This window comes from Rattus norvegicus, chromosome 11, assembly GCF_036323735.1.
Source record: "Rattus norvegicus strain BN/NHsdMcwi chromosome 11, GRCr8, whole genome shotgun sequence".
Lineage (NCBI taxonomy): Eukaryota > Metazoa > Chordata > Mammalia > Rodentia > Muridae > Rattus > Rattus norvegicus.
Genome location: NC_086029.1, coordinates 55,401,740 through 55,473,154, shown reverse-complemented (window position 1 = coordinate 55,473,154; position 71,415 = coordinate 55,401,740). Strand labels below are relative to the sequence as shown.

General features: G+C 42.5%; 3 protein-coding genes across 3 annotated transcripts; 1 reads left to right on the top strand and 2 right to left on the bottom strand.

Annotated features, from left to right (window-relative positions):
- Positions 1-13,641: 13,641 nt before the first annotated feature.
- Positions 13,642-16,743, bottom strand: LOC108352322 (ferritin heavy chain-like). Its single transcript, XM_039088755.2, has 4 exons — positions 16,642-16,743; positions 15,588-15,731; positions 14,434-14,556; positions 13,642-13,821 (listed from the first exon to the last, which is right to left on the bottom strand). Exons 1-4 carry the CDS (start codon positions 16,741-16,743, stop codon positions 13,642-13,644), a joined length of 549 nt encoding a protein of 182 aa, XP_038944683.1.
- A 14,845-nt stretch (positions 16,744-31,588) lies between these two features.
- Positions 31,589-35,175, bottom strand: Ftdc2 (ferritin domain containing 2). The gene is made up of 4 exons (XM_001057542.7): positions 35,080-35,175; positions 34,508-34,651; positions 32,965-33,084; positions 31,589-31,848 (listed from the first exon to the last, which is right to left on the bottom strand). The coding sequence occupies exons 1-4, from the start codon at positions 35,173-35,175 to the stop codon at positions 31,696-31,698; spliced, it is 513 nt and encodes a 170-aa protein (XP_001057542.2). The 3' UTR covers positions 31,589-31,695.
- A 22,218-nt stretch (positions 35,176-57,393) lies between these two features.
- Cpox (coproporphyrinogen oxidase) lies at positions 57,394-67,377 on the top strand. The gene is made up of 7 exons (NM_001037095.1): positions 57,394-57,997; positions 59,558-59,701; positions 59,950-60,060; positions 61,425-61,566; positions 62,458-62,676; positions 65,225-65,329; positions 65,949-67,377. The coding sequence occupies exons 1-7, from the start codon at positions 57,475-57,477 to the stop codon at positions 66,034-66,036; spliced, it is 1,332 nt and encodes a 443-aa protein (NP_001032172.1). The 5' UTR covers positions 57,394-57,474; the 3' UTR covers positions 66,037-67,377.
- Positions 67,378-71,415: the final 4,038 nt, after the last annotated feature.

Here is a 71,415-nt window from a genome sequence, read left to right as displayed (position 1 = left end):
CAGCTATGGATAATTACCTCTGGGAAGCACTGTCTGAGAACGTGACTTTAATTTCACCTTTGAGCAATACAAAATGGCCACAGTTATGTTCCAAAGAACAGGCCTTGACATCATTAAACACCAGCAAACAAGTTTACAAATAAATTCCTGTCATGTACGTGGTAAAATTTCTAGTTGGGAACATGGCCAGCAACTCAAATGACAGTGGCATGATTAGACTCCCTTTCTGGAAGCTATGACTGTTATTAGCAGCATTTCAGTGGTAACTGTATAGGAATTTTAATCCAGCAATATGGCTGCTCTAGCAAGGGATCACATGCAAAGATATGATACAGCTAGAATGCTGACAGGCCTTATATCCCTCTAGCTGGAATACAGACACACCTTTAATCCCAAACAGTAACATCTAATTGTTAATTGTGGGGCAGACAGAGTGATGAATCAGATTAAAATTCGGCATAATGAGTCAGAGACAGGATAGGACAAACTCTCAGGAAAACTGACAGGAAGGAGAGGCTACTTAAAGTAGAGTTGAGTTTAGTTCAGAAGAAGTCAGTTACTATACATGGACTGACCCTGGACTCTGACCCCATAGGTAGCAATGAACATCTTAGTAAGAGCACCAGTGGAAGGGGAAGCCCTGGGTCCTGCTAAGACTGAACCCCCAGTGAACTAGACTGTTGGGGGGAGGGCGGCAATGGGGGGAGGGTTGGGAGGGGAACACCCATAAAGAAGGGGAGGGGGGAGGGGGATGTTTGCCCGGAAACCAAAGAATTATTATTAAGTATTAAATAAATAAAAAAAAAACTGAAAAAAAAAGAAGTCAGTTTATTCAGTTCAAGCAGTTCAATTAGCAGAGTTCAGAGGCAGTCTTTCTAAGTAGAGCAATTCAGTCAGAAGCCAAGGGAAGTCACTATGAACCAGTCAGCTTAGAGAGGAGTTTGAACAGCTGAGTTGACTCAACCAGCCAGATTTCAGAAAGAACTAGAAAGGGTAAGTTTTTTCAGCAGTAACTCCTGGAGGCTGACACATTCAAAGTCTATGTTAGCAGATGGAGTCTGGAAGCTAAAGCCTTCAATATCTGGCTTTTGTAAAAGATTAGATTATATGGAGACTAAAAGCTTCCAGGCCTAGGCCAAGGATAGTTAAGAAGGAACACTATGGGCTCAGCTCAAGCCATTTATTAGCACAGCTTGGGGATGGCTCTCATCTCTTCACTTAATCTGAGGAAATAAAAAGGACATTTACATTTACAGGTAACCATGGCTCAAGCTGGCAGCAAGTCCTACCCGGATCCTACCATTGTTCTTCAACTGTATCATATAAATGCCAGTTTTCTATCTTTTATTGATATAGACGTTATTCTATCTGCAAAATATAAGTTCATGAAGGACAGAATATGAATAACTCCTCTTTGAACTTTGGGATATAAAGGGCTCTAGGCTTTATGACGTATTCTTACATATTTTGTTAGAAACAAGAAGTAACTTCATGTGTACTTCACTTTCAGTAAAATCAAAGATCAGTTTTGGTATTTTTATAATAACAGAAAATTGATAGCACATCACTATGTATTTGCATTTTATTGGATATATTTGAAAGAATAATCTGACATTTTATTTTAAAATGTCAATTTGTACACTTGAAAACTGTCCTTCACAGTTGATAAAAATTTAAATATTTACTGAAATGTGTGATTTCACACATAATCTTCTGAGGTTAGTTTGCTTATATAACAGTAAAAAGAAAGACCAATGCAAAGATATTGGCTGAATTTTGCACTTGCATTCAATATTCCTTATAAATGAATAATGTACAATTCAAATGTACAAATCACTTTGATCTGCATGATAGATCACCTGTATGGTCTGACTACCTTTTGTTTTTAGGAAGGGTCTCATTTTATAGTCCAGGTTGGCCTCAAATTTACCATTTTATTACCTCAGCCTCCCAAGTGCTGTGAGTACAGATGTTTAACAGCACATTGGGTTCTGATCACTTCCTGGTGAGCTGCTAAAATTGAGTGGCCCTGTGGTGTATATTCTGTGAAAGTGTTGAATTGTTCTGTTTAATAGGCAATGTTGAGGTAGCTGCTACACTCCTTCATACTGGGCTCTAAGTCCTCTTGCTTTTTGTTGGAGGAAGATAAATATTTAAAAATTTGACTACAAAATAAAACCATAGGATTGTAAAATATTGTTTTGTTAGCAAAACAGTATTTTACCGTTGATGAACCACACGCTCTTACTTACTGTACCTTGACAGTGCCTCTTACGTTTGTCCTTTCCTGAGCACCCCACCACCAATGTGACAGAACATATCTTCATTGTCTTCTCACTAACTCGTCTTTGTGTTTTAGGTTGTATGTACGTCGTGAACCCTAGCTCTCATACATGCTAGGTAAGTGCTCTACCACAGCGCTGAATAATTGCAGTTGTTTCTTAGTGTCTGAACTTGACTACCAAAATGGTCAATCATTCTCAGGTTCTGTGCTTGCTCACACTGTCGCCCTTTCTACTGGCTGGTTTTGTGTGTCAACTTAACACAATCTGGGTTATCATGGACAAAGGAGCCTCAATTGAGGAAATGCCTCCATGAGGTCCAGCTGTAAGGCATTTTCTCAATTAGTGATCAATCGGTGAGGGCCCTTTGTGGGTGGTACCATCCCTGGGCTGGTGGTCTTGAGTTCTATAAGAGAGCAAGGTGAGCAAGGCAGGGGAAGCAAGCCAGCAAGTAACATCCTCCATGGCCTCTGCATCAGCTCCTGCTTCCTGACCTGCTTGAATTCCGGTCCTGACTTTCTTTGGTGATGAACAGCAGTGTGGAAGTGTAAGCTGAAGAAACCCTTTCCTCCCCAGCTTGCTTCTTGGTCTTGATGTTTGTTCAGAAATAGAAACTCTGACTAAGACACCCTTCTAAATTGCAAATAAAGTCATGTCTCTTCTCCATCTTCCTTCCATCTATCCCTCCCTTTTCTCCCTCCCCTTCCTCCTTCCCTCTTTTCTTTCCTTCCTTTTTTTCTTCCTTCCTTCCTTCCTTCCTTCCTTCCTTCCTTCCTCCCTCCCTCCCTTTCTTTCTAGATGAGGTCTCAGTATGTTTCTCAGTTGGGGTTTCAACTTGCAATCCTCTTGCCTCGGCATTCTGAGGCAATGCATCCCCATGCCTGACTCAACTACAGGTAAACTCTTTTTGCATTGCCCTCCCATGTATGGAATAACAAGGCTCAAGCATGCTAACATACATAAAATATACTTTAGTGTAGATCCTACACCTGTTCGCTTTTCCCAACCATTGGCCACTGAGTCAGCCATTGAAGTTCAACATTCGGGGGGGGGGGGGTGCTGGAGTCACAAGGACAAATCCCAGGAATCAGACTCTGGAAACTAGCATCAAGATGCAATCTGAGTTTAGTGCACAGTGCATAAGCTTATACATAGTGTTTGAGCTGATCCCAAGCCCCTAATTCCTCAGCCAAACATATCCCACCACACCATCACCATGCTCCAATGAAAACCCCCTGCCTGATGAGGTTACTCAGAAGGAGGGGTGGGTGGGCATCACTACCTGTTAGAACCTCCATAAGAAGGGGAAGCAGTCACCACCATAGCTCATGTTTCGCTGATTTGCTGGAAGCCATCTTAGATATAATGCAGTATATGGTAGATCGGGACTCTTAGGGGAGTCATAGGAGCCCACGGTGCCTTGCTTTTCATCTCACTTTTTTCTTCACAAGGTTGACCTCTATATCCCCACAAACTTGGAAAGCTTTTAATCCTGTAATCTCCTCAGAACCACTGCACAGCAGTCACTATGCTTGATGGTCTACTCTGCTTTACATAGCCTTTGCTGCATTTGCCATGCCGAGTTCTGTGTGGCACACATGATTCTTCTCACTAGATTATGCACATCTTGAAGGCAAAACACAATGATCTTTGATTCTCACATTGAGGTTAAGTCTATGATGCAAACATGAAACTTGTCAGGCAAGTGACACACACCTTAGTTCCAACACTAGAGAGGCAGAGACAGGCAGAGCTCAGAGAGTTTGAGGCCCTACATAGTGAGTTTCAAGTCACAGGACAGCCAGATATCTGGGGCAACCTGGAGAGACCTGCCCCCCACCCAAAAAAAAAAAAAAAGAAGCTCAATAAATACTTAACTGAGTTGATTTAGTGTGAAGAGTAACATTCAGCAATTTTTTCCTGTCATGTATAACAAGCTATCTCTCTGGTATTTTAAGGGACTTGTTTTCTACCTATAACATTACACTATTGGAAACTGAGAGGAGGCACAAATACGTATATTGCTCTTGTATCTTTTAGGATTAAAACAAGCACAATGATAATCATATCTGTGAGCATCAGCAAGCCTTTCTGTTACGACCTAATGGTATTTTGATAATAGGAAAATTCAATCTAATGTGGACAGAGTGCTCTGTAATAGTTTTAGTCTCAGTTCTTTCCCCACAGAGCACCACACAGTATTCACCCCTACTATTTCCCGAGTTTTAAATGTTTCCTTTCCGTTATAGATGAATACAAAATAAATCTATAACAGAATGTACTATACATAAGTAGGAAAGGCTAGATTAAAATATACGATTATAGTTTGTATCTGTTGCACAAAAATGATCTCCTTGTAAAACATGGAGACTTGAACAAACCAGTTGATTTTGTGGTTCCAGAAAAGAAAGAGATTGCATAAGGAAAGTCATGCATTTTTAGCAAGGATTATTTTCCTGATTCCTACAGGAAATTCTTACAAATGGCGAAGCCACATACCCCTGCCTCAGATATAATTATATATATAGAAAGAGACAGAGAAGAAACAAAAGGTTCAGTTTCACTCCTTTATCTAAGGATAACACCTGCACACAGGGCATGAAGATTATTCTCTCTTCCCTCACTCTTCCCCCCTCCCTCCTTCTATGTTTATAGTTGCTATTTAATTTATGACTGTATATGGCTTAGCTTTTCAATGAATTTTCTGTAGGAGCCAGGAGAATAAGCCCTGCTAAGCCATGGCGTCTTTCTTTATGCAATACTTCTTCTCTGGAACTGCCAACTCACCCAGCTTCTTCTAGTCTCCATCTTAGTCTCTAAGCTTTGCCTTTTTGCATTTGTGTGCACAAATTCATGCCAGGGGCTTTGTCTGCTGCCGCCTCCAGAACTATCTCTGAAGGAAACATAGGATAGTTTTGTTGTTGAGAGGGATCTTCCACATATGAGGCATACATTTTATTGATTGTGCTTTATGGTATCTGTTATACTGGCCATCTCTCATGTATTTCCTTTCCTATGGGTATCCCCCTCTCTGTGTCTGTCTGTCTGTCTGTCTGTCTGTCTGTCTGTCTGTCTGTCTGTCTGTCTGTCTCTCTCTCTCTCTCTCTCTCTCTCTGTGTTGAAAGTTGTATGTATGTGTAAGTAAATACAGAAGTTTGGTTGCAGAAAGCCACAAAAGGGATATGAGTACATCTCAGAATGAGGTGCACAGTAGGGTTTTAGAAAGGACAGATATCAGAAATTAAGAGTAAATATTTGCTCCCAAGAGAATGAGATTGATCCCCAGTGAGAGCTGCTGTAACTGAAGAGTGGAAGCACAATAGGAAGCTCGAGAGAGGCACAGCTGAGGTAGAAAAGGGAGCATCTGGAGAGGAGATACACTCAAGAAAACAGCACCTTTCAAAGAAAGACACGTTTGAGTGGCCACTGGGAACTGGATCTGTTGGTGAAGCTGGTTTCTTCACTGAGGGCTGGAAAGAACTATAGATGTGTAGAACTGGTGATCAGAGCTTTTGTGAACTGGATCTGAAATTGGGATGAGGCTTGGCACCAGAAGTGGCATTTGCTCTACATTGGCACTGAGAACCTGGGAAATCAATGGCCCCTTGTATAGCCACTTTCTAATTGAGAAAACTCCCAATAGATTTCGATATTATTAACAAAATAATTGCATAATCAGGGCACACACAAAATGATATATAAAAGAATAGGATGAAAAAAATCCCTAAGCTAAAAATTCCAAACAAACAAAAGAAAAAGTTCCTTGCCTACCAACACTAGAGAAATATTTCTCCAAAGCAGAGGATGGGTGTAACATAATATCCCAACATGAATAAAAGATAAATAAGTAATGGTATAATTGAATCTAGGTAGGAACACAGTGAAAATATAAACAGAACCTCAGGAAACATGGCTAATCCCCACTAGGACGGTCAACTGAAAGGAGACAATGATCAGAAAAAACAGGACGTAAAAGGGTTGCTTGTAAAAGTTATGGGAGAGATGAAGAAAACAATTATTTCACAAGCAGAAACTAAATTATAAGGTACACAAGGGAAAGTGGGAAACCACAGGAAGCACAATGGGACACATTTTCTTCTCCTGGGACAAGTGAAGAAAATTAAAGAGAAGCAAAAATATTTGTAAAATGGGATAAGTGAAAGGTTTAAATTAAAGGGAGAAAACTCCAAAATATGAATAATATGAATTGTTTCTTCAGTCAGAGGAAAACTGAAACAATGGAGAATAAACACTGGAATGGCTGACCTGGAATTTACTATTTACTGAGGCTAGCCTCAAATGCAGAGAGATCTCCTTGCCTCTGCCTCCTAAGTGCTGGGGTTAAAAGTATGTGTCACTATGCCCAGTTTAGAATGTTCTTGGACTATGTTGACTATGTAAGACTGTGTTGAACAGTCCGTTGAAAATCTGAATAAATCATCCTATAATGAACTAGTATCAGGAGCCAGTAGCTGTCTATTAATACATAAGCTAGAGCTATTAATAATAAACTAGATCCTTGTTTACACTAGTCACAACTAGGCAACCAGGCAAGGACACTGTGTCATCCCTAGGAAAAAAGAGCCAAGTTGGCACAGGCAGAGCCAACATCAACAGAAACAGACACCGTCTATCTGAGCCTTAAGGGAGCTCGAGCCAAAGATTTTAAAGCCATCTAAATTGTCCTTCAAAATGTCAAGGTTTCAGGCTTGTATTTCTTCATGTTCAAAGACTCATATCAGGCCTCACTGAACCATGTCCCAGGGAACCAAAAGATCAGGGAATTGTTGGCAAATGGACTGCGCTGAACATTGAGCATCTGTAAGGTTGAGCATCTAGGACAGAATAAAATACGGGATTGCGGTTGCATTTGCTTAACCCTCATTATGGAATCTTGTTTATTAAAATTTTAGTTATGATAATTTTATTCAAGGGACTGATTTTATAATTAGAATTTTGCATGATACTCATAGAATTCCCTGTGTTCAGACAACTGTAGCTGAATTCTACTCTGAACACTAGTGAATTGGCTTGGGGCTTCTCATATCTCCCTCCCTTCCCATAGTAGTATTTATTTACCACATTACATCCTTCCAAACACATATGTTATAATTCTAACAGCCTGTATCCCGGAATGGTGTGTCATTTGCAAGAGGGTCTATAAGGGTCGTTACACAATCTAGTCTTGCTGGAGTCTGCAAAAACTGAGGGTGTATATGCCAACGAGAGACACTAGAAGTGCAAGCACATAGAAAAATTGGACATGAGAAGGCAGACTTGAGCAGCCAAGAAAAGACTCATCAAAATCCTGCCTATACCCTAACTCTCAGCCTCTGAAACTGTAGGAAACTACCTTTCGGTTGTTTAAGTCATCCAGTCTGTGGAAGTTTGTAATAAAAGACTCAGAAGATGGATATAAAATGAATTCTTGTTATTCATTTGAGTGCTGAATGCTTCTGTATTTAATGCTAGTACATAGGCTGAAAGCAATATGACAAAATGTGCCTGTGGATGGGTCCCCCCCCCACCTCTATGCTTATTTCATTTACCATTATAAAGTTACAGGTTACATACAAAGTAAGACATTATTTTTAGTGAAGGGGTAGGTTTAGGGATGAATGACAGAGCAAACTAAACTAGAATAGACAGATCGACCTCAATGAATCTACAGTAGCCATGAGTGGGTGGGAGTTGCCATCTAGGGTCCAGGATTGGGTTAGTTTTCCTTACCAACTAAATAACTAAAAGCAGGAGTGCAGGGGGAGGGGAGGGGTGCTTAGCACAGCATGTATTATCAGCAGGGAAAATGTCAGATTTAGAAGTCCTGGTGCACAGCAAGGCACCATTCTAATGTTTACCTGTATAGATTATTGAGATTTTTCTATTTTGTTTTTTTTTTTCTGTTTTGGTATTTCATGTATTTATTTACTTTTCTTATTAAACATTATTTCATTCGAATTTCAAATGTATGTTACTAACACAGGTGACAATTTCATCGCAACCTTAAAAATGTTAGTAGGGTGAAGGTAGTGTACACCTTTAGTCCCAGCACGTGAGAGAGAGGGGCAGGCAGATCTCTGTGAGTTTAAGACCAGCCTGGTCTAAAGAACAAGTTCCAGAATAGCCAGGACTACACAGAGAAAACATGTCTTGAAAAAACAAAAGCAAAACAACCCTCTCAAACAAACAACCAACACCGCCACCACCAATAACCAAATCTTGGCTATGTTTGTTATGCCCTCTTTATTTTTTATAAAACTGTTTATACGTGACTTTGTTTTTCTTAGAATCATTCTAAAAATTCACTTTTAGGAAAACAGTGTTAGAATATGAAAACGTGTCCTGCTTTTTCCCTTGCGTTTTATTTATTGGCAACTGGTATCAGTTTCCTGGAGCCAAGACCACCAGAGAAGCACAAACCCGAATGAGCTGTGTTTGATATTCCTGCAGCAAGGAAGCATGCTCTCAGCAGGGAAATGCAGGTAGAGAAAGGAGGGTTAACTTGTTAAGCACAGTAATGTTTGCTGGGTGGATCTGGACAGTGGGACTTGCCTCAGGATTGAAAACCTACAAAAAAAAAAAAAAGCAGTACTCTGTAATTTAGCATCCATTTAAAGAAAGTTATGTATGCTTTTAACTGACATTTTTTCCCCCTGGGTACTGGGTACTGTATACTGAACTGAATCTCCAGCTTTAATTTTAATTATCATATAACATTTGTACTTATCCATGGGGTATAGCATAGCATTTTGGTGTACTTAATATATGTAATTATCAAAACAGGGTAACCAGTATTTGTACTTTGTTGTTTTGAGACAGTTTCTCTGAGTAGTCCTGGATTACCCAGAAATCACTCTGTAGATCAGGCTGTTCTGTAAGTCACTCTGTAGACCACATTGGCCTCAAAGTTTGATAGCCACCAGCCTCTGACTAGAGTGTTGGGATTTCGGTGTGAGCTACCACCACCTAGTGGTAACTAGTATTTCTGTCTCCTCCATTATTATCATTTATATGTTAGGGCCCCTTAAACACTTCTCTAGTTACTTCAAAATGTATAATTGTGGGATATAGTTTTGCCACTATCCTAGGACCCAAAAACCACTTCCTCCCTTCTCAGTGTATTTTGGTACCTATCTTTTCACTGTTAGCACTCCCATATCCCTTAAACTCCAGTGAGCCTGTTCTAGTCTGCACATCAATGTACTTGACCCCCTTGGCCTCCAGGGATGAGTGAGAGCATGTGCTGTGTGTCCTTCTTAACTATCATAATCCCTTCTACTTATATCCATATTGCAATCAGTGATACGATTTGTGAATAATATTCCATTGTGCATGTATACCACATTCATTCAACCGATGGACCCCACAGTTGATGACATATCTTGGTTGCTATAAATAGTACCAGAGAAGTATGGGCTTGCCTGTATCTCTTTGATACACCTATTCCATTTGTTTTGGATATAGAACCTCATGGTGGAACTGCGAAGTAACATGGTTTTTATAGAAACCTTTATACTGGTTTCTATAACTGTTGTGTTATTTTGCACCCCCCCCCCATGCAACAACCTGCATGGCATTGACCTGACTGTGGTGACAGAGAATGGATAAATGACACACATATACAGAAAAGGTTTGATTGGCTAGGCAGTGAGTTCTAACGAAGATGCAATAGCGGCCTGAAAGGCCAGGACATTTATTACATACCACTGAACAAGGAGTCAGGTTTATTATATACAACTGAGTGAGGAGGTGGGCTAGTTAACCTTGGTAGGGGTCTGTGTCGGCTACAGTCATAAAAACCGTAGTTAATGCATTCTGGATACACTGTCAGTATCTGTGCTTAGACCAGGAGTAAGTCTATGGCCATGGGTCTGAGTCACTAGGGTCCTTGACATAACCATGCTTGTGTCAACAACACACGTTCACTTGGGACTTCATCTACTCCCCACAAACCACAATTTGTAAGAGTGTCCCTGTCTCTGCAGTCCTGCCAGCATTAATTACTTTTATCTTTCTCATAGATTTTAACGGGCATGAGATGCTATGTCATTGTGGTTTTGCTCTATGACATCATTGGTCAGTGGTGACTGGTGTGAGCAACTATTATCTTCTTCACACAGAAAGCAGCCTAGAGTGAGGACAAAGTTATATTTGTAGCACTTGTATTAGTCAGGAGAGAAGGTAGTGATGTGTGGGTTTCTCTCATTTTATTATGATCCTAGAGTAGTGACCTTGTCTGATGCAGGTATGCTGAGATAGTGTTCTACTGTGTAGGAACTCTTGAGTCCCAGGCTACCTCTCACAGAAGAGTTTTGGGTTGGAAGTGTAGATCAGTTCTTGGCATCCAGGTTAAATCTTACAACTTTTTAGAGGTTTAAATTTATAGTCAGACTAAAACTTACCAAAAAGTAGATGAATATACTATTGGCAAGGAACTAAAAACCTCTTTTATGGTTTATGGGAGTGTAAACCAGCAGAACTGTCTTGGAGTGTGTTCATCAGTAACAGAAACCAAACATCCCAGAGATTTTAACATCTGGGAATACAGTCCATGAAAATGAGGACATAGGGACAATTTTTTTATGAAAAATTTGCAAGAGTGTACATAGCAGCCTTCTCTGTAAGATCTCAAAATTGGAAATAACCTAATTACTTATCAAAAACAGAATAACACAGCAATGCCTTCAAAGAGATATGCTGAATAATAATAAGAAAAAATATGTAAATACTTGTAAACTTGAACATAATATTCAGAGAAATATGACAGAGGCAAGGGTCTGCATATTGTAGAGTTGTGTGGTAGAATTTCAAAATCAGAGCAAAGAAGCATGGGGGGGCGATAGGTTTAATAGCCTACACAGCAGCAAGACAAAACAAATGCAGGGTGGTGATTTTCAAACCAATGCAGGAGCCTATAACCAGAAGAAGTACGAGATTCAGTAGAAGCTAATGATGAGTATAACGATGAGCCCTTCACTCAAGTGACTTGCAGACTAGTAAATACCAGTGATCTGTAAGGCAGAGGCACAGAAGGGTTAGAGAAGAGATGAATGGAAAATACACCAGGCTCACCACAGGGTGCCATTGGTGACGGGGCGTCCCTTTCATCATGACAACTATTGTCAAGTTCTCTGTAAAATTGGCTGCTCTCTGAAGGAGATTGCAACCCCATATGAGGAACAGTATCAACTAACTGAATGACCCAGAGCTCCCAGGGACTAAACCACCAACCAAAGAGTATACATGGATGGACCCGTGACTCCAGATACATATGTAGCTGAGGATGGCCTTCTCTGACATCAGTGGGAGGGGAGGGAGGTTTGATGCCCCAGTGTAGGGAGATGCTAGAGGGCTGAGGCGAGAGTGGGTATGCGGGTGGAAGAGTACCCTCATAGAAGCCAAGGGGATTGGGGTTTGTGGAGGGGTAACTGGAAAGGGGGATATCATTTGAAATGTAAACAAATAAAATGATTAATAAAGAAATGGCTGCTCTCAGGTCACACTGAAGGCTGGCTTCTGGAGGTTTTTCTCAGCACTTATATTTGCATAGCTTTATTCTGACTGGCTGTTGTTACTCTTTACCTCTACATTTCAAAACATTTTCCCTTTCACTCTAGTTTTGTGGCCACCTCTCAGCTTTTCTGGGGAGCTTTTTATGACCAAGGAGCTACATTTCCCTATGGATTTTGTTTTCAATTCCTATTTCCTTCTGAGTGTCCAAGTAGATTTTTTCCCCCTGTGATCATTCATTTACATCTTAAACATCTTTTCTTCCTTTGGCTGAGAATCTGAGATGACATCTGGGGTCCTTAACTGGCAGGTTTTGAGTATTGAACTTCTTCACTTTTTGAAAGATGTCTACGGATGATTCTAATAGCTGTGTCTTCTTGTTCAAACAAAACTTGCCTTTCCTTTAAGATAGTCTCCCAGTTTTCCTTGTGCTGTTTTCTTACTAGAAACGTTTCTTAGGGTGCACCTTCGTCCACGCTTGTAAGTAGCAGTATAGGACCAGATTACATAACCCAGACGGTGCTGTTCTAAGTACGTTTGCTGTGTTAATTTACGCCTTATGACATATTAGCCTTATTTTATAGGTTAAACTGAGGCTCTTGAATACAAGTTCATGAGCTTGAGGCTAGTAAGCTTTGGAGGTGGGACACAGTCATAAAGTGTTCCCATTTGTTCTCAGGCGGAGCTAGGGACATCAGTGCTGAAAGGTCTATCCTATACTACCCACCCAAGTCCTGAGAAGTCTAGCCTTCTCTAGCCACATCAGCCCTGAGAGATCTATCGTAGACTACCCATTATCAGTCCCGAGAAGTGTGACCTCAGTTTACTTCTGTCTTAGGGTTTGCATTGCTGTGAAGAGACACCATGATCAAGGCAGCTCCTAAAAACGGACATTTAATTGGGGCTGGCTTACAGGTTCAGAGGTTCAGTCTATTATCATCCAGTCGGGGAGCACATCGGCTTCCAGGCAGGCATAGAGCAGGAGGAGCTGAGAGGCCCTAAATCTTCATTCATCCAAAGGAAGCCAGGAGCTTACTGTCTCCCACATGGCCAGAAGAAGGGTCTCAAAGCCAATCCTCACGGAGACACACTTCCTATAACCAGGCCACACCTAATAGTGCCACTCCCTGGGCCAGCCATATTCAAACCACCACAGCATCCTCATTGTTTACTTCTGAAAATAATGAGTGCAGTAGCTGCTGGCTGGCTCAGTACAGAACAATAGAAGAAGTCATGCATACACTGTAGTGAGTTAATTTACCTCTGTGTAATCCCAGGCACATCTTCAGCTGCCTGGAAAAAGCACCTGGCAGCACTATCCATTTGTTTTATGCCCTTCAGATAAGGGTCACCCTTTCTGCATGAAAAACTTCTTTTACAACTTTATTTAATGGGAAGAACCGCCCCCCCTTCCAAACTGAAGATACGTAGACAAATGAAGGCGAACATTCATTCATATTTAGTCTTACCACTTATTCCACTTCATTCCCTTGTACTTAAATTTGCCCTAATTTTTATCCTTTGAGAACTTCAAATAGAACATATTTTCATCATATCTACCCTTCACATTCCTTCTTCCAACTTCTCCAGAACTTACCCACTCCTGACTGTCACTGTGTTTGCGGACCATGAGACAGGCTAACAGATACCTTTTAAATGCTGAGTATACTAAGTAACTCTCAGGAAGTTGGTATACAGCGACCCCTTTATACATAATTACAGTGCGAAACAGATTTATTTTCATCAATGAGAACTAAAAAAATGAAAAGAAAAGAGTTCTTCAGGCAAGGGAAAATGGCAAGGCATTAACTTACTGATCTAGGACTTGCAATAGAAAGGCTTTTCCTTCCTATTTGCTAGCACTTGGTTCTCTCCTTGGCATCTTTCGAGGTGAGCCTTGCAGATAGGTTTCATCTTCAACAGCCCTATTCTGAGCCTGTTCTTTTTTCTTCAGCTCATCAATTTCCCGTGCCAAACGTTCTTCATTCCTTTGCTGTTTAAATATCCAGTCCTTCGAATGGTTTAATGTCTACATAAATAAAATAGAAAGGGACTCTCATTAAAGACTGTATCTGCATTGAGAGGCAGTTGACCCAGATCTTAAGTCAGGAAACAGCAGTGCTCAGGCCATAGCAGAAAAACATCTTCAGGCTCTATCAGACCTACTAAATCAATACCTGCATGTTCAAAGAGACCAGGCAATTCATGTGCATGTTGAAGGTCCCACAGAGAACAGACCAAAGATATTTAAAATCTCTCGGAACCCATAAGCACTCACTTGCAATGAGTGATGGAGAATATTATAGGTATAGATCACTTTAAGGAACAATGTTCTCCTGTCCATCTTTTCAATCCTGTTTACTTGCATCATACGGAGACTGACTAGATGCCTAGAGCCCATTTTCAAACACTTAGATGAAGTGATCTGCATAAGGCTCAACTCTTCATATCTCCTTAGAGCACCTAGGCGAGAGTATTGTCTAACTGAGGTGGAGAATGAATGTTTGTGCTACAGCATTTTCTTCATGTTTGACTTCCTGACATGTATGGGCTTAGAAAGAGAAGGCCCAACTTGAGACAGAGTGCTCACCAACTATGAGGAAGGAATCCCAGAGAAAATCAGAACCAGTTAGCTACTTACTTGGTTATCTTTAATATTTAAAGCGAGGTCAAGCAGACGGTGCAGGATTACTTTTAATTCTTTTTCCATATTTAGGGCAGCCATTGCACACTGGATGCGTCCTTGGGTGTCTATTTCAGGCCTCTGTTGGAAATGAGCAGGCTGTCAACTTACTACATCAGGTAATTTCTATGTAAAAGGAGGAAGAGGTTCGTAGGTCAGAAGGCTTTTGGACTTTGATTAACGTAGTGGAGTCAGCTGAGAGTCTTAACGGCTGATACCTGGCTCATCTGCAGCCATTTTGATTAACTGATGTGGGTCTTGGGGTCTTAAGACCTTTGACAAATTCCACTGTTACACAGCATGGCTACTGAGGGCAAATAATACAGGTTAGTAATTATTCCACTGGTTTTGAAATTCTATAATGTTGGTTCGATTTTTGTTATGTATCAGATATATACTCCCTTTATAAAAAAAAAAATCCACCTAAAACATTACAGATGTATGGACAAAACAGTCTTTGGATAGCCCTGGCTATCCTAGAGCTTGCTTTATAGAACAGGTATTTCTCAAACTCAGAGATCCTCCTGCATCTGCCCTGAGTGCTGGGACCTAAAGGTGTGCAGTGAGCGAGGATACAACAATCTTAACTGCAGCCAGGATGCAGCAGTCTTAACTGAAGATCAGACAGTTTCTTTGGAGTGTCAGCACTCAGAGAGAACCATGTAGTTCAAGACACTGATGAGCCAACCGTAATAAATATCTGAGGGTCTACCTAAATTTTCTGTGAACTGAAAAAGGAGGCTAACAGCTCTGGGAGGACACACGAGTGCCTGCTTCTAAGCTCTTAAGAGTATTAGGACCATCTGAGGACTTTGTTAAGACACAGCTTCTTGGCCCCACTCACAATCAGGTTTCTTGGGCCAGGGTGAGAGTCATTCACATATCACACTGGTGCTGCAGATGCTGAGATCTGAGCGGCTGGCTCATTGAAAAGAAAAAAAAGCAAACTAAATGGGTATTTAGTATACATGTTTCAGCCCTGAAACTATAGACTCATGTCTAGTTACTAAGAACATGAGTAAACTATCTAGTAAGTTTAAGTAGCAAGCAGCTAGATTTTAGATTTAGTAAAAAGCCCCAGTAGAAAATTGTCAAAGTAGAATTATAGTCACCTGAATATCCGGAATGCAGACCTTATTTCCTCTTCCTGTGATGTATTTCAGGACACTTTGGGCATAGAACCAGCTCGTTAAAGACTTGTCCTGAACGTATGCTCCGAACCCAGTTGCTGTGCTGTCATCGCTATACAAGTAAGTCTATGATAGAGGTGAGAATTTGGAGGAAGGGAGGAGGATAACAGAAGTTAAAATTTCAGGTAGGAATCCCATGAAAATGGTTTCCTGTCTCGGTGGTCATCTAGAATACGTCTTTGATGTTCTGAGTGTCTCGTTTGTCCTTTAAATTCCAGAAGTTTCTGTCTTCCTGAACTCAGGATGCCCAAAAAAGCAGTCACCCAGAGAAGTCCCTAATCTTTTTATAATATGGATTTTCTATCGGTCAGACCTATTAACGTTATCAGCTTCATCCATTGACTGTATAGATCCGTGACAGAAGCCTACCATAAGGGGCTGGAGAGATGGTTCAGTGGTTAAGAGCACTGGTTTCTCTTCCAGAGGACTCTGGTTCAATTCCAAGCACCCCAAACCATCTAACAGTTCCAGGTAATCTGTCATTCTCACACAAACCAGGCAAAACACCAAATGCACACGCACACAAAAATTAAAAAAAAAAAAGACAAACAAGACCATATGGACAGGCCTTTAATCCCAGCATTTGGGAGGCAGATCTCTGAGTTCAAAGCCAGCTCTGGTCTACAGAGTGAAAAAAAGAAAAACCTGGCTCAAATTTACTAAAAAGCTAAGAGCAGATTAACCGTTCTAATCCTAATGTATTAACAGTGAGTATGAAATGGCATTTAAGTATAAAACTTCTTCTGCTGCCATTGGTTATTGCTTGGGAACCTGAGTGAAGAACCGATTTCCCTTCTTATAACTTGTAGTTTGCTATTACAGTTCTAAGTCATCAAAACCTCACCGTTGAACAACTTTCTCACCTAATGCTAGAGAAGAAGATATGGGTGCTGGATACCCAGCGATATGAAGTTAGTGTGTCATCACCCAGATCAGAACAAAGTCCACCCTCATGTAGCCCAAGAGCCCTACTAACCAAGTAAAGATAGGCATCACTGAGGTTCATCTGGATACAAGCAACTTGATGAATAAGAGGTAAAATCACTTCGGAAATGGGATTCCCTTTCTTAGGTCCCATTTCGGCAATAGGAAAATTCAGCCATAAGACGTGCTACCCACTTCCCTGGAAAGACTCTTAAATACTAAGGAGTGGAAACAACCCACCCCTTGTAACAAGGTGAAACCACAGCCACCTGAGACTACAGCTGCTAATCTACCAGCAAGGATATTGTGTCTGGGGAAAGAAACCAAATTGAACAGAGAGACAATGTATTGGAAGAGGATTCGGGGCTTTGTCTTCTAATTTCCTCAATGGTGATGCAAATTATTTGTAATTTCTAAGTTTCTTTTCATTGCTGATGGCATAGCCTGCTTGATGACATCAAATCTAAGGAGCAAGCGGAAAACGCTGTTAATAGGAAATACTACAAGCCCTTCCCTCTTTCTATGTAATTGAGCTGATGGTGGAGTATGGTTGAGTTCTGAAATTTCATAATCCAGCTAGAGGAGGCATAAGGGTTTTGTTGATCAACTGCCACTTTAAGTTGGCCTTGTAAGCAGGCCTTGTAAGAAGATAGAGAAGTGAAACAGAAAACAGGCATTCCCCCTGCAGCTGTCAAAAGCACACACAGCTGTAGCTGTTTGGCTCCTTCCTTGTTCTTTCTTTCAAGGGCTCAGCAGGTACGCTCTTGTGGCTGATAAAGCTGATGATAGGGTGGTTGTAGGAATGTACTGAGTCACTGTTACAGTCTGACCTGAAGATAAAGCTTAAGATTCCGGGCATGCGTCGATGACTCAGCAGTTAAGTACACTGGCTGGGTCCGGGACAGGACTGTCTTGTCTGGCCTCAGTGGGAGATACTGTGCCTAACCGTGAATACTTGATGCTCCAGGGTGGGGAGATACCTGAGAAGCCCCACTCTCAGAGGAGAGGGTAGGGAGAGGGACTCTATGAAGGGAGGACGGGACGGGGCATGGATTGGGATGTAAAATAAATGAATGAACAAATAAACAATCAAACAAACAAATGGAAAAAAGAAAAAACCCACCACACACTGACGGTTCATCCAGAGAACTCAGATTCAATTCCCAGCACCCACATGCAGCTCACAACTGTTTGTAGCTCCAGGGAAGCCAACTGTCTTACACAGACATACGTTCAGGGGGAAGAAGATTAAGATCTCAACTTTGAGCTAACCCCTGCCTGCTTGAACTGACCCTGCAAACCAAGCTATTCTGGAGGGTGAGCAGCAAATATCTTGATTTGGGAGATAGCTTTAAAGGAATAGCATTGCCCCAAAGTCCACCCCTGGAGGGTGGTGAAGGGAGAAAAAAACCTCTTTGAGGAAGAAACCGAACTTTGAAACTTGGACAGAGTCAAAGTTTAGTAGCCCTAAAGAAGTGATCAGACAAATGTCTTTTTCTCCGTCATGTTTGTTTCTTGATCCAAGAGACTCCATTTAAGTCTGTGATTACTCTTGCCAAGGAGAGGTCGTTTCAGACAGGGCTTCTCAGCGAGTTTGCAGGGTTTTTTGTTCAAATGCATAAGAATGATTGGTGGAGCAGGAGGCGATGCATTTCTAACTGGCTGCCGGGAGCAGATGGTCCAGGGACACACCTTGAGGGGAAAGGTTTTAAGAACATTCCTGAAAAGCTTTTTGCAAATTCTGTAGGGCACTTACGGCACAGGTGGGAAGCTTTGAGTAAGAGCATCCTCTACAGAGCAGCGCACTAGTCTGGCGTCCCCAAGTTGTCAGACCCTCCATGGCAGCATGCCTGGAGAAACAGGCGCGCTAGCACATTTTAGAATAGCTGGGCTCCAGAGTTTAGAACAGGCAGAGAATATGACACCTGTGCAGCTTGTCCACGGTAGTTTTGAATGCTATGGTTTTGTTTCATTGTATGAGTGTTTGCCTATGTATATATATGTGCACCGTGTGTGTGCCTAGCCTGTGAAGGTCAGAAGGACACAAGACACCATCGAATCCCTTGAAACTCTAGCCATAGTAGTTGCGAGCCACCACGTAGGTGCTGGGAACAGAACTGAGGGCCTCTGCCAGAGCAGAAAGTGTTCTTAATCCCTGAGCTATCTCCATCCTTCCGTCCAGCTTTTGCTCAGGTGATATGAAACTCCAATTCCTCCTCAAACCTTGTGGTTCTTTTTGGAAGATCAGCATTTTGTGGACAATGGTGACGAGTTTATACTACCTAACCTACAAGTTAGTAAATCTGAAATTCATGGATTTGGTACTGCAATAGTCTGAAACTTTGGATATTTCTGGGTGGTTTGAAGATCCTTCTGTGTAAACATTCCATGATTCAACATGATTCCACGATTCCTCCTTTGTTATTTGTCTGACTGAATGACTACTCAATGAAGAGCCCAGAGTAATTCCAGGCATTGGTCTGCGGCCGCCATCGTACTGCATGTCAAGTTCTACGTTTCTTTTTCAGTTGCAGTAAAACCACCTGGGCTGTGTGAGTCCTTTAAAGGTTGAGATAGAACCACTCCCTTACCTGGACCAATACCCTGGGCTCAAGAACTAACCTCCCAATTTACAAATTCCTTCTTTATTGTCCTCTGAACATCTGTCTGTGGGTTTGTGCATAAACAGAGAGCTCACACCCTTTGGAGGTTGTTGTGTCAGCTCCTGACCACGACCCTAACAGGTTAGAAGCACTTTCCCGCAGTGAATAAAGTTGCTATGGGTTTATTTCTGACTTCAGGGATCCCTTCCTCATTATTTGCACACCCCGTGATTCTGTCGCAGTAAGATTTGAGAACTAGGAGGTATGTATATGCCCTCCAATGGGTACCCACAAGCATCACACAGTGGCTGTGGCTATTCCTGAACTTGTATAAGGAGGTCTGTGTTTGTTGTTTGTTTTGTTTTTCAAATGTACTTCTTATGCCAGACCCAAATGTTCTGATGCACGTTCACAGCTGTATCGGTATGAGTATAGACGATTTCCATGTAAAGCAATGGACGGTGACTATTACCCTAAATTTGCTTTCGTCGTAAAAAAAACAAAAAAACAAAAAAACAAAACAAAACTATACAATGAATGTCACTGAGTTTTAGGTGTTCTTGGAAATTCAGTTTGTATATTAAAAGTCCTTGCTCTACATAACCTCAGGCTTTTCCACCTGAGCTCCTGTTCTTGAATAATGATGATGCAGAGGCTTATTATTTATGAATAAATGCCATATGCTAGTTTTGTTCCCCGACTAGCTTGTAACTTATATTAGCCCATGTATGCTATCCTATGTCTACTACATGGCTAGTAACCTCTGCTCAGTTTCATACACCCAACTTCCTCAGAGTCTGGGTAGAGAATCTTCCTGTACTCTTTCTGTTCCCCTCTCTCTGTCTCTTTCTCTCTGCTGGATGTCCCACCTTCTTCTAATCCTGCCTCAGTTTATTGGCCACCAGCTTTTTATTGACAGGTGATGTTTCCACACAGTGCACAAGGGGTTATCCCTACAGTTCCAACATGTTTGGTGGTTGAGATGTAAGTCTGTAGCCTTTCTGCATACCAGAAACTAGTGGGACATACCACAGCCACTCTGCAAGAGGCCATCTTCCTTCTACACAGCTACAGTAGCTCACTGCACCATTAATTATCTTCAGCATGGCCTTTCAGATTCCATTTCTGGGTTCACAGTGTCTGATTCAATTCCTTATCTTTTGTCTGTATTCCAGTCAACATTCTGCTAACAGTCAAACCCGGAAGTGGCACAACACAGATTCTTCCACATCTTGCTGGAACCAATATCTGGTTAAAAGCTTCAAAAGAGGGTAAAATTAACAGTGCCAGAGACGAAGCCTTCTGCCCCCTTTGGAACCTAGAGTCCTGTTGTTAAAGGGGGAAGAAGCATCGGACTGTAGGGATGAAACTGCCTCTACCACAAGTCAGACTGAATATTTGCATGTTCTAATGTAAATTTTCTATGTGCCAATTGTTCATAGCTATTAAGCTAGAAGTGTAAACTATCTCTATAATTCCAGTTAATGAAGTGGTAGGGTTCTTATAGAGGAGTTACTGATTCCCCTGGGAACCCTGTTTTCTTTGTTTTGTATTGGAACAGGATTCGGGGCTTTGTCTTCTAATTTTCTCAATGGTCAGTCCTTCTGAAGGGTGAGAGGCCTTTGTGATAGTCATTTGAGGAATTGTGAATCTAGATAGCTGAAAGTTCTCTGCCAGCTGTCATGGTGTTGCTGGTTTTCTTGTGCACAAATTGTAGTTTGTTATCCTGCTTTTACTTAAATGTCACCTGTTCCTCCAAGAACAATGTTCAAAGGTCACATCATTACTTCATTATACTTACTATCTGCAGTACAATGAACTTATTGTGAAAGATACAAACTTTGTTAGCTCTTCAGTCCATGGGTCACTAGGGAATAACAGTGTGGGCAATGTCCACCGATTGATCGTGTCACTTGTAAAGTAAGCTTCCAGTGTGTGTCTACTGTTAGTGTCTGCTCAGTTCATGCTCAGTGCATAAACGCACGTAGGTGTATTATTTCTTTGTCTCCCAGTGGTAGACTAATGTGCCATTTTATAAAAAGAATGATAGGAAGAAGGAAAGAGCATGTATGCGAGTGAAGGAAGGAAATGGAAAATGATAACACTGAGGGGTGAAATGCTAGTCAAACTTAAAAGGAGCTATAGAAGAGATAGAGTAAATGCATCTCTTTATCTCTTCATCTATCTATTTGTCTGTCTATCTATCTATCTATCTATCTATCTATCTATCTATCTATCTATCTAGTCGGGGAAGCAGAACCAGGAGTGATCTTGGGTATGCATGTATATTTTACCTTTAAAATTATATAGAACAAACACATACAGATAAATTATTATGTAGAGAGACAAAGTGAGACACAGAAAGGGAGACTCAGACAAGGAAGAGGGGAGAAGGGATTTTTATTTTAGGGACTTTGGGGTCTGGCAAGTCCACTGTGTCTAGGGATGGGGGAGGGGCCAGCAGGCTGGAGAGCCAGGGAGGGCATGCTCTGGTTCAATTGTTTTTCCAAAGAGAATTTGCAGTATCCCTTTTTGCTCAGGAAACAATCTTCAGGTGATAAACAGAGGCTCATCATCCACATTATAAATCTTAATTTCACCTAAAATAAAATTTAACAAGAACATGCAAGGATAAGTTTTGGTTAAATATCTTAGAAATGTGACCCAACATAGATTCACCAAATTAATGATCACAAGCTCTTACCAAAGGGTGATTCTTGGGAAACTGTTTGTGTTACATGAAGACGGGGCAGTCAAAGTAACACAGGATTGAAAACAAACAGAAAAGAAAAAAATCCAAAGACCACATCAAAAGACCTCTTAGAATATGTTTCAGAGAGTCAAAGCCCAAGGAATCTAATCTTACAAATTGATCCACTTGTAGAAATGAGTGTGACAACTCAGGAAGCCCAGGAAAGATTCCTGCTCCATCCATGGCATACAAAGTGTCTTAGTCAGGGTTTGTATTCCTGAGCAAATCATTATGATCAAGAAGCAGGTTGGGGAGGAAAGGGTTTATTCAGCTTACACTTTCATGTTGCTGTTCATCACCAAAGGAAGTCAGGACTGGAACTCAAGCAGGTCAGGAATCAGGAGCTAATACAGAGGCCATGGAGGGGTGTTACTTAATGGCTTGCTTCCCCTGCCTTGCTCAGCTTGCTTTCTTTTCTTTTCCTTTTTTTTTTTTTTTTCTGGAGCTGGGGACTGAACCCAGGGCCTTGTGCTTGCTAGGCAAGCGCTCTACCACTGAGCTAAATCCTCAACCTCAGCTTGCTTTCTTATAGAAGCCAAGACCACCAGCCCAGGGATGGCACCACCCACAATGGGCTAGACCCTCCACCCTTGATCACTAATTGAGAAAACGCCTTACAGCTGAATCTCATGGAGGCATTTCCTCAAGGGAGACTCCAGCTTAACACACAAAACCAGGCTATACACATAGTAAGAAAAAGAAGGTAAGCATGGCTTAAGTCATTCTCAAAAGTGAAAAGAAAACATTTTAGCCAAATAATATTGTATGTACTTTTCTCTATCTTTACTCATAATTTACTATAACTTTGTTCTTTTATATTGGCAAAGCCTCTAGAAGGGTCCAGTATTTCCCATTGATTATTAAGAATGATCTGGCTTCTGCTTGAGAGTCATTTTTCATAGTCCTAGAGCATCATGCAAAATGAGGTAATGCACTTGAAGACAGGATTCTCATGGCTCAAAGGGAGTGCTGCTACTGGTGAGGGATGGAGGTGAGGCTGGTAGCTTCTTTGTAACCCCAAAATTCCCAGTAAGGGACATGTGCTCATCAATATCACTGACATTGCATTAGTGGCAACTATATGCCAGGTAAAAGCCAGAACAGTAAGTATAATAATGTTAAGAGAATTAAAGACAAGATCTAGACTTGATCTCCTCTTGAAAGGTAGAAGTTTTAAGGTTGCCCCCCCCCCAGACAAAAGTTTAGAGCAGAGGAATTACACCAGCCAGTTCAGCAACTCTCTCCCAGGAACTAGATGACCATAAAGTTAGATTAAAATCTTAAAGAACAATTTTGAGAAACATGAAGCTTCTCCCAGGAACTGGCGGACCATAAAGTTAAACAATCTTGAGAAACAGGGAGTTTCTCCTTGTGATTTTTCACTGGTATTCTCGACATTTTCCAATGACACCATCCCTACCCCCTTAAGTTGTGGTTTCTGTGGTTTTTTCCTTTAAATACCCCTTCTCCCAGCCACTCGGGGTCAAACTCTTCTGCCCTTGTGTGGGATACGAGTCTCAACTCCAGTGCACTGGTTCCTATCAATAAACCTTGTATTATTACAGCAAGGGCTGTCATACATGAGTTCTTGGGGAATCGTGTCATCCCGGGGCTTGAGTGAGGGTCTCCCCGCTCTGGGGGTCTTTCACTCTAAACATACCTAAGCTTTGGTTTCCTCACTTATCATGTGCATGTGGCTGCAGTGGCCCTCTGTGCACATAAAGTTAATAGAAACTAAGGCACAGAAAGTGCTGATAAAAAGAAAATCAATGACTCTGGCTTTAGGTGGATCAATGGTATTTGCCCTGTGGTGATCTCATAACATTCAGTTGCAGTTGAGGTCAGCGCTTATCTTACACAGGACATTCATTGCTTGGAGAAACACAAGAGGAAACAACTGAAGGCAAGGAAAAGTTTATTCTGGCTCTGGGTTTCAGAAATAAGGGACTGTGGAATTGGACATGTCATATTGGAAGGAGGAGGGAAGAGAGAAAGGACCAATGGGAAAGGAAGAAAATGAGGGAGAGAGGAAGAGAAGGAAGGGGCAGGAGACAATATATATCTTCCCAGGCTATACCTCCAGTGACTTCTTTGAATGCAGCCTCATCATCTACTTCTTATCATGTTCCTTCGAATAACTCCCTCAGGAGATTACCCTTTCATGAGGGTGGAGCACTGGAAAGCCCTATCAACTGGCAACCAAACTCTAACTTCTGAGTCTGGGATAGACATCTCATATTTAAAACAAGGGATATAAAAACTGCATGGATTCTGGCTACAGTGAGAGTGAAAATCTGAACCTATACTTGGAGCAAGAGAGAGGTCTCTGGAAAGGACTGGATGTGGCTATTTCACGACTTCTAACCCCTTTTCACTCATCCTGACTTCTATGCTTGCTGGGTGGAGCCTCCCTGGTATAATTTAGCAAGAGAAGAAAACCATTGGTCACCCATGAGGTGTCTAGAGTGTATATTCTTATTTAGTTTTTCTGTATTGTCTCACTTCTTTCAGCAAAACAAACAAAAAGTATGGATCATCAACCTTCAATAAATGACAGTACCATAACTTCCCACTCTCACATGTGTTCTGAAACTCTGGCTTCAGTGACATCTAATTACTACATAGACTTTAGCACTCAGCCCTTCCTGGTTTATTCTCTGTTGATTGGACAGTGGACAGTTTTTTCACTGAACCTCTTTCCTTTTTACTGCCATCTTCTATCCCACTCCTGTGACATTGCAACAGAAGCCCCAAGGTTTCTTGTTTTCTTTAAGATTATCTGTTGTCCTATGTTCTGACTTTGAGCTCTTTATCTGTTGTTCTGTGTGAACTCAACTTTTCAGTATCATGAGGTTCATATATACCTATCTTGTCCTCCTCTTGTGGCAAATTTGCATTCATCAGCCAGTTCACTAAGTCTATAGTAAGAGAGAAGTTTGTGTTTGCTTTTCTCTCCCTCTGGATTCATTCAACCTATCCAGTTCTGAAATCACCTTTCATGGTAAGTAGAAAGGCACAAAGGCACCTATTTCTACAATAGGTATTTGTAGAAAACCAAGAGAGTGGATTCTTGATTTCTAAATATAAACAAAGATAAAATATCTTTCATTTGTATTTTCTAAGACAGTAAACGGTCTACCAAGTAACTGAATAGAACTAAAATATGGGTGTCCTACATGAGGTTACTGTGGTTTGACTGTGAAGTGTCCCTGTTTTAGGGTTTTATTGCTATGAAGAGACACCACAACCATTGCAACTGTTATAAAGGGAAACATCCAATTGGAGCCGGCTTACAGTTTCAGAAGTTTAGTGCATTATCATCATGGCAGGAAACATGGCACTATGCAAGCAGACACGGTGCTGGAAACGGAGCTGAGAGTTCGACATCTGGATCAGTAGGCAGCAGAAAGTCAATGATCCACTAGGATTAGGAGCTTCTGAGGCCTCAAAGCTTGATCCCAGTGACACACTTTCTCCAATAAGACCACATCTGCTTCAACAAGTTCACATCTCCAATAATTCCAGTCCTTATGAGGCCATTTTCATTCAAACTACCACAGTCCCCTTACCCCAAAGTATCCCACCAGCCCCTAAGATTTTTTTGTTTGTTTGTTTGTTTGAACAGTTAGTTCCCAGTTGATTGTATTGTTTGGGAGGTCAGGGAACTTTTCCAACTTGTGATCTGGTTAGCAGGACAGGCTCTGTGTGTGTGTGTGTGTGTGTGTGTGTGTGTGTGTGTGTGTGTGTGTGTGTGTGTTTTATAAAAAAGAAAAAAATCAGGGATATATTGTGTGGAGGTTCGGCATGGTATGGGAGAAGGGGTGCCTCTGCTGGCCCATGCTGGGACATCCCTTCCCCATGAGGTAGTAGCATGGGGAGGAGAGTTGAGGCAGAGAGAGAGAGATAGAGACAGAGACAGAGAAACAGAGAGACAAACAGACAAGGAGTAAAGGCCATGAACACATGGAGAGAGAGGGTGGTGGGGAATGGGGAGAGAAGGAACAGAGAGGGAAGAGGGGAAGGGAGTAAGAAGAGCAAGAAAAGAGAACAAGAGAGTGAGGAAGGGGCAAGCAGCCCCTTTTATAAGGAGTCAGGCATACCTGGCCGTCGCCAGGTTACTGTAGGGCAGAGACTAGAAGGAATGCCAACAGTGGGGATGAAGGATTATAGCTAACCCTCGTTCTGTCTCAAGTTCTCTATTCCTAATAGATATATGAACCAGATACCCAGAGACCGTATGTTGCTGCTACCAAGGACAGAAGCCACTTCTATGCCTTTCCACCCTGAATCTGAATCAATATAAATTTTTTCTCCTCTCCGTTCCTTCTGGCATGTATTTCACCACAGTGACAAGAGAAGCAACCGACAAAGGGGACAACCTGAAGCCTCAGGGAGATGTTTCAACTCACACTAATTGGGCTCAGTTTAAGGACTCAGTTGATCATTTCATAGTTCATTGAAGGTGACAGCTTTTGCACAGCGAGGCTAGGATGGGGACGGCTGGAATCTGCTCACGACCAACTTTTGTGACTTGTCTAATGTTCAAAAGTTATGTTTTCTAACCTTATACTAGCAAAGGGTTTTTGTTTATTCCAGAAAAAATAGACTAGAGATATTTTTTTACTTAGCTCCTTTAAAAAATTATTTATTTTTTTTTCCTTCTGGGAGGTGGGGAGATATGGGGTATATGGAAGAGAGGAGGAAGAGAGGATGAGCAACAGAGTTAGAACCATCTATGGATATGACATTCCAGGAAAAGTATACTAACAGTCATGGTTGTTTCTGGGAGTTGTGGGAGAGACTTGCTTTTGAAGTATTTGGTAGATTTGGTTATCAAGTACAGTGCTATTCCTTTTTTATCAAAAGGGAAATATGTAAAAAAAGTAAGAACTCCTATTCATAAAAAGAATTGCAATGGTGGTACATGTATTTAATCCTAGCACTCAGAAGTCAGAGGCAGGCAGATCTCTATGAGTTCAAGGCCAGTCTGGTCTGCAAAGTTCCAGAACAACAGGGGCTACACAGAGAAACCCAATCTCAACCCCTGCCCCCAAAAGAATTGCTATTTGAATTAATTATATCTTACAAGAACAACCAAAAGAGAAGTTTTCTATGAAAAAAAAGAAAGAAAGAAAAGGAGAAGGAAAAAAGGGAAGAAGGAAAGAAGGAAGGAAGGAAGGGAGGGAGGGAGGGAGGAAGGAAGGAAGGAAGGAAGGAAGGAAGGAAGGAAGGAAGGAAAGAGAACAGAGTGTTAAGAGTTCTTAGTGCACTCTGCTCTTACAGAGGATCTGGATTCTGTTCTCAGCACCCATCCTGGGTAGCTCACAACTGCTCATACCTCCAGTTCCAGGGTACACATGTTCTATTTCCCTGGGCACCTGCCCTTAAGGGAATACACACACACACACACACACACACACACACACACACACACACACAAACACACACACACACACATTAGGGCAGAATTCATCTCAGTTATACCTTAGCTGGGGCACAAGGCCGAGCTGCTGCTGTAGTGGTTACTAATTTTTGGCTTGTCAACTTGTGCATTATTAATTATTAACAATTACATCTAGGGCTGAAGAGATGGCTCAGTGGTTAAGAGCACTGACTGCTCTTCCAGAGGTCCTGAGTTCAAATCCCAGCAACCACATGGTGGCTCATAACCATCTGTAATGGGATCGGATGCCCTCTTCTGGTGTGTCTGAAGACAACAGCAGTGTACTCATATACATAAAACAAATAAACCTTTAAAAAAAAACCCAAAACCCAATTACATCTAGAATTAACTAAAATCCAAGAATAGGAGAGATTTTTGCTTAATTTGAATGTAGCTCCTTCCTCTTAAGTAGGAAGTCCTAGATACTCCTAATAGGTGATTGGCCTGACCCTTCCAGGAGTGATAATCCTCATTTTGCCTTTCTTCCTAAGGCTTGGTATGTTACAGGAATAGAATCCTGCCTAGCAAATGCACTAGCCTCTGCCCTCATGTTTTCAAAATGCAGGATTGAGGAGAAAAGGCAGGAAGAGGGGCCTGGAGTATAGATGTTTGGTTTCCCTGGTTGTAGGTAATAAATGTAAGACACATGTGGCAGCACCTTGCAATAGGTTAAGCAAGTTTATTTGCTTTCTTTTTAAAAACTCATTCTTTTGCTTATTTGTTATTTATTTATTCATCCATCCACCCATCAATTCTTCTGTCATATATTACACCCCAACTGCAAGTTTCCCACCCTCCTGTCCTCCTAGTCTCTCTCCCCAACCCTGCCTCTGGACCAGATCCACTCCTTCTCTGTTTCCCTTCAGTAAAGAACAGGCCTCCCAGGGATATCAACTAAACACAACATAACACATTGCAATGAATCTGGGCACATACTTCATATCAAGGCTGGAACATGCAACCCAGCAGGAGGAAAAGGGTCCCCAAAGCAGGCAAAGGAGTCAGAGCTCCCCACTCCCACTATTAGGAGTCTCACAAGAAGACCCGGCTACACAACCATAACACAGATGCAGAGGACCTAGGTCTGACCCATCCAGGCTCCCTGATTGTCAGTTTAGTCTCTGTGAGCTCCTATGAGCCCTAGTTACAACTAACTGTGGGTTGTATTCTTATGGTGTTCTTGACACCTCTGGCTCCTACAACCCATCTCCCCCCCCCCCCCTTCCAGAGGATTCCCTAAGCTCATGTTTAGCTGTGGGTCTTTGCATCTGTTTCCACATTAGTTGGTGGAGGGAACATCTCTGATGATGATTTCTCAAGACTCCTGTCTATGAATATAGCAGGAAATCACTAGGGATCATTTCATTGACTTTTTTTTTCCCCAGTTGGTTGTAGTTCTATCCTAGGTCTCTAGACATTCCAGCCTGTGGTTCCTGGCCCTCTAGGCAGTGTCAGACATGGGCTCCCTCTTGTGGCATGGGTCTCAAGTTGGACCAGTCATTGGTTGGCCACTTCCACAAGTTCTGTACTACCTTTACTCCAGCATATCTTGCAGGCAGGACAAATTATAGGTGGAAAGTTTTGTGGCTGGGTTGGTGTCTCAACCCCTCCACTGGAAGTCTTGCCTGGTTACAGAAGATGGCCGACTCAGGTTTCATATCTACGATTATTGGAGTCTTTGCTAGGGTAGGGTCACCCTCATAGACCCCAGGGAGTTTCCATTGTACTAGGTGTCTGCCTCCCCCGAAAGTGCACCACCACCCCAATTCCAGTTGTCTCTCCCTGTACTCTCTCTCTCCAACTCAATCCATCTGACCCCTTTGTTTTGATCCTCATTGGCTCCCAGCCCCCACACAAGATCTAATCAATTTGCTCTTCCCAGGGAGATCCATGCACCCCCAACTTGAACCCTCTCCTTGATACATAGCCTCTGTGGGTCTGTGCATTGTGGCATGAAGGATTAGCAATTTTAAATTTCACATGTTTTCATTACCTGAAAACAACAAATTCTCCAGGCCGGGACTCTGTGGCTGGCTTAGTGAAATAAGCTATTGCCGTTCCTGTTTTTAAAGCCATCATGTGGGTAGTGTTAGTCACAGAACTGGGATGTGGACTTGATCCTGGACAGCTCATTCCCTAGGTTTTGTCAGGGGCTCACTACTAAGTGCTCTTTGTATTCCCTGTTGAGATCCTTGAGCAAGCAGTGCCTGGGTGTCATGCCCAGGTTCTAAACGACTGGTACTAAAGGTGAAGGGGAGCCCCAGGCCCACATACAGCACCTGCAGTCTGCAGGTCTTGAATGAAGATGTAAGGCTTGGTGGCAGATGTGTCTCTGTGTTACATTTTTACTCATATGTGTCCTCACAACCCAACTTTGCTTTTGGGGTTGCTTTCAAGGTTGTACGTGACAAGGCAGGTTTTCTTAATTCTTTGTTGGGTTCCACAGTCCACTTGCAACCCTAGTTCCTTCCCAGTTCTCTTCCTGTCAACCTTTCTCTCTGGGCATGGTGACTCTCCATTCCTGGTTCTAGCAATCTAGGACAGGTACGAGTGGGACTGAGGCCACATTACAGCTTCCAGGATGCCTAACTCACCTCCGTGGCTTCACACTAGCAGCAACTCTTCTAGGTGAACGAATATCTTTGCTCATTTAATATTTGTAAACAATTATGCACCCATGCGTGTGTGTGTTCTTGTGTGTGCACACATGTGTCGTGGTGTACAGATGATCCTTAGGGGGATCAGTTACCTCCTTCCACCATGTGGATCTTGGTGATGGAAGCTACATCACCTCCACTTTCTGAGCTCCTGAACCTTACAGAGAGAGAGAGAGAGAGAGAGAGAGAGAGAGAGAGAGAGAGAGAGAACTACAAACAGATATTTCTCTGACCAAGGCAGAGAGCAACACTAGTCTATGGCTATAAATATACTTAGAAGGCAGTTTGATACCATGCTCCTTTAGAGAACCAATAGTAGTAGTAGTTTCCACCCCCACCCATATTTCACAGCCATCCCAGCTCTAGACCATGTGAGTGCTGGGACTGAACCCAGGTCCTTTGGAAGAGCCGCTAGTATTAACCACGGACCCACCTCTCTCTAGTTCCTATCCTATTGTCGTATTGGTTTGTTCCTTACCTATCCAAGATTTTGTGTTTAAAAGGTATTAATATTATAAAAATAGAATACATAATCAGGATAGATGCTGTTTTATGTATTTTATGTGTATTTACTTATTTAATAGTATTGATGAAAGGGCTAACCTCATTTTATATGTTATTAAACTGTCAATAAAGTAAAAGAACTAAACCCACAAATGCAGAACTAACAAGGTTTTTGGAGTCAGAATACATGCTCTAAAGCCCCTTTTTCTGTACTAGTCTCATTAGCAATGGCAAGACCGACCTAAGTTTACATTGTTTGCTCCTGAAAACAATGCTCCAGTAGCTGCTAGGTGGCTCGCTGTAAGGGAGTAGGGGAAGCCCGCATGCTGGACTATAGTAACTTAATTGCCTCTGTTTCATTCCACCCATCTCTCTGCTTATGAAAAGGCAGCACCAGAGGGCATCGACCATCTGCTGTATACCCTTCAGGTGAGGGTCATCCTTCCTACATGAACAACTCTTGTTTTCAAACTGAATTTATTTGAAAACAAAAGAAAACAAAACCAAACCCAAAAGCAGAAAAGAAAGAAAACCAAAAGAGACAACAAAATCTTCCAATTTAAAATACACACACAAATGAGGGCAGGATATGGGGATTTTAACTTCGACCAATGGCTGGACAGATGGCTCAGATGTTAAGAGCACTGGCTGCTCTTCTAGAGGACCTGGACTTGATTCTCAGCACCCACATGGTGGCCAGCCAAGTGTCTGTAACTCAGTTCCAGGGGTCCAACAGCCTCTTCCGGACCCTACAGGCACTGCATTGCGCTGTGTGCTTCACAGATATATTTGCAGGCAAAACACCCATACACATGAGATAAAAATAAAGTTTTATCACCTAATTTCTATACAATCACTTGTACTTGAATTCTCCTAATCTTGATTGTCACAGGATGTTTGGGAACCATAAGTGAAAACAAAACAATGTACTTGGTGCCCTCAGGATATTTTTACCAGCCCACATTTGTCCCTTCTCATGCATTAAACCCTTAAGCATATTTATGATGCAAAACAGATTTATTTTTATCCAAACCGTGAGCATTATTAGGAAAATGGAAAAGAAAGCAGTCTTCAGCAATCGGAGGTGACGAAGCCTCTTAAACCACTGACTTCATGATCTCCAATGTGCTTTCTCTAGCCTCTGAGGTTAAGGCTTTCTATTAAGTAAGGTAGAAGGTTTTTTAGTCTGGACTTGCATTTCTCTCTCCTTTTCTACTCTTTGATGAAAAGTAAGTTGAGTTTTCATATAATCTTCATTCTTTCTCTGTTTACGGAGGACCGATGTTAAAAGTCTTAAGAGCTACAGACATAAACAACAGGAAAGGACATTCATTAAGGACCAAGTCTGAAACGTGAGGCAATATACCTACCCACATTGTAGTCCAAAGCATGCAGACACACAGAATCTCAAGTTCTGCCCAAAGTAAACTTAAATCACCAAGTACTGAGTACGAAGAAGGACCAGACAATTCTTATGCAGACTGAAGGGCCAAACATGCTGATCAATGACATTGAAAACCTCTGGGTGAATAGACACTCAGCACGCCTGGCTTTTTCCTCAGGGGTGTTCTCTTTAAGAAACACATGCTTTTCTACCCCCTTAACTTGAATCACATGGAGACTTTGACTAGATACCCAGAGCAAATTTTCAAAGACTTAGATATAGTGTTCCAGCCTGAAGCCAAGCTATTTACATCTCTTTTAGAGTTGCTCAGTGAGTGTATTGTCTAACTGGGGTGGAGAACTTTTGTGCTTTCTTCTTTTTGGGTTCCTGAGATGCTATGGGCGTGGCAAGGGAGTTCTGCATTGCAAAGGAGAGTTCATCAATAGCCAGGATGATTTCATCAAGACTATAGTACAGGAACATCTCAAATGGTACCTCCCAGCTGGCAGTAGCAGTCCCTGGAACTTAGTTCAAAGGCAAATTAGAGACCCTGTGCAAAGCGTATTCAAACAAAACACACCGTGAGTGGATGCCAGCAGCTTTTCGTAGTGAGCTCTTCAAATGTTTAGGGAGATGGGATGAACTTAGGCATTTGCAAGCTGGCACCAGAACATTATTTTGTATAATTATCCAAGACACATTACCTCTGAGAAGTCTATCCCATAATGAGTTGCAATCTTAAGGATTGTTAAGACCTCTAACCTCTCATGCCCAGTCACTCTTAGCAATAATGTTCAGCCCTTCTTTAGGGGTCAACACACAATGTGAATGCTTGTTCTGTGAAGTCCTACACTCCTGATGAAATACCCCAGCATGCTTTAAGCGGGTGGGTGCCTGTATTCACCTACAGGTTTTGAATGCTCTAGATCAATTCTCTTGGCCCTTACTTCTACCTGCCAATCCTAAAGGAAAATTCTCATTTTGCTAGCCAAAACTGAGAAGTGACAACATTAGACTCAATTAACTACTTACGTCTGACTCACGGCGTGCAGCACCCTGTAGGCCTACCAGGATGCTGGTTAATGTTCGTTCCATCTCCTGGGCCAGTAGGATGGCTTCTATGGGTGTGGTTATTTCCATCATGTCAACCTTCTGTTGAGAGGAACAGACCCGTTAATTTTCTTCTTCAGAACAGCGTTTCATTCTACATTCTACACAGTGATGAGACTTGCATGATCTGATAGTTTCCACAAACCGGAGGTGCCTTGGAGTCCGCTGAGTCTGGCTGGCTCACTTCCAAACACTGATTTAATCGAGAGGATCATATAGTTTACCTGCAGAGGTCATTTTTAATGTGCTACAGATCAAGGACATGGAGGATAAATGGCCTAGGTGTCTATTCAATTACTCCAGTAGCTTCGGAAGTCTGTAGCGATAGCACAGTTTTCTCAATTTCAGAAATTTTTTTTTAAAGCTTTGATTACAAACAACAGCAAGATTTTAGATGTAATGTCCCCGAGTTTCGGACTGTTTCTTTTGAGTTTCTTCCCTGAGAAATGAGGCGGAGTGAGACACTGACAAGGCAGACAATAAATACCTGAACCTGTGGATGAACTAGTGACATGAGAGGGGGCGTTAACAGGTTGGTACATATGCTGTTCCTCAGTCTATACGACATCTGGATCAAGTTAGGAGGGGACGGAAAAGCTTGTTAACACACAACCCTAAAGTCCCACCCACAGATAGCCTGGCCATGGACTGGGGTCGACGAATTCACATTTCTTAGGATCCTCAGGTGGAGCTGGTGCTGCTGACGCACAGACTGCCCTTGGTCTAAACAGCACGTCAGTGACTAAGTCTTACCCCAAAGGCACAAGCTTCTTGAGCTTAGCTACAAAGAAGACCATCTGACAACACGAATAAACTAGTAAAATGACAACCAATTGAAAGACCCACCCCATGAGTCTTAACTCAGAGCTGCAACAGGCTTGAACGAGCCCAGGCACGCCCAGATACCTAGGGCCGAGTCACCGTTAAAACTAACAGACCATAAAAGGAAAGGAATACAGAACAGACTAGGAGTACCGGATCTGGCAGGAAGGGATAAGCCCCTAGCCCCCGACATTCAGGACGTCCCAGCCCGCACATACTCTTTTACCATGTTACAACCTCATTCGAATATGATGCAAATCTGCCAATGTGTGTAGCTATACCTTATTACCTCATCATGTGAAATAACCAACCATATGTGAACATGTCTATATGCCTCGTTTAAATCCACCAATCCCCGTAACTATGCATCTGCTTCTGTACGCCCGCTTCTGCTTCCCCAAACCCTATAAAAGCCCCATGCTGGAGCTGCTGGGCGCGCAAGTCCTCCGAAGAGACTGTGTGCCCGCAGGTACCTGTGTTTTCCAATAAACCCTCTTGCTGATTGCATCCGAGTGGCCTCGGCTCGGTCATTGGGCGCTTGGGGTCTCCTCCTGAGGGAAAGGTCCTCTCCGGAGGTCTTTCACAATCAGTTCCTGGACTAGACAAAGCCCCGCAGAGATGATCACAGCAACATCATAGTTACCTCTAACGTTGGAGGGCAGATCGCTGTGTTACGTTTCCAGAGATGTTTTAGAAATGCATCTGCATCTTCCCTCCTGGTGTTAGCCAGGGTTTCAAAGTACTCGACAAAAGGAGGAATTCTCTTGTCATTCCTGAAACTGTAGGCCTAGAATAGAGATGAGAATATGAGAACACCGAGGGCAAGGGAAGATTCATTTTGTTACGAACACTTCCAGTCATTAATTGTTAGATTCAGGACAGAGGCACAGTGAAAGTTTCATTAATCCCAACATGTCTACATTTAAAACGAAAACCGCATACTGGTATAAACCCATTTATTCTGCCTCCCTCTGCTGTTAAATGCCGGTTTATTTGGGAGGACCCACTGAAAATGTCTTTCTCCTTCTTATAGTCTATGATTTGAGTTCTAAATCAACAGACTGCAAAACATCAACATCCTAACCATCGAGTTGCTATTTTGCCCAATATCAGATTGCAGATGTAGCGACGAACATTTCTACAGGCTATCAAATCCACTGTCACCCGGATGAGAGCAAAATCTTCCCACATAGCTGCTTAAGAGCCCATACTAACCATTGCTAAATACACATGGGAGGTATGCAGGTGGTAAGCCACGACTCTGTTCAAAGCATCTGTGCATTCTTGAGAAAAGGGTTGGTAGGAAAACATTTCAGCATTAAGGGGAATTCAACCATAAAAGGAGCTTCTCACTGTCCTAGAGTGCTTCTTAAATCTGATATGTCAGCCCACTTCTAACAGCAAGGTGAAATTCCTGCCAGCTGTGATTAATAGTAGTAACTAACTGACCAATAAAGACACCGTTTCTCAATGAAAGAATGACTCTAGTCAAAGGATACCAGTAAGAGATGTTTGTGGGAAAAGCTTTCCTTTCTAATTACCTCCATGTTCAGTGTTCTTGCTCATATTTCTAAACATGATTAGAGAAGGCTGATGTTCTCCGGGATAGCGATGTAATGTAACTCATTGCCTCCACTCACTCGTCTCCTCTAAAACCTATGAGAGCAGCATGCTGGCTCAGCGGAGAGTCTGCCCCGTGACCCCAAACCTTGTACAAAAGGCCTCAGCAAGACACAGCTGAGCTTAATGTGGGATAAGGCAGAGTTCTGAAAAATCAAAATCATGTCAGCTGGGGAGGGTAGGGCCGAGTCTCTGACAAGTATACACTTTAAATTTGTCTTATTTGGGGCAGAGAAACTAAACCGGAAGTAAGGCATTTGCCTGGAGAACAGGAGCACAAAACTGTAGCTACCAGATGAGGTCATCATTTCCCAGTTCCTCTGTGGGGATCTTTGGGTTCACTCCATCGTTCTGAAGTCTCTCTGTGTTCTGGCATCAACTTCTCCATTGTCTCCTGAGAACAGGGGCTGCTGAACTTATTTCACTATTTCTATGGCCCATAATGGGGTGATCTTAGGCAGTGTGTTGAATCGGTGCTGATTAATTGCAGTATATTGGCCATGTGAGTAAAGGGTAAAATATTCCGTCTGCCTGGTGGATCTCTACTTGGACTTAAATCATGTCTGGATGAATACAAATCGAAATAGCACGTATCCAAAAGTCCCTCTCTGTGAGGTGGTGAGGAGCTTAGCAGCCTCCATAGGGAGGAGGGAGGAGGGAGGAGGGAGGAGGGAGGAGGGAGGAGGGAGGAGGGAGGAGGGAGGAGGGAGGAGGGAGGAGGGAGGAGGGAGGAGGGAGGAGGGAGGAGGGAGGAGGGAGGAGGGAGGAGGGAGGAGGGAGGAGGGAGGAGGGAGGAGGGAGGAGGGAGGAGGGAGGAGGGAGGAGGGAGGAGGGAGGAGGGAAGAGTCATGTTAAACGAAGGGACTAAGCTTTCAGGGCTGAATTTCACATACAAGATCATCTTAAGGAAGGAATGATTATAAAAATCTTACTTCGTTTGTCTCTTTCGATTCCTGATTCAACACTGCCCTTGTCCCAGTTGAATTTATGTTTCCATTTTAGAAAGGAGAGGTGGTTTAAGACAGTGCATCTCACACCACAGTTTGCAAAGGAATCACCTGGGGCTTTGGTTCAAATGCAAAACTCTGATTGGTGGAGCCTGACATTGCATCTCTAACCTGCTGCTGCCAATGCAGGGACACACCTTGAGAGAAAAGTTTTTAAGGACATTCTTGAAAAGCTTCTAATAAAGTTCTGTAAGGTAGAAATCACACTGCTGGTGATCTTTGAGGGAGGAAAGAAAAGACGTTCTCCAGAAGCTACTGTGCTGCCCTGACATGTCAGAACTGTCAAGATCTCCATGGCAGAGAGTTCTTGGGATGCAGAAGTGCTAAAACAGTTGGGACTACTGGACTCTGAAGGTCAAAGCAAGGCAAGGGGAAAGAACGCAGTCGCCGTGAAGATTGTCCACTGGTTCTGCTCACAGCTCAGTAGAGCAAGAACCCAATTCATCCTCTCCCAGTTCATGACACTTTTCAAAAGATCAGAATACTGTGCAAGGAATAGGAGCTAGTGATAAAAACATTTGGTTTACCATTCTCAATGTGATACAGTTAATATGAGAATGAATCCACAAATTGCAGGTTTTATAGAAGGATTTAATGAATCCTTGGATGTCTCTACATGATCCTTATGGTACTTCCGCACAAACATGTAATGACTCTGCCATTCCTTTTGTGACAGAACAGGAAGCTGAATGTATCTCTATTCAGATATAATATATGTATATATACATATATATATATATGCACTCATATGTATGAGTATTAGCTCTATCCCATGGTTAGACATTACTAAAAAAAAAAGCTGTTAATATTGCAATTTAACCATTTTGAAAGAGCTTCAATTTTTTTTTCATATTTTTCTTTCCATATTTTCATAGCTTTTATAATCATTTTGTTGTGATAAAGGAACATAACAGAACAAAGGAATTATTCCAATATACACTCCTGAATGGGTGTAATTATACACATTTAAGACATTCTTTTTCTAATTGGAAAGCATAATTATTATGAAATATTCCAACATTACAGAAATATGTAAGGTAGAACTTGAAGCCCTTCTGTAAGCACTTTGGCTATAGTTTATATTTTTGAAAACATGATTTCCTTCAAACTGTTATATTTTGAGGTGGCCTTTGGATTAGTATGTGAGATCAATTTTGTTATCTAATGTCCTTGTATCTTCATTCCTGGAATGTGTTGAAAAAAAAAATGAAGACAGTTCTGTGTGTGTGTGTGTGTGTGTGTGTGTGCATGTGTGTGTGTGCATACGTCTGTCTGTGTGTGTGTGTTCTGTAACTCCTTTTCAATTTTTAAAAACTTAATCCAAATTCTTGCATTTTCAGTGTTACTCTACCTTGTCATCTCTAGCAAAGAGGAAGCAAGGGGAGCTTTCCACATTTAGTTCAACTGGGAAGTCCTTATCATTAAGAATGACTTTCATGAACAGTCATTGTTCCTATTGTGTAAAGAATATGTGGCCAATATGCTTCATTGCTTTATAAACTTCATGAGGAAAGGGGACTTAGTGTTAATTTTTCCTGCTTGCTAGACCACTTTAGAGACTGCTTGACCTATCAGAGCCATAATTTAGTGAATTATACTCAGCTGAATAAGTTGTTAAAAGGACTTCAAAAGTATAAAGTTGGTCACCAAAGAAAAAATAGTCAGAAGAGTCTGATTTCTGGTGACTCTTTTTTTTGGTAATTGTTCTATTAATTAATAAACATATCACAAATGTTCATGAAATCAATGCATTCTTCTTGGCATGCTAGACAGAAGCACTACTTTTAAAGATATTTTAAAAATATGTTGACTTTCGTTTCTCTTCCACTTGATCCAATGAGGTCCTCAAGGCCTATAATGTCAATGCAAGGGAAAAAATATAGAAAGAAAGAGTAAAATAATAGTTTATTTCTTCCTTCCACTTTTCATGGGTTCCTGGGATGGCGTTCAAGTCACCAGACTTGAGTGGCCAGTGTCCTTCTCACTGAGCCGTTACTGGCACAGAGTGTCGTTTTTTGAGATACATCTGTGCTGATTTCCAAAGGTTTATATTCATTTAATTTTACTTTTCCCATGGGACATGAGTTTCCTTTTCTCTGTTTTTTTTTTTTTTTTTGCCAACACTTTTTACAAATATTATAAATGGAGACAGATAATAAGGCGCTGTGGCTTTGATGTATATTCTTTAATGATCAATGATATTGATCATTTTTATATATTTGCTGCCTATAATATCTTTTTTATGGTTTTAGCATTTATTTATTTATTTATTTATTTATTTATTTTTACTGGGTATTTTATGTATTTACATTTCAAATGTCATCCCCTTTACTGGTTCCTCCCTCTCCCATGTCCCCTCCCCTTTCTTATATAAGGATGCTCCCCCTTCCACACAACAACTCCCACCTCACCACCCTGGCATTCCTCTACTCTGGGGAAATGATCCTTCACAAGACCAAGGGCTTCTTCTCCCATTGATGCCAGACAATGCCATCCTCTGCTACATATGCGGCTGGAGCCATGGGTCCCTCCATGTATACTCTTTGATTGTTGGTTTAGTCCCAGGGAGCTTTGGGGGATCTGGTTGGTTGGTATTGTTGTTCTTCCTATGGGGTTGCTTCAGTCCTTTCTCTAACTCCTTCATTGGGGTCCTCATGCTCAGTCCAATGGTAAGCATCTTGGCATCAGCAGTAGTGTCTGGGTTTGGTGACTGCATATGGGATGAATCCCCAGGTGGGGCAGTCTCTGGATGACCTTTCCTTTAGACCCTGCTCTGCTCTTTGTCCCTGTATTTCCCCCACTGAGTATTTTGTTTATCCTTCTAAGAAGAACTAAAGCTTCCACACATGTAGCAGATGATGGCATTGGTCTTCCTTCTTGAGCTTCATATGGTCTGTGAATTGTTTCTTGGGTATGCTGAGTTTGGGGGCTAATATCCACTTATCAGTGAGTGCATACCATGTGTGTTCTTTTGTGACTGGATTACTTCACTCAGGATGATATTTTCTAGTTCCATGCATTTCCCTACGAATTTCATAAAGTCATTGTTTTTGATAGCTGAGTAATATTCCATTGTGTAGATGTACCACATTTTCTGTATCCATTCCTCTGTTGAAGGGCATCTGGGTTGTTTCCACTTCTGTCTGTAATAAATAAGGCTGCTATGAACATAGTGGAGCATATATCCTTGTTATATGTTGGAGCATCTTTTGGGTATATGCCCAGGGGTGGTATAGCTGGGTCCTGAGGTAGTACTATGTCCATTTTTCTGAAGAACGTCTAGAGTGATTTCCAGAGTGATTGTACCAGCTTATAATCCCACCAACAATGGAGGAGTGTTCCTTTCTCCACATTCTCACCAACATCTGTTCAGTCACCTGAGTTTTTGATCTTAGTCATTCTGACTGGTGTGAGGTGGAATATCAGAGTTGTTTTTGATTTGCATTTCCCTGATGACTAAGGATGTTGAACATTTCTTTAGGTGCTTCTCAGCCATCCAATATTCCTCAGTTGAGAATTATTTCTTTAGCTCTGTACCCCATTTTTTAATAGGATTATTTGGTTCTCTGGAGTCTAACTTTTTGGTTCTTCATATATATTAGATATTGGCCCTCAATCAGATGTAGGACCTGTTGATTGCCGCTTTGTTCTATTGACAGTGTTCTTTGATTTACAGAAGCCTTGCAATTTCATGAGGTTCCATTTGTCTATTCTTGATCTTAGAGCAAAAGCCATTGGTGTTCTGTTCAGGAAATATTCCCCTATGCCTATGTGTTCAAAGTTCTTCGCCATTCTCTCTTCTGTCAGTCTAAGTGTTTGTGGTTTTATGTGGAGGTCTTTGATCCACTTGGACTTCAGCTTTGTACAAGGAGATATGAATAGGTCGATTTGCATTCTTCTACGTGCTGAACTCCAGTTGAACCAGCACCATTTGTTGAAAATGCTTCCTTTTTTTCCATTTGATGGTGTTAACTCCTTTGTCAAAGATCAAGTGACCATAAGTGTGTGGGTTCATTTCTGGGTTTCCCATTCTATTCCATTGATCTATCTGCCTGTCTCGTACCAATACCATACAGTTTTTATCCCTATTGTTCTGTGATACAACTTGAGGTCAGGGATGGTGATTCCTCCAAAAGTTCTTTTATTGTTGAGGCTAGCTTTCACTATCCTGGGTTTTTGTTATTCCAAATGAATTTGCAAATTGCTCCTTCTAATTCTGTGAAGAGTTGAGTTGGGATTTTGATGGGGATTGCATTGAATGTGTAGACTGCTTTTGGTATGATGGCCATTGTTACTAAATTAATCCTGCTAATCCATGAGCATGGGAAATCTTTCCATCTTATGAGAACTTCAATTTCTTTCTTCAGAGACTTGAAGTTCTTGTCTTATAGATCTTTGACTTGTTTGGTTAGAGTCACACCAAGGTATTTTATATTATTTGTTACTATTGTGAAGGGTGTCATTTCCCTAATTTCTTTCTCAGGCTGTTTATCCTCTGAGTAGAGGAAGGCTACTGATTTGTTTTAGTTAATTTTATATCCAGCCACTTTGCTGAAGTTGTTTATCAACTGTAGAAGTTCTCTGGTGGAATTTTTGGTGTCACTTAGGTGTACTATCAAATCATCTGCAAATAGTGATATTTTGACTTCTTCTTTTACAATCTGTATCCCTTTGACTTCTTTTTGTTGTCTGATTGCTCTGGCTATGACTGCAAGAACTATATTGACTAAGTAGAGAGAGAGTGGGCAGCCTTGTCTAGTCCCTGATTTTGTGAGATTGCTTCAAGTTTCTCTCCACTTAGTTTGATGTTGGCTATTGGTTTGCTTTATATTGCTTTTACTATGTTTAGATATGGGCCTTGAATTTTTGATCTTTACAAGACTTTTATCATGAAGGGGTGTTGAATTTTGTCAAATTCTTTTCAGCATTTAATGAGATGAGTATGTGTGGTTTTTTTTCTTTGAGTTTGTTTATATAGTGGATTACATTGATAGATTTCCATATATTGAACCCTATCTGCATCCCTGGGATGAAGCCTATTTGATCATATTTGATGATTGTTTTGATGTGTTCTTGGATTCGGTTTGCAGTTATCTTATTGAGTATGTTGGCACTGATATTCATAAGGAAAATTGGTATAAAATTCTCTTTCTTTGTTAGGTCTTTGTGTGGTTTAGCTACAAGTGTAATTGTGGCTTCATAGAATGAATTGAGTAGTGTTCCCTCTGTTTTTGTTTTGTGGAACAGTTTGGAGAGTGTTGGTATGAGGTCTTCTATGATGATCTGATAGAATTCAGCACCAAACCCTTCTGGTCCTGGGCTTTTTTGGTTGGGAGACTTTAAATGACAGCTTGTATTTCTTTAGGAGTTATGGGACCCTTTAGATGGTTTATCTGATCCTGATTAAACTTTGGTACCTGGGATCTGTCTTGAAAAGTGTCCATTTCCTCCAGATTTCCCAATTTTGTTGAATATAGGCTTTTGTAGTAGAATCTGATGATTTTTTTAGATTTCCTCAGATTCTGTTGTTATGTCTCCCTTTTCATTTCTGATTTTGTTAATTTGGATACTGTCTCTATGTCCTCTGGTTAGTCTGGATAAGGGTTTTTCTTTCTTGTTGATTTTCTCAAAGAACTAACTCCTGCCTGGTTTTGTTGATTTTTTTTCTTGTGTGTAATTCTTTTTGTTTCTACTTGGTTGATTTCAGTCCTGAGTTTGATTATTTCCTTTTCTTCTCCTCTTGTGTGTATTTGCTTCTTTTTGTTCTAGAGCTTTCAAGTGTACTGTCAAGATGCTAGTGTATGCTTTGCCCAGTTTCTTATTAGGGTCACTCAGAGCTATAAGTTTTCCTCTTAGCACTGCTTTCATTGTGTCCCATAAGTTTGGGTATGTTGTGCCTTCATTATCATTAAATTCCAAAGTCTTCAATTTCTTTATTCCTCCCTTGACCATTATCATTGAGTAGAATGTTGTTCAGCTTCCATGTATATGTGGGCTTTCTGATGTTTTTGTTGTTATTGAAGACCAGCCTTAGTCCATGGTGATCTGATAGGATGCACGAGATTATTTCTATCATCTTATATTTGTGGAGGCCTGTTTTGTGACCAATTATATGGTCAATTTTGGAGAAGGTACCATGAGGTGCTGAGAAGAAGGTATATTCTTTTCTTTTAGGATGCAATGTTTTATAAATATCTGTTAAATCCATTAGGTTCATAACTTCTGTTACTTTCACTGTATCTGTTTCTGTTTAGTTTCTGATTTTATGATCTGTCCATTGATGAGAGTGGGGTGCTGAAGTTTCCCACTATTATTGTGTAAGGTGCAATGTGTGCTTTGAGCTTTAGTAAGGTTTCTTTTATGAATGTAGGTGCTGTGGTGGACATGTCACACATACACACACACATGACCACTACTCTCATTACCACCCAAAATAGCAATTACAACAGCAGAAAAATAAAACAACCCCCTCCCCCAAGTCTACCCTTCTATCCTGATCTGTGGTATGGACAATCCTTTCTGAGGTTATTTTCCCTGTACTGCCACTGTTCCTGTTCTGCTGAGGAACTAGTCTGTGGTATTGGGTGAGGAAAAAACATGGCTGTCTCTGTTTAGACAAATGTGCTTGGTTCGATACTTGCTTAGTTTGACCCAAACACTAGGAAAAAACAAGCAAAACAAAAGCAAACCCCAAGTGATAGAATCAAGTAGTCAGTGGCATCCTATGACAGAAAGAGGGCTACATAGGATTGGTACAGGTATCAGAAGGATGGGGAGGTGGGTAGGAGGATGGGGAGGTGGGTAGAAGGTGGAGAGGTGGGTAGAAGGATGGGGGGTGGGTAGAAGGTGGGGAGGTGGGTAGAAGGATGGGGAGGTGGGTAGCTGACTCATGTGATTTTCCTTGGCATGAGCTGACATGCTGGCTGGATACAACAGGAATGTGATGTTAAAGGAACCTAGTGGCACAGAGAAATATCTTAAGATGTTCTTTAGGTGTTTGCCTTTCTCCATCTAATCTTCTTCTAATAAATCTAAGTTAATGGGTGACATTTTATAATTGATCGAGTTTTTTCCTTCTTAGGTTCGTAACCAGCTATCCCATGATCCCACTGCCTTGACATTCCTGCTGTGAAGGATGAATATCTCCTCTTCAACCACAAGGCAAAATGACTTCTTGCCCTCACCCTCTCTCTCCCGTCTTCCTTCCCTCCCTCTCTCCCTCCCCCTCTCTCCCTCTCTCTTTTTCTTCATTCCATTTACATCCCAATACCAGTCCCCCTCTCCTCCCAGTATCCCCTCACACAGACCTCGAATTTCTTCCTTTCTTTCTCCTTTGAGAAGGGGGAGCTCCCCTCTAGGTATCATCACCCCTCAAACCTCCCCTCACATCAGGCACATCCTCTCTCACTGAAGCCAAACAAGACAGCCCACTTGGAGATGCAGGATTCACAGGCAGGCAGGTAACAGGCTCAAGGACAGCAATGGCTCCAGTTGTTGGGGACCTGCATGAAAACCAAGCTACTCATATGTGTAGGAGTCCTAAGTCCAGCCTGTGCTCACTCTTTGGTTGGTGATTCAGTCTCTGGGAGTCTCCAAGGGTCCAAGTTAGTTGACTCTCTTGGTCTTCCATGGAGTCGCTGTCCCTTCCGGTCCCACAATCCTTCCCCAACTCTTCCAGAGGACTCCCTGAGTTCCATTTACTGGTTGGCGGTGGATCTCCTCATCTCTTTCCATTGGCTGTAGGGTAGAGCAAGACTCTCTAAGCCATTTGGTCAGGCATTTTGTTACTATGATGAGAAAAGAAACTGAGACAGAAAACTGGTACTCTTGTGGAATGGTTGCGACAATAAATCTGGCCATGTAGCTCAGAGGTCTTTGGAACTGGTTTGCCGTAGGAATCTGGAAGAATTGAAAGAGTGCTAGAGTGCAGTGAATGTAATTTAATGGTCCATTCTGTGCAGTTTGAGAAGACCAAGCGAGATGCAGGCTTGGTCTGCATGTGGGAGCCTGACATGTGATTTTAGGTTGAGATAAGGATGCTATGGACAACCGGACTGGTGACTATTTGCTTTATGGTCTGGCAAATAGTCCATCCAGCTGCATCCTGCCTGAGTCTTCGCAACCTGAGTGAGGCCAAGTTTAGAACCAACGGGGTAATTTTGTGAGATGGAAGAAAGGTCAAGACAGGGTAGCATTCAGGCTGTGCCACGATTACCTCTTGCTGTTCTCATCCTGTTCTCATCCAGGTGCACGTCAAGACAGAACAGCAAACCATAGAGAAATAGGAAAAGAGTGCCCTTTGGTACAAAAAGACTGGGTTTAAAGATACAGACAGGGCCAGTATGAAAACAGCTCTAATCTGTCATTGTTAATGCTATTAGCATTGCTTAAGATGCTATTCCTCCTCCTGTGTCCTGGGACAATACTAAGATACCCTGAAGGTAAGAGCAGGGTTGTAAAATACAAAAATCAACTTAAAATGGACTGAACTGAACCACTGGAGGAAATGTTTTTCAGGCATGTAATGGCCACTGAACCCCTTGAGCTGGTAGTAGGTCTTGGCAGTGTAGCTTGGTAGTATGGTTTTGCAGGCCTGAAAGAATCAAGCTCAGTTAAGTTTCCAGAAGGCTTCTACAGCTAGCAACGTGTGTCAGGGCTGGCACATCTCAAGGAGATTCCTAAGGGGCCATTGCATGAAACTATGACGGTAAAGCTTAAAGTACAATAAATACGACAGGATGTTTGAGATGAAAAGCCTGACTTCTGACAAGACAATTCCAGATGGGACATGCAGTCAGCCTGGGAGTGAGGCTGTGTATGCTTTGTAACAGAGATGCAAACATAGAGGTCCTAAGCCCTGTGGAGTCCAGCGATGCCCAATGTGGCATTATATGCCTTGGTGTTTTCTCTATGTGGTTTTGGGTCCTGTTTTGATCCAACCTTTCCTTGCTATGTATGTCCTGATTCCTCCCATTTTGGGATGGGACTATTTATTCAGTGCCATTGTAAGAATGTTACATTGTAACGCTGTTACATTGTAAGACCTTTTAAACATTTTATTTCACAGAGGCTCACAGTGAAGAGAGTGGCTGGAGTCTCTTGTCACAAAATCTATCCATTCAAAATGAAGCTAAAGAGCTCACCATTCATCCAGATTCGTCTTTCACAAATGCGCTCTATCCAGTCCCCTAAATTGTATTGCAGTCTACAAAAGTTCATGATTTGCTGGGTTTTTAAAAAAATCTTTATTGATTCTTTGTGAAATTTTGTTTTTTATTCATTTATGTTATTTTTTGTTTTGGTGGGGAGGTTGCCAGGATGGAGGGCAGACACAAAGGGACGGAAGTGAGTGGGATTGGGGGGCATGGTGAGACTTTGGACTTTTAAAGAACACTGTGGCTGTTAATGACTCGAGGCATTTGAAACTAGAATGAGTCCATTTTCTTATGGGGTGACCATGAGCTTGTGGGGGCTGGGGAAGCAGGTATTTTGGTTTAAAAATATTGTGCTTGGGTATTAAGTCAACAAGGAGCCGAATTGTGATGGTTAATCGTACTTGTCCACTTGAAATGATTTAGATCAGTGCTTCTCAACCTGTGGACCACAACCCCCACAGGGGCTGCATGTCAGATATCCATCAGATATTTCCATTTCGATTCATAACAGTAGCAAAATTACAGTTTCGAGGTAGCAAGAAAATAATTTTAGGATTCGGGGTTACTACAACACGAGGAACTGAATTAACCAGGAAGGCTGAGAACCACTGATCTCGATCAACCTGGGAAGCAAACCTCAGGGCACATCTGTGAGTGTTTTGGCTCTCAGTTGGTGGTACGGTATAGAAGGTTAAGGAAGTGTGGCCTTGCCAGAGATGTGTGTCACTCGGGGTGGCTTTGGGAGTATATAGCTTCACCGACTCCTAGTTCACTATTCTGCTTTGTGCCGGTGGTTGGGATGTGTTCTCCTAACTTCCTGCTCCAGCAACCAAGCCTTCTGCTCCGTGCCATGACTCTCCGCCATGATGGGATCTTAACCCCCTGGAACAGTAAGTCCCAACAAACTCTTCCCTCTGTAAGTCATTTGGCAACCTTTGGCCATGGGGACCAATCACAGCAACGGAAAAATACTGACACAGCATGTTAGTGCCTGTCCTACAGCATGTGCAACCCCTGGAGAGCAGGAATTTCTACAGGATATGCCTATCCATGCTGAGGGACGGGCAAAGGCAGGCTCCATGCGACCTTCCACCCACTCTACGGTGTCTCAAGACCCGGATTCATTCATGCTCTGTGTAAGTGCTGTTGCCCCTGGCATCTTGCAGCTGGCCTTCTAAGCCACCCATCTGAAAAAGGAAAGCCATTTGTTACTCCACGCTCTACATATCACCAGCCTGTCAGTACAAGGAACTAACTATTCCCAAGGGCTCTGCTTCAGGGCCAAACTGGTTCTTGAGGCAGATACATGATGACTCAGTGTAGAAGGGTGGATTCCCAGAAATAAGGGAGTGTAAGGTCCTTTGACTTTCACACAGGCAAGCTCAGACAAGGTATTCGGAGTGGTTCCCTGCTGTAACACCGTGGCAAGCTTCCAAGAGGGAGGGAGTACAGAGGGCTTCTCCACGGGAAGTGTGCTTGCTGATTCCCCTAACTGGCATCCAGGAAGCCTTTCTCCACAGTGCTGGCTTCTGCACAGAGTCAGCTCATCTGGAGTGACCTTTGTCCTATTACCCAGGGCAGCTTACATCTCTTGAGTATTATAGTGTCCATTATCCAGGGAACATCAGGGGACTGCTGGGTAACTTGGTAATCTGCCCTGTGGTGTCCTCTACTTTGTCATCAACTTATTGGTCCCATTCCCCAAAATGTCATGCTGATCCCTTTCTTTACCATGAACTAAATTAATAATCTTCGATTTTATTTTTATAACCATGCAGAGAGCTCCTCTGTGTTATCCAAATACCGTCTACAGAGAGGAAGAATTGGTTTAATCATGACTCTCAGGATTCTCTCGATTCTAAAGATTCAAAGAAGTGATTCGTATCACCTGCGTTTAAGTATGGCACACAGAAGAGGTGCTTCCAACCAGAAACTCCCACCAGCAAAGCCAGCTCCTGCATTTGCTCACACTTTAAATGAGTGTAAACAAGTTCTTTATTCTAGCTAGCCCGTGTAAAAGACACAGAAGCTTGGCATTGTATTTACAAGCTGTAAGCCTAGACTAGGCAGGTTCCTTGCTATTCTCAACTATGTCCAAACCATATGCCCCTGATCAGTTGCTGGTTGAGTCTCTACTTGACTGCTTTTGAGTCACTTTTCCTGCCCATGGGGTCATGATGCCTCCTGCCTCATGGCAACCTGCTCGTTATTTCATTTCTCTCTCCTTTCCTGTGGTCTCTTCTGAGACCCCTCATTTGATCCTCAGGCCTGCTGCCTTCCTTCTACTGCCCGATCACAGGCTCTAGCCTTTCATTAACCAAACAGCTTTAAATTGGGGAGCAAGGCTCACACAGCAAAGGCTGGTGTGCATGAGAATGCAGCTTTTGGGGTTTCAGAATTTAGCATCTGCATACACAGCAACAGGCCGACTTCCCAACAAAATAAGCTTCTTGTTAGCATTGATAGTAAAATATGAGAGCCATTATATTGGATTTCTTTCATTTTTTTTTTATTTAGAAGAAATATTTTATCCATCATTTAATTTATTTTCATTTCGAATGTCATCCCCCTTCCTGGTCCCCCCTCCAAGAGTCCCCCACCCCTTTGCCTCTGAAAGGGTGCTTCCACACTCCCACCTACCCCTATAGCATCCCCCAGTCCTTTCACATTACAAAAAAAAAAAGCAGTCTAAGATAAAAATCCTTTAACGGGGAGAACAGTTTGCCTGTTTATATTTTATACATTTTCAGCTTAGGAGGTTAGGTGCATGGATGACAAATGAGGGTCAGAGAGGTGTGAAGTTGGGTTGACTCCTAGCCAAAGAGTGCCAAGGAGGGGTGAGATCCTTCCGGTGGAGCAGGAATGAGAGAGACGTGAGAGAGAAAATGTACCTGATTTCCCCTGGTACCAAATATTAGTGAGTTCTAGGTAGAACCAAGCAGATCCCGGGCTTCAGTTACTTCTGATACCTTCTTCGCAATCCCCAGCATAAACATCTTAAAGATGCCCGAAGAAACATTAATGCTGTCTCTCAGTTTCAGTCCCGAATGGCTCCGAAGGCACGGTGGAGCGGCTCGGGATTGGGAATGTGGGATTACGTTCATTCCTATCTCAGTGGATCAGAAAGCACAGACTGGCAGGAAGCAGGGACCGGGTACCTTCCTCAAAGACTGATCCCCAGCCACATGCTCACACTTTAAAGCCAGATTTCATAGAAGTTTCGCACTCTCTGAAAGAAAATGGCAGTGTCGTCAGCAAGGGGGCATTTAAAACAGAAGCCCGTGGAGGAGTCTTCAGATGTAAAGTACACCGTTCTCTCTCCGGCCTCCAAATGCAAAGTTCATTCAGCCCGGTTTCAAGTCCGCATGGTCGTAACTGTTCCTTGGTCCTACATTGCTCAACGTCCAGAGTCTGTACTGAGACTGGAGACAGTCTCTTAGCTGTGATTCTGTATAATATACAAACAGGAAAAGAAAGGCTTCTAACAGACAGTGACTCTGAGGAAGTATTTCCATTCAATCGGGTGAAACAGGAGCATAGAAACAAGGGATGGGAACAGCACCAACCAAAATCCATCACGGTAATCATTATATTTTCTATAACTCCAGGTTCAGCACTGGTGTCGTATAAGCTCTGGTGACCCATGTCCGTGGCTTTCCTGTTCGTAGCTCACATGGCCACTCTGTGGAACTTGCTCTACTTGGGACTTGTATGATTATCAGTAACTACTTCACATCCTAAGTGCGATGTTATCTTGAGATGTCCTCTTCCAAGTTAACAAGTCTGTTACTTCTGAATTTAGCCTCACTCAGACTGTCAGGACGACAGCAAAACACTGACCCAGTCATTGCCAGACTAGCTGGTTTCTAACTCTATTCATCCCAATAGTACCTGACAGCTTAAAGGAGGGTGGCAGGGCAGTATGGGGCAGCTCAGTTCCTGGAGGCAAGGGCACATGAGGCAGCCGGCCAGCGAACAGCATGGAAGGGCCAAGGGCTGACTATTGCTTTCCAAGGCTATCCCTAGCAATGCTAAGCCACACTGCTCAAAGGTTCCATAGGCTCTGAGTATCCCCATCAGCTGGGAGGAGGCATCCAAGACACAAGTGTGTGAAGGACATTGTTAGACAAGCCACAATGATTGCTTTCCTCTTCCCTGGATCCCCCCCCATGGCAGCCTCACCCATTCTGGCTCAGGATGATAAAGGAAGGCAAATATATCTCTCAGTACCTCTGGAGTCAGACACTTCAAAGCTCCCACAGTTCTGGGAAACCAGTTGCATTAGCTACAGTTCTGCCTCGCTCACTGAGGACTGCTGGTCCTTCTTGGTGTGCTCCGTGAAAAGCAGCCCAGGTTTTCCTTGTGGTTACAAAGTTCACAGACTCCTCTTTGGAGGACTCAATGCCTAAAACTTAGGAAGGAACCTGCAGGGCTACCTTATCGTATGAATTGTGTATAACTCAGGGAAGCTATGTGCAAAGTTGTAGACTAAACTTGTTATACTGTCAAGAATTTTTATCCCACAAGAGGAAAACATTTATGAGATTCAAATTGTTATCACCAGAGTCATAGATATGAATAATTCTAGCATTTCCGAAGATTCGTCCTTAGATTAGAAACCAGGCAATCTTCTATTGACTTGTGCTCCCTGCTTCCTTGACTCCAGACCCATCTTTCATTTCCACTGCCTCCCCTTCTACAGTGATCTTGTCCAGTATAAATCTGGTTTTGCTATCTGACCTCTGCCTTAGTGCTTTTTGTAATGGATCCCACCCACTTCCAAGTCAAGTATAAAGTCTGAAACAGAGTGAAAAAATAACCCTCACCTCATCCATTCACTGCCCTGCAATTTTGGTGACCATCATTCCACAATCATTGCAGCTGAGGGTCAGAACTTAGGTTTTAATAGGCTGCAGGACCAGAGAATCATCATTATTACTATTTTTAAAAATACTTGTATTCTGGGGTTCACAGAGAAAATCAGTGAACACCTTTATTACAACAGTACTGATAATATATTAATAATTATTCCATATTTGTGTTTTAAATTAGCTTAAATTTTAAGGATTTGGTGACAACAGCTCTAAGAGGTAGGTTCTATTTCTATCCTTTTGATGGATCAGGGAGCCTAGGATCAAGAAATTCAAATAAATATTCTCGAAGGGAAAAATCCAAGTTGCAAAGCCTGCTATTTAGACTTCATAAGCTATCCTCTTAACCTTGCTTGTATGTACCCTTGAGTAAACTGCAGATTCACAGGCCCATCATCTGCAGCTAGAGGATTTCCTACATACAGCGGTAAATATTTGAGAACGGCTAGTACATGACTGCCCTCTAGTGGTCATACTCTACTGTTACACCATTTGAGATTATAGTACAATATTTACATAATCTCCCCCTTATTTTTCCTCCTTTCCAATCCTCCCATGCATGAGCCAGACTTTGTGATGTGTGTGTTCTACAGCTGTAGTAAGATAAATTAAATTAGTTATAGTGACTGACCCTTTAAATGATCTTCAATTCAAATTTGTTACTAGTATATGAATAGTATCAGATGACTGTCATCAATCCTCATTTAATCCTGGAAATTAAATTCCATTAAAGATTTAAATTACATTTAATTAACTAATCAATCGATCAACTAATTAACTAATTAGTGTTTATATGCACATGTGCATGTTTGCATCAAAGCACTTGCGGAGGTCAGAAGCAACCTTTTGCCAGTCAGTTCTCTCCTCCTACCTAGTGGGTTCCCAGGATCAAAATTAGGACATTCATCAGGTTTTGGAGCAAGCGCTTGAACCCAATGAGCCATCCCTTCAGCTCAAAATTTAATTTCATTGCTGGAAGTCTGCATCCCAACTTGCAAGAGGGCAAACACCACGGGTACCATGCCGGAAGCAGTCTGATCACAGTTACAGGGGATTTCCTGCCCCAGGACCTGCTCAGTTCATTACACAACGGGAGTAATTTTGGATTTGTGTTCTTCATCATTTCCCCTTGTCCTTTTTATACGAAAGGGTGGAAGGATGAGAATTTTTTAACCGTTCGGTGATACGTGTGTAATCTCCCTGTTTCCATATTAGATTGTTACTTATTTCCGAACAGGAAGTGACGTGTAACTCGTGTCAGAATGGGGCCCCGTGCAGATAGTCCAAAGTCCCCAAGGACAGAGGTTTGTTCTTTCTGATGCAACTGTCAATGATGCAATGATCTGGGGGTGCAGAGCGCTGCTCTATCTCGTCTCTCAGACTACTCATTTCAAAGAAGAATAGGTTCAAAGTAGCTGATCTAATTCCTGCCTTATGTCTGTATCCTGGCTGCAGAGGAAAGGCCAAAGAGGAGAGCCTCCCTTCCTTTAAAGGCTAAACCCAGGTACACATGTGTGCATGCACACACACACACACACACACACACACACACACACACACACACACACACCCTTCACATTGTAATTTGGTCAGAAGCTTCAAGAGAAATTGAGGGTGGTGATTTCTTGTGAGGAAGCCATGTCTGTATTAAAACCTGGAGTGTTATTGTTAAAGAAAAAAGAAAAGAATAGATTTTGGGTGGAAACTAGCTCTTTTGCTTCATTTATTTGAACAACTTTTTCTTCCTTCGTTCGTTCGTTCGTTCTTTCCTTCCTTCCTTCTTTTCCTTTTCCTTTGGGGGCTGGAGAAGAGATGGAGATAGGGCTTCTTCATGTAGGCCTGGCCATCCTGAAACTCACTCTGCAGACCAGACTGTCCTTAGACTCAAGAGATCCTCCTGCTTCAGCTCCCCAAGGGCTGGGATTAAAGGTATGCACCACTACCACCCTGCTACCCTGGCTACTTGGACAACTTTTCTATATATTCAAGTCTAATTATTCATAGAAGTTACTGTAAAACATCCCATGTTTGAATAACTCGTTAATAACGTATTATAATTCTTGTAGAAGTGCTTCTGGTTGTGTTGAAAAACATGGTTTTTTTTTTCTTCTTCATGGTTCTTCTTGGTAGGAAGATAGCTATTTATCCCGATTTATCTATTTCAACTTTCCCGATTACATAGTTCAAACGTCAGTTGTACACCTTTGCCTTTTTGTGTAAAGCATGAACTTCAAGTCACCTCCTTGGCCCACAATCACTAGGCAGATCACAATGTTCTTAGTGGTCACTGGTCAGTCGTGTTACTTTCTCAGTCTGTGAGCTATATTCTCAGGGTGCAAAGTGTGTGTTTTATAAATGCACCCATGTGGCATTTTTATAAAATGGACCTGTGTGGCATTTTATAAAAATGAATGATTAAAAAGGGAATTATTTAACATGGGTGACTGTTAAGGAAGGGAAGAGAAACTGAGTGGTAACCCTGGAAATGAGATTTCGGCAAATTTAAGTGGGATTACAGGAGAAACTACTGACCCAGGGATAACACCACGATACCTTTGAGACATCTATTTGAGATCAAGAAAGTTATTAGTCAAAGTTTGACAGGACAGCATACATTTATTAAGAAAGAGGTAGGGGTTGGGGATTTAGCTCAGTGGTAGAGCGCTTGCCTAGCAAGAGCAAGGCCCTGGGTTCGGTCCCCAGCTCCGAAAAAAAGAAAAGAAGAAAAAAAAAAGAGAGAGAGGTAGATGGGCAAGAGAGAGAGGGGTTTATGTGTTCCTTTTAAGGATGCTGGAATCTGGCAAATCTCAAATCTGTATTGTAGATCATCGGGAGACGTTTGATAGTTTTTGCTGGTAAAATTTGATCTCTCTCTCTCTCTTCCTACCTCCCTCCCCTCCCCCCTTCCCCTCCCTCTCCCTCTCCTCCTCTCTCTCTCAGTTTCTCAAGACAGGGTTTTCTATGTAATAGCCCTGGCTATCCTGGACTTGCTTTGTAGACCGGGTTGGCCTTGAACTCACAGAGAGCCACCTGCCTCTGCCTCCCAAGTGCTGGGAGTAAAGGGGTGTGCCGCCAAGCCCAGCTGCAAAGACTCTTGTTGCCGAGGGAGCTCATCCATTATTCTATTTGAGTTTTCAAGTACTGGCTTGGGTTTATACATACCTAGGAAGGCAGAATGTCCACCAATACAAATTTGTTTCATGTGCAACTACCCTTATATAAACATACAGAAAAATGTTTGACAAAATATCTAGGAAATGTGTCTCACTATATATGATACATCAAACTTACTTCCTTAAGAACTTACAGAAGGCATCAGTGAGCTTGCTCAGCACGTATTGCCACCAACCTGGTGACCTGATTTTAGTCCCTGGGTACCACATGGTAGGAGAGAGTAAATTGTCATCTGACCTACACAGGGTGCTGTGGTGGACATGTAACACAGACACAGACACAGACACAGACACAGACACACACACACACACACACACACACACACACACACACACTAAAGGTACTACTAGAGTGTTTCAAAAGACTGAAAAAACAAAATTTGCTCTACACAGGCTTCTGTGTGAGCCTGCTTACTGGTCCTTAACCCTCAACCTTATGGAGGTCCACACCCATTTGCACAGCAACCCATCTGCAGCAAAAAGCCTTTCAAATGTGGCTTCCCCTCTCTGCTTTCACCAAGCCCCTTCACTTCTAAGAAGCAAGTTCCAAGAATGGGATTAAAAAGATGACTCTAAGGAGATGCAGAAAACAAAGAGAGAACTGATCCTTGCCATCCAAATTTAAAACGACGTCAGTATGGCTAAAGCTAGAGCATCTTGAATGCGTCTTTTCCGAGAGTGATCCATCCCTGCAGATGAGAATGAATAAACTGTCAACTTCTGCTGTCCAAGGTGTTCCATGAAACTTTCACAGTCTCAGTCACACAGGCATTGTAACTGAATTGCATCCAGATTACTGTAGAAAAAAGTCAGAGAGAAGCTAAGGACAAAAGATAAAACAGAAGGGGCAGGCACTGTGAATCGGTCTCTTACATAAAATTTTCTTGGAATATTTGAGTGGTTACTTTACAGATATCTCTGAATATCCAATTAAAATTACTTTAAAGAAAGAGCAAGACAAACCAACCGCACTAAACTGTATTGCATATTTAATATACAGGGTTGTAGTAGCCCAGACTCGTCTCAAACTTACAGTAATCCTTCTGTGTCAGCCTCACTTGTGCTGGGATAACAGGTATGTGTGATATCTAATTATAAATTGATTTAAGTCAATCATCCCTTAAGATATTTTTTTTAAAAAATCTGTACTATGATAAATTAAAAATGTAAATCCTAGGGCAAAATATTAAAATCTCAAAATCTTCACTTAATTCTTCTTCCAACCGCACTAGAGTTCTAACAAGGCCATGTTTAGCAATACCTTGTTACTAATTAGCCCAAGTTTCTGTATGGGTCTGAAAGCAACAGACTGAGTCACTTTGATAAGACACATCTCATGTTTGACTATCACAGAGAATTGGTAAAACAGTATAATTTAGGAAAGACACTTTGAAATTGTGTGTATGCATGTGCACTTGTGTGTGCGTGCGTGGGTGCCCATACCAGAGAAATAAAGTGGTTTCCTCAAACCCTCTCTAAACAGGGAAGATGAATATACTAATATATTGAATATAGGGCATAAAATTAATTATTTTTAGCAAGGGAAAGATCAAATTTGTAAGGATTCAGAGAAGCACGTGGAGTTTGAAGATTGTCAGGTGTATGCCTAGTGAGAGAGCATCATCAGAATTTCCTGGCTTGTGGGGGTCACACAGAGAATAAAATCATAGCACACCACAGAGAGCAAATTTAGGTGGAGACAAGTACCCCTAATGCATAGCTTCTGTTTCAACTTACTGACGCTTTATTTGTCCACGGTAGCTTTTTGATGCATTAAGTTGCTTACTTCTATGGCATATACTAACACATAGTTCTTGGACTTGGGAGTAATTTAAGCCACCAGGAAGATGATTTTTAATTAATTAATTGTGGTTGGCTTTGTTTCTTTTGAGACAGGTTCTTACTATGTAGCCCTGGTTGTCCTAAAAGACAAGGCTGACCTCAAATTCACAAAGGTCTACCTGATTCTGTCTTCTGAGTGCAGGGATTAAATGTGTGTGCCACTGTGCCCTTCGAGGAAGAAGGAAGATGGTGGCTTTGTTGTTTTGCTTTGTTTTTGTTTTTTTCTCATACAAATCAGGTTTTTTTAAGGATTCCATTAAGCACTGCAAGATGTGTTTATACAAAAGATAAAGAGAGGGGGGATAGGTTCTATGGCGGTGTAGTCAGGTATGGGGGAAGGGGGTGCCTCGACGGGCCCATGCTGAAGCGTCCCTTCCCTCCCCCTCCAGGGACCAGCCACATATAGTATACATATAGAAGACATATAGTACAGAATAGAGTTTATTCAGGGCATGGTGAGGGGAGTGAAGAGGGTAGTAGAGGCAGAGAAAGAGAGAGGGAGAGAGAGAGAGAGAGAGAGAGAGAGAGAGAGAGAGAGAGAGAGAGAGAGAGAGAGAGGAGGGGGCAAGCAGCCCTTTTGAGTCAGGCATACCTGGCTGTTGCCAGATAACTGTGGGGTGGAACTTAGACAAAATGTTAACACTGTACATTAAAATTAAAGGTGGGGACAGAGGAGGGGAGGAGAGAGACATCCAAACTAGCTGGAAGCTAGTACACAATTTGTTCAGGGCCAACTTATTTGTCTGGGCAAGTCTCCGAGATTTCCCGTTTGGCTCAGTTTTGACTAGCTTCACATTAGCGGAATGGGAGCGTACGTGGAGATGTTCTCACAGAGAAATTGGAGAGACTCCTCTTCATTAAAGAGCTTCATTATCACCAGCAGGCCCAGCCAGACCCATTACTAGCACCTTCCAAGAGATAATTCTTATCTTTCCTTCTCTTCCAAGTTGGCCTCTGGGCAGGGCACACTAGCGCTAAAAGTTAAGGGTTTCTCTCCTCTGCAAGCTTCATCCCTTCTTGGTGAAGTCATTCGCCTGCCACTTCTCTTATCTGCCAGGCCTGAGCATGCACGCTGTTCCAGGCAATTTGTGGTTCCGTTTGCATAAGAGGCAGTGGAGTGGGCAGACGGTCAGAACCATCTTACTGCCCTGACCAGAATGGAAGCTTGTGGAAAAATAACCAGTGGCCTAGATTATTACCTGTTAGTAGAAATTAAAATCACCCTGGATAGTTAAAGGGGAAATGAGCACTTCTGATAGCATAAAATAATGCTGACAATGACCCCTTTGTCTAGATACACTATGGTTTAGAACAAACCTATTAAATGTGCGAGCTTCTGTCCTCCTATTTTCAACGTGTAGGGCTATGGAAAAGAAGAGAGATATCCAGGAGTAAACTTGAGTGTGAATGTTTTTTCTAGATCTACTCAGGAATCCACTGCGTACTTACTCTTGAGTCTTCCCTGAACTCTTTGTGTAAGCCCAGCGCAGGGACAAAGGGGCATCTTCCGGATTCACAGTCAGGACTGTGTCTGTGTCTGTGTCGTATATCTGTCCGTTTGTCCTCAGTCTCTAGTCCCACTTTTGCTCACTTTTGTGGGTGAGCGAGCAGGGCAATCGAAGGTGTGAGTGACTAAAGCGCCTATCTTATCAGTCCAAGCACCTCCACAGGCAGCACCAGAGGCCCGCGTGCATGCAGTAGGACCCACCTCTGTGGGCGGGGTGGAGTCTTATCTGCCAGTTCCTGGAGCAATCAGGAAAGTGCAGGAGGCGATAGGACCGGACTACAGTTCCCAGCATCCCCCGCTTTCGCCCACAGCCGGCGCTCTACAGTCGTTGCCGCTCTTCCAGGCCCCAGGTTCCAATACCAGGGAGTCTCGGTCTCTAGATCCTGGGAGCTCCCGTGGATCTGCAGGATCCGCGCTGCCCAGTCCCGGCGGGAGATGGCCTTGCGGCTGGGCCAGCTAGGCTCGGGCCCCTGGTGGCGAGCGGTGCGAGGTGACTATGCACAGCTGCGCGCCCCGTCCCCTCGCAGCGCGTCCGCCTGCGTCTGCCGGCTGCCTGGCACCGCCGGTACCCAGCCTCGCCGCGGGCTGGGCCACGGCTCCTCGGCTGGAGGCGGGTCCCGGCTGGGGACCGGGCTGGCCGCGGCGCTGGCGGGGATGGCAGGGCTGGCAGCCGCCGTCTTAGGGCACGTGCAGCGGGCGGAGATGGTGCCCAAGAGCTCGGGGGCGCGGAGCCCCTCACCTGGACGGCTGGAGGAGGACGGGGACGAGCTGGCCCGCCGCTGCAGCACCTTCATGTCCTCGCCGGTGACCGAGCTGCGGGAGCTGGGGAGAAGGCCGGATGACATGAAGACCAAGATGGAGCTGATGATTATGGAGACCCAGGCCCAGGTGTGTCGGGCGCTGGCACAGGTAGACGGAGTCGCTGACTTCTCTGTGGACCGATGGGAGAGGAAGGAAGGTGAGGAGAGCCCTCCTGTTTCTTGGTTGGGCATAATTGCAGTTTAGGATTGAGGATAGGCTGAAGTAGACAGTACTCATTGGGGTTTGATCTCTTAGAAGGGACACTCTTAGAATGACTGACATGGAGAAAGCTGTTCCCTCTCTGCTTGCAGATGTGGACCCAGAAGTGCCAGCAACATAGGACAGGCCATTTGAAAATATTGGCAATTCCTAGTTGCATTTTTCTGTATAGGTTTATTAAGAACATTTACAGGCAGCAAACTGAAGCTTTCATGTTTGTTACTGAACACGCACACGCACCACCCGCCCCCACCCGCACACTTTTTATTTACCTGTCAGGGTTCATCTGTCCCTTGTCCTATTAGAGGCAGAAGAAACATTGATCCTTTATGTCTACTAGACTTCCTGTGTCAAGAATCCCTTCACTCTTTTTGGAGAGTTGCATAAGAAATATTTGTTTAGTGTTCCAGTGGTTCTTAGAATTTGCATCTTAGAAATTGCATCGTCAAAGTTCTTGAAGGGTTCCTTAGAATCCCCCAATACTATCCCATTCAGGTCGAGATGTCGGGTCATGTATTGGTGACCATGTTGTTCCATACAGAGTAGATGTCCCCGTTTCTCCCCCCCTCTATCTTGATTTTAAACCTGAGGGTTTCTGACTCCTTCCCAGCTGAAACTATAACAGCATATCATCAATATATTTCGATCCATGATGCTTCCACATCCATTATTAAATGAGATTCAGTCTGACTTTCGTAGTTTTCCATCTCGTACTGTTTTAAAGTAAAAGCCACTGACTGACCCGGCACATAATCTCAAATACGAGATAGCTAGCTTTGTTACTGTTGGAAGCTACTGTTGTCCGCCCCGTTCCATAATTTATGAATATGTGCAGAGAAGTCAAGAGTGTCAGAAACATGGTCAGCACTTGAAAAAAAACAAAACAAAACAAAACATCATTTATGCTTTGCAGTGGCGTGATCTTGGATATGGTGCCCTGCTTTCTAGAAGTGAAACAACCCAAATGTTAGTCTTTGAGAACAATGACTTTTTGATGACCCTATTGTCTTAAAGGAAAAAAAAGCTATTAAACCCACATCTATATAATATAAAACATATCTATATAATATAAAATTTAAGACCCTGAACCCCCTAAGAGTTTGAATAGCTACGTTTTAAAATTGCATATACAAATTAAAGGTAATAGGGTAAAACTGAGAGTAAAAAAATGTGAAGCAATAGGGAGTTCTTGTATTCGGTAAAAGCAGAACACGGTTCGGTGAAGCCCCTCCTGCCTGTGACATTAGCTTTCCGTTTTGTGAGTAACAAATGGATTCCTTCTGGTGATTTTCGAATAAAGACTTCCTTGGGGTTATTAGGCAATGGCCCCAGAACACGGAAGAACGGCCATTTTAGTGGTTTGTATCTGGATCCAGTGTTTTCCTAGTATGAGCAACTTAAGACACAAAGCTAAGCTAATTATCCAACCCATTGCATATTTAAAAACATGCTATCATAGATGGTGCTCTGCCCTCTGGTTTTCTGTTTCTCTGGACAGGAGGTGGTGGCATCACCTGTGTGCTTCAGGACGGGCGTGTGTTTGAGAAGGCCGGGGTGAACATTTCTGTCGTTCATGGGAATCTTTCTGAGGAGGCAGCAAACCAAATGAGAAGCAGAGGAAAAGCCCTGAAGAAGAAAGATGGTAAGTCAGATATCGTTCCCGGCCAACTCTTTCCCGCCAGTTTTACTTAAAAATCACTTTTTGCTTCTGGAACAGCCATGTGGGATGTATGTGCCCGGTAAGCGTGCTTGCATGCGTTAATCGTGAACATTGTAACTCAGAGACAAGGGACAAAGCAGCTTCTGATAGTGGACTCAGAAATCATGAGGGAGCAACTTGTGCCAAATCAGGCCACCCAATGCATCCAACCATGTTGTTTTACTTTCCAGGTAAATTGCCGTTTACTGCTATGGGTATAAGCTCCGTGATTCACCCTAAGAATCCTTATGCACCCACCATGCATTTCAACTATAGATACTTCGAAGTAGAAGAAGCTGATGGTAAGCCTCTTAAGAGTTGTTTGAAGTCTGTATTTAAAAAAAAAAATAATAATCAGAAGGTACCCTATCAAAAAGAAAGTACTAACATTTGGGATTTTTCAGGAATAGCTCAGAGGTTTAGTCTTGGCAGGTGTCTTAGGATTTTACTGCTGTGAACAGACACCGTGACCAATGCAAGTCTTATAAAGGACGATATTTAGTTGGGGCTGGCTTACAGGTTCAGAGGTTTGGTCCATCATCATCAAGGAACACGGCAGCATCCAGGCAGGCATGGTGCAGGCAGAGCTGAGAATTCTACATCTTCATCTGAAGGCTGCTAGCAGAATACTGACTCCCAGGCAGGTAGGGTGAGGGTCTTAAGCCCACACCCACAGTGACATACCTACTCCCACAAGGCCACATCTAATAGTGCCACTCCCTGGGCCAGTCATATTCAAACCATCACAGCAGGATATACAGGACTCAAAGCATCAGAATGGGACTCCTTCTCTCATCCAGTGTTTCCTCCACACAGAATGATTTTTGTGGACCCAAACATCAACACCCCCACACAAGGTTTCTGCAACTATCAATTTGTTATTTCTGGAATTGAGGACTTGCCATTGGGGCTTGTATACAAATATATGTATATACTCTGTACACAGTGCGCAAGGACCTGAGTTGGGATCCTACCCTACAATCATTTAAAAAGCCAGGAGCCAGGGAGAATAGACGGGAGGCTATCTGGAGCCAGGCAGTATAGCGAATTAGTAAACTCCAGGTTTAGTGAGAGACTCAAAACCACTCTGATGGGGAAGTGATTGAGGAAGGCAGCTGACATTAACCTCTGACCTCTGCACAAACGCACCTGCACACATGCACACCTGCACACCTGCGCAGTTACAAACACTGTGAGGCATTTTTCTCCCTTTCTGAAGTAAGTGGAAGGGGCTTTGGGGATCCTAATAGTGGGAGCATCACAGTCTCCTGGATAGTTTTTGTTAACCTTATGTCTCTGAGAGAGAAATTATGTTTTCAAGTAGTGATCTAGCCGAGATGTTTGGGCTGTGGATCCTCATGTTAAACCAGCGTTGAGTTTCACAGCACATTCAAGCCATCTGTCCAGTCTGTTAGTACTTGAGGTCCTCCGTCCCATTTCCCTGCCAGCTTCTTCTCTCTTCCCGACTCCCTGTCTCCTTTCCTTTCTGCTGTTGTGTCTCGCCAGCCTCAGTTTTTCCTCTGTCGGAGCTGTTTTCGGTTAGATGTTCTTCGACAGCCACCTATTTCATGTTGCTGAATTATGTTGTTGAGTTAAGCTTGCTGGCACAACCAGCGGTGCGCTCTAGACTCAAGGCTGTATAGCTTCAGCTGCCTCTCTCTCGTAGGTAAGATGCATTGGTGGTTTGGGGGTGGATGTGACCTCACACCGACATACCTGAACCGAGAGGATGCCGTCCATTTCCACCGTACTCTGAAGGAAGCTTGCGATCAGCACGGGCCAGACATCTACCCCAAATTTAAAAAATGGTAAGCTCTCAAGACTGTGTTTTCTACGCTTGTTCGAAAAGACTTGCCTGTGGGCCTCATTTATATAAAGGTCATCAAAAGAACTCTTTCCGAGTTAAGGACTACTCTACATGGTTAGCATTAGGAGGTGGTGTCTTAGGAGACTTCCTCTATTAGACGGTGGATGAAAGCACCAAGAGTAGGCTGATGGCTTCTTGTGTCGGTCAGGAGGGTAACCCTGAACACACATGAAGACATTCCGTAGGCATTTCCTCCACCAGCCTTTTCCCTAGGCGTGCATGTTTTACAGTCACCGCTTTTAGTACTGAAAGAGACCTAAAGTCGTTCATAGCATCCTGCTTTTGCTGACTAGGCACGTAAAAGCTGAGGCTTGCGCCCCAGCTGGTGTCAGTTAGGAGACCCTCATCCTCTGCCTCCTGTGAAAGCAGCAGCACCCCCGGAAGCCTTAGAAGTACGGTAGGGGGCTGGAGAGGTGGCTCAGTGGTTAAGAGCACTGACTGCTCTTCCAGAGGTCCTGAGTTCAAATCCTAGCAACTACATGGTGGCTTACACCATCTGTAATGTGATCAGATTCAGATGCCCTCTTCTGGTGTCTGAAGACAGCTACAGTATATATATATATATATAATCTTTAAAAATAAATTACAGTAGCCACGCTGTACTCTTGCTTTACATTGGCTTGTTTTGAATTGCTTGGTAGCTCTGCCGGTGAGAGCCTACGTACGTATGCTCTGCAGAGGTTATAGCTGTAGAAAGTCTGGCTGAAGTCCTAATTTCATAGTCGTATAGAAAATAAAGATACCGCTGGCGTGAGTTGAGGAGAGTGCCTTGAACCCCAGGGACCGTATCAGTTCCACGTATCTCATGGTTTCCCTCTGCTGCGTGTTCTAGGTGTGACGACTACTTCTTCATAGCACATCGCGGGGAGCGGAGGGGCATCGGCGGCATCTTTTTCGATGACCTCGACTCTCCATCCAAGGAGGAGGCGTTCCGCTTTGTGAAGACGTGTGCCGAGGCAGTGGTTCCTTCCTATGTTCCCATTGTGAAAAAGCACTGTGATGACTCCTACACCCCCCAGGATAAGCTGTGGCAGCAGCTGAGGAGAGGGCGGTGAGTGACGGAAGGGCACACGAAGGATCTGCACAGCTCACACAGTGGAGGGGCTCCGGGAACGGTGGCTGTTGTGCTGTTTGGGACAAATGCTTTACAGTTAGTCAGAGTAATCCGCACTGATTTTTTTCTCAAGTAGACGAGCATTAAAAATGAACTTAATGATGTTGTATAATCAATGTCACAAGGTTTACTTAACTCACCTATGCATATATGTGTGGTAGGCATTCATGTGGTAAGTACTTGTGGCATTTTTCTCTTCACTTTCCACTGACTGCTTCTACCTTCTGCCAGGATGAGGGCATCATTTAAGGTTTTTTTTTGCTTATAAATTCCGAGTCATGCTTTAAAACACTCATGTTAAGTGTTTTATGAACGCTAGCTATTGTTATACAGTCTTCGTGATCGACTTTACTTATTTCGGACCTCTTAGGCATAACTCCTGCAGGAGGCACTGTGTGTCTGATTTTCCCAGGAAGCCTGTGGTATATATGGCATTATCATTTACTGACCATAAGGTTCCTTCCCTTATGCAGTCCTTTGCCCAAGACTGCACAGCAGGTCTGATGACACCCCAGATGTGAAGTCCTCCTGACTGTGCTTTTCACCCATTCTGACCCCCAGCCCGACTCTGTGTTGAACCTGATGAGTTCCTAGGTGTCGGGATAGGCTGTGTTCAGTCCCAGTGTTCTCGTGAACCAGCTCCCTACACCCACTCTCCCAGCCCCTGGCAGTTCTCTTGGCCGTCTTACCTGCCTATGCACCGTAAGTCACAGTCGTAGGCCGTGTTCTTCTAATTCATGTTAACTCTCAGGCCCCTGAGCAGCCCTAAGAAGCTACAGCTGTGCCTTGAAGTCAGCTTACGTAGTCCAAGTTTAAAGATAAAATATGTTTGTATTTACCTCTCTGAGGGTATGTGTCTGTTCTACTTAAATAACTTCGTGCCCTGTCAGGTGCCTGTGTAACAGCCTGATGAAGGGAGAATAGACTCAATTTTCTTTTAGAAAGTTTTTAAGCAATACAAGCCCCACTCCATGCCCACCAATTTGTTACCCATCCCCATCCCATTCTACCTCCCTTTCTCTAGATTTATCTTGGGTCCCCTGAGGTTAGACATAACTCTGACTACAGAAACAGGCATAACAGACATACTGAAAATGGCTCATAGTTCAGTAGGGATGGTATTGCTAATTAAAACCTTCAGCATCGGACATATTCTGTATGCAGAGCTAAAAGGTTTGTGATTCCTGTGCAGGCGAAGCTTTTACTGCAATATTACAAACAGTACTTTTCTTTTTCACATTCGACGCCAGGCCATTCTGTGAGTTCTGCTGTGTGTATCAGTGTCTGTCCCGTATCTTTTGATTTAGGAGATGTGTGGAGCATTAAGTTAATTCCTCAAGGCTAATCTTTGAAAGAGAAGTTCTCAGTCACTGCCATCTCTGGGTTGGAAGATAGCAGTAGAGTCTGGGCTTTAAATAACCCCGGCATCATCGCAGAGACCCTCTGTGGTCAGCTCAGGCTTCTGTTTCTGACGGTGTGTTCATAACTTGTCATCTGTATTCCTCACGGATCTCTTCCCTCCCCACCCCAAAAATTCATTTTTATGAGTCATTCTGAGTTCTTTAGGACGGTAGAAAGTACAGCTTTAAATGTGAAGACTTTTGAATCCCATGATGTTAAAGGCAGAAACAGATGTTCAGGCTAGATGGAATTCAAATCTAGTTTCCTAACAGTTAGTAGAGAATCTGACAATATGCTGAGCCTAACTCTAGTTGATACCAAGATATTTTCATAAAGAAAAGCAAAAGCAGAGTAAAACTGAGCACTGAACCACAAGGCTGTAGCTTTCCCAGTGATGGCTGTAGAAAGAGAGGAGGGATGAGTGGTCCCATCTCTGTTGATGCTGTGAACCGCTGTAGGAAAGGAGGCAGATCCCAGCTCTGTTAGTCTCTGTTAAGTCTAATGCTTCTAAAATATATAAATAAATAAATAATAATAATAATAATAATAATAATAAAGTAGTATAGTAGTAGCAGTATAATAATAATAAAGTAATATAGTAGTAGCAGTAGTAAGTTCCTTGCTCAGCAGTTCCTGGCACTTACCTATAAAAGTTGAGTACTAGTCTAATACTATGAGTCACATTGAGATGAAGCCCTTTTTCTGAAACGTCTCGTGCTACAGTGAGGACCTTGGCTGTGTGACCCAGTAAAGAATGCCGTTTCTTTCTTGATTGTTGTGCATGCCTGGTCCCAATTTGTGTTTGTACTGTTTATTCATGGGGAAAACATAACCTGATTGATTTGTAGTTGCGCTGTGTTGGGCCCAATCTGCATCCAATTGTTTGGCGGGTAGAATGCCCTTTTATTTATTTATGCTTTCCAGAGGAGAGGGAGGGCTCACTGGGCTGTGAGCTGTGTAAACTGTGTGCTGCCTCCAGTTGGTAGGGAGACATGGGGAGAAGCTCCACTCTTAGTTTTCCTTAGGGATTTCTGAAAGGTTTCACCCAACACACCCTCACCATTATCTGGTGTCTTTATGACAGGTATGTAGAGTTTAATCTGGTGTATGATCGGGGCACCAAGTTTGGCCTCTTTACTCCAGGATCCAGGATCGAAAGCATCTTGATGTCTTTACCTCTAACAGCAAGGTAAGAAGATGATTTGTCAAAGTAACTCTGTCATAGCAGCTCTGTGTCATAGCAGCTCTGTGTCATAGCAGCTCTGTGTCATAGCAGCTCTGTGTCATAGAAACTCTTGATGTAATCTGCATATTAGCTCTGACAGCGTGTTACCTAATACTTCATTTATATTTTTTTCTGATTTCTATTAGAGAATTGTTGGAGAAGAAAGCACAGATTGGATTTTGTAAGAAGGGACGGGATGTACATCATAGCTTTGTGTATGAGAAGGTGGAGGGAGCATAGGGTGCGAGCGGGACCTTCTTTCTAGAAAGATACTTTTGTAAAACTTAAGCTAATATCTACCTGCGTACTACCCAAGGTTGTATACTTTATTAAACCCTAGTTTATAATGAAAGTGTGTTTTGATTTTAGGATCTCAATATTAACCCAGATACACCTAAGACTTATTAAGAAATTTAACCTTTTAAGCAGCAGGCATGTTTTTTTAGGTAAAGTAGGGACACAGTAGGCAGAGGGGCATGGAGGTACCATGCATTCTTTTTACTCTTAGGGTTTTAGTCTTCATTAGCTGTCTATGTCATTTATTGTTATTTCGTTTGCACTGTTTTGTTTTGGACGTTCGTAGGTGGGAGTATATGCATTCCCCTCCAGAGAATTCCAAAGAAGCTGAAATTCTGGAAGTGCTGCGCCATCCAAAGGACTGGGTGCACTGATGTGCAGAGCCTTGCTCCAGGGCCTGGTGGTCGCAGGTGGGGTCTTCCTGCACCCTGGCCACCGTGTGGCAGGCAGTGTCTTCTGTGCCTTACCGTCCCCACCTTCTCCACCGTGGGCATTCCTCTGTGTCAGGTGGTTTTGGTCTTTTCTAGTGCTGTGGCAAAGGTGGGTGGGGATATAAAAGTGCCCAATTTGTTGTCCGTGAAATTCATTTGTACGTTTCTATGCAGTTTCTATGACCAGTCAATTTGACATTGGGTTTCCAGGTCTTAAGTTAAGGGAGTGTAAATACTATGATACCCACCAGGAAACTCATTTTGTTTGTTGTTTGAAGTTCTAGTTTTTGCTACAGACATTTATCAGGGGATACATTTTATCTTCATTAGTTCAGTCAGGCTGCCCTTCTTGGGAGCTTTAGAATGCAATTGGAAGCCAGGCAGTGGTGGTGTACGCCTTTAATCCCAGTATTCAGGAAGAAGAGGTTGGTGGATATCTGTGAGTTTGAGGCCAGCTTGGTCTACAAAGGGCGTTCTAGTATAGCCAGGGCTACACAGAGGAACCCTGTTTTGAAAAAGCCAAAAACAAAACAAAAAGAAAAACACAAAAAAAGCAATTTGAAAAAACATGTTTTTCGTTATTTTTGATGTAATTTCATGTATCTTTCTCTATAGAGCAGAATATGATAAAAGTACTCATTTTTTTTTTTTAAAGATAGCTATTTAAGAGCTCCGGAAATATTCTTTAGTCAGTTCTTGCATTATATAATGTTGACCTAGTTTACAGCTGCAAATGGCATTACCATTATTTAAATAAGGGACGTCTTGAATGGTGAGGTTTTTGTGGGATTATAACCTGCTAACATTAGGATTCTATGTATTTTTTAAAGCAAAACTTACATCCCTGGATTCTGATACTTAAGAGTTTATTTTAGACATTTAGATATGGAAGATTAGACTAAGAACAAATGAAACACATTTTTCTCTTTAACTAAAAAGAACAAAGATAGTCTAAGAGGGGCATTTTATATTTTTTTAAAAAAATGAGCCAATAGAAATTGTCTTACTTTTCAGATTAGAGATTCTTCAACTTTTACCTTTTCTTTTAAAAGTCACAGCAGATTTCTTAATGTGTGGTTTATCTGTCTAAATAATAGTATGACTGTGCTATGTTATTTGATTTATAATATATTGAATTTGTAAGGCACAATATATTATACATAGTTAAATATTATCCTGGAATATGTTAGATGTATATGATTGTGTTTGGCTCTTTTAGGGTGAGAAAATCTACAAATTCTTCAACTTGTCTTACATAGACAGCTAATAAATTTTATTACAAAATAAGACAAGTAAGTATTTGTATTCTTTATTGTGATAACTTAGTAATTCAAATATTTCTCAGTACAGTAATAAGTCTTTAATACTAGATATTTTACGCAAGAGAAATATCTACTTCATTTCATTTTCTTAGCAATTTTAGTGAAAATACACAAAATCAAAAACAACTCAAGTGCAAATTAGTAGGTAAATAGATAAACAGTTTGTGACTTAGGCAGACATTAAAACGCAGTTAGCAACAAAAAGGAGTACAGACTGAGAAATGCCAGCGTGCGAGGCCTCAGGCACACCATGGCAACAGGAAGGCGCCAGACAGAAAAGTACCTGCTGTCAAATGTCACCTGTGAAGACTTTACCAGGAAAGCAGTCAGTGGCTGCCATGGGCTGCAGGTGGGGAACTAAGCTGTTATCTGTGCTGTGGCTGAGGTAACAAAGGTTATTAAACTCTATACATTTATCAGATGTCCTTGAAGTCATCATCACAACATCAGAGAATTTTTCATTTACACACACACACACACACACACACACACACACACACACACACGCACACATCTGTGGGTAACATTTCAGTAAAGATGGTTAGGGAAAGAGACATAAGCACAGATATTCACGTACACCTGTCTGGCTACCTTTTGAGAACTAAAATGTCAAGCCGAGCATATGGTTCAATGGCAGAGCCTGTCTAGCATGCATGAAGTCCTAAATTGTATTCCTAGAACAGGGGTGGTAGGGAGGAGGCTCGGGGGGACACAAGGATCCCTGGCTGATTTGATTGTATTTCAGACTTGTAGGTGATAGACACAGATGAAGTTTTAAAATCCTTCGTGTCTGTTTTTAATCCTTCAGTGTCCACTGTGAAGCCATGTCTGGAAGGCCAGCAGCAGAGTAAACTTAAAGAGCATTCTGTTGTTCTTCAAAATGAATTGCGCTTTCAAAATCTTGTTGACATCTATTCTGAGTTTACTGGTGACAGTACACCCCCACATGGTATAAACACCTCACCCCTTGTTGTCTGACCCAGGCCTGTTGGTCATGAGGGTGTATCAGGCAAGATGTCCATACACAGGGACGTGTACCTAACTGCCACCCCACCACTGGGCTGGGCTTACTTACGTTAGTTAGATTTCCTTTACTGAAATACCAAAGACTGGGTATTTCATAAAGGTTTAGGCTGTCCTTTTGTATGCGAGATTTGAGGATCAGGCAGCTGTATCAGCTTGGCCTCTCTCAAGGGCCTTTTGGGCTGGTTCACAGCAGGGCAGGGCAGACGGAAGTGACCACCTGCAGTAGAGGCCCAAACACGTGCAGGGGTGTTCTTTGTATCCCTTTCATGAGACCTGGTTTCCGTGGAATCGGCATTTATCCCTTCCCAGGACAGTGTATCCAGTGACCTAACTACCTCACATTGAGCTAGAACTTTTCAAGTTTCCACCATCTTGAAAAACCCACAGAGAGGACCAAGTGAACCTTCAGGAGTCAAACAACGGTGGCCAACTGAGTGTAAAATTTCGACATGCCCAGATCTGAGCCAAATAATGTATTTCTGTAGAGCACGACCTTTTGTGGGTCTTTTGTTATATTTTAGCAAGATAGACCTTGATAAATTTGATAGACCTTATTGAAAGTTTCGAACAGTGTGTGAGGAGTCTTGCCTGGATAACTTGCAGTTCTCTCCATGTTAGACAGTAGGTCACAGTGCCCGCTGGTGGCTCAGCACACGTTCCACAGGACAAGAGGAAATCGATCTGTTTGTGTTCTGGTCTAACCTTGAAGTTACGTGTTGTCATTTGTTCCACAATCTACTGGTTCGCACAGGGGAAGGGACAATTTTTTCCCCATAGCCTGCTTTGCCTCCAAGCACTCCGGGTCCTTCAGAGTTGTTTATCTAGATCCCATTGGCACTTCCATCCTGAGTAATCAAAGCAAATCCTATAGAAAATTCCAAGTTAGCCTGACATTGAAACCCGTCCAGTACTTGGCCCTTGCACGTTTCTCCTGTGCACTTTGCCTTCAGACTAACATCTGAGCATCCTCTCAGCCGTGTCCCCTCTGGCCTTGCAGTAAGTGCTGTCTTCGCTTGAACTGTATCACACTCTTGTCCATCAAATCTCTAAGAATCCTGCCCTGGAAATAGTCTTATCTTGTTCAACATATTTCTTATTTTTATTAGGACTCGTTACATCAGTCAGTCATTCAGTGTAAATTTCATAAAAAGATATGTTAGATGTGGTTTATTTACGTTACTAATGAGCACCCTGTTAATCCTTTGTTTTCAACTGTTCTTGCAGAATAGTTTGACATCAAACCTAACACTGTATGATGAATCCTAATCCCGTGGAAGCAGAGTTCCAAGGGTGTATCTAGAAAAGCCCATTTGGAAACTGTGTTCCTGCCATAAATGTTAGGGAGGTCGATGAAAGGCCACATTCTAAAATTTAGTGCTTCCCAAAGAAATATACAAGTTCTAATTTCATAATAAACCTGAACCAAAACACCTAAGTGAGTGAGCCTGGATGTTTGCAAATGCTTGACTAATCCTCCTGTGTTCCTGAGTCCCAGTCATAGTAGAGAACCTCACAGACCAGTTTCTTTGAGCTAGGTGTGCCAGCCCAGCAAGGTGGTTAAACTACATTCCACCTTCCCAGCATTCCAAGTTTAAGTCTAGAAGTTAAAGTCATTCAACTGGTATTGTAAACTATCTCTCACCTGCAGTCTCGTGTCACTTTCATACTTTTAGAGACACATCTTGCCATACAATTTGTTGTGGTCTGACCCATCATATTCCTAACAAGTTACCATAAAGCTGGTCATAGGATGACAGTTGCCTGTCATAGGTAACTTGCTTAAGAAATGGTTGGTAAGGCCTCCAGCTAGAGTTCATTTTAGTACTAAGTGAAACATACACACACACACACACACACACACACACACACACACACACACACACACACACACATACACACACACTCACACAATATTTTGGTTTGGTTTTTTGAGACATGGTTTCTCTCTGTAGCCTGGCTATGCTGGAACTCTGTAGACCAGGCTGGCCTTGAACTCGGAGATCTGCCTGCCTCTGCCTCCTGATACTGGATTAAAGGCATAGGCCACCATCTCTTTGCATGAAAAAGCACATCTATAAATTAGTTTTCATGGCAATTTTTCATGTTTCAGGTCTGACTAAGGTCACTTCCAGTTCTCAGACAGGTAAGGCAGAAAGCCCTTTACATGATCTGTTCTATATGGGGTGTACATCCTCCTAATCACAAGTATAATGTGTGAATGCACCCAACTTATCAAATTCTTGAAGGTATGTGGTCAAAATAATTGGTTCAGTAAATATCCTTGCTGGGCGGTAGTGACGCATGCCTTTAATCCCAGCACTTGGGAGGCGGAGGCAGGCAGATTTATGAGTTTAAGGCTGGCCTGAGCAAGTCCCTGGACAGCCAGAGTTTCAAGGAGCTACCCCATCTCAAAACAAAATAAAACAAAGGCCTGGAGAGATGGCTCAGTGGTTAAGAGCACTGGCTGCTTTTCCAGAGGTCCTGAGTTCAAGTCCCAGCAACCACATGGTGGCTCACGACCGTCTATAACGGGATCTGATGCCCTCTTCTGGCACACAGGTGTACCTATAGATAGAGCACTCATTAAATAAATAAATAAATAAATAAATAAATCTTAAAACAAAACTAACCAAAAAACACCCCCCCAAACCAACAATACCACCAACAAAAACCCAATCAGCCAATTAACATCCTTTAAAATATTTTAATTAGTATCTCCCGCAATACAACTTAGTAGCTTGTACTCAGGTAGTTCCTCTTTTATGCTACTCAGCATGAAGGAATACTTAAAAAAATAATGTTTTGGGGCGGGAGAGATGGCTTAGCAGTTTAGAGCACTAGCTACTTTTCCTGATGACCTGAGTTCAGTTCGTAGCACCCAAAGGGCAGCTTACAATTGTGACTCCAATTCTAGGGGATCTGACACCCCCACATGGACATATATGCAGGCAGAACACCAATGCACAAAATAAAT

Bases quoted from the DNA above. Each gene is read 5' to 3' on its own strand.
- Cpox (NM_001037095.1), top strand. From the start codon at position 57,475: ATGGCCTTGCGGCTGGGCCAGCTAGGCTCGGGCCCCTGGTGGCGAGCG. The intron at 57,998-59,557 runs GTGAGGAGAGCC...TTCTCTGGACAG, and splicing joins CCGATGGGAGAGGAAGGAAG to GAGGTGGTGGCATCACCTGT. The intron at 60,061-61,424 runs GTAAGCCTCTTA...TCTCTCTCGTAG, and splicing joins CGAAGTAGAAGAAGCTGATG to GTAAGATGCATTGGTGGTTT.
- Ftdc2 (XM_001057542.7), bottom strand. From the start codon at position 35,175: ATGTTTTCCTACCAACCCTTTTCTCAAGAATGCACAGATGCTTTGAAC. The intron at 33,085-34,507 runs GTAACTATGATG...TCCTCTCAACAG, and splicing joins TCTGCCCTCCAACGTTAGAG to AAGGTTGACATGATGGAAAT. The intron at 31,849-32,964 runs GTAAGTAGTTAA...TTATGTCTGTAG, and splicing joins CTGCACGCCGTGAGTCAGAC to CTCTTAAGACTTTTAACATC.
- LOC108352322 (XM_039088755.2), bottom strand. From the start codon at position 16,743: ATGGGACCTAAGAAAGGGAATCCCATTTCCGAAGTGATTTTACCTCTT. The intron at 15,732-16,641 runs GTTAGTAGGGCT...CCTCTATCATAG, and splicing joins GTGATGCCTATCTTTACTTG to ACTTACTTGTATAGCGATGA. The intron at 13,822-14,433 runs GTAAGTAGCTAA...TTATTTATGTAG, and splicing joins TAAATATTAAAGATAACCAA to ACATTAAACCATTCGAAGGA.